The sequence below is a fragment of the Gambusia affinis genome, linkage group LG12 (assembly GCF_019740435.1).
Source record: "Gambusia affinis linkage group LG12, SWU_Gaff_1.0, whole genome shotgun sequence".
Lineage (NCBI taxonomy): Eukaryota > Metazoa > Chordata > Actinopteri > Cyprinodontiformes > Poeciliidae > Gambusia > Gambusia affinis.
This window is the reverse complement of record NC_057879.1, coordinates 15006194-15078282: the sequence shown is the minus strand read 5'-3', so window position 1 is coordinate 15078282 and position 72089 is coordinate 15006194. Positions and strand designations below refer to the sequence as shown.

At 38.0% G+C, this 72089-nt stretch overlaps 2 protein-coding genes across 5 annotated transcripts; both read left to right on the top strand.

The window, feature by feature from the left end:
* Positions 1 to 24629: 24629 nt before the first annotated feature.
* aqp4 (aquaporin 4) lies at positions 24630 to 29744 on the top strand. 2 transcript variants are annotated; one of them, XM_044134340.1, is made up of 5 exons: positions 24630 to 24820; positions 25191 to 25608; positions 25684 to 25848; positions 26377 to 26457; positions 28194 to 29744. In XM_044134340.1, the coding sequence occupies exons 1-5, from the start codon at positions 24759 to 24761 to the stop codon at positions 28428 to 28430; spliced, it is 963 nt and encodes a 320-aa protein (XP_043990275.1). In that variant the 5' UTR covers positions 24630 to 24758; the 3' UTR covers positions 28431 to 29744. The 2 variants fall into 2 exon arrangements, with proteins under 2 accessions (XP_043990275.1, XP_043990276.1); XM_044134341.1 differs by lacking the exon at positions 28194 to 29744 and having other exon boundaries at positions 26144 to 26396.
* An 8843-nt stretch (positions 29745 to 38587) lies between these two features.
* Positions 38588 to 57005, top strand: kctd1 (potassium channel tetramerization domain containing 1). Of its 3 annotated transcripts, XM_044134339.1 has the most exons (6): positions 38588 to 39318; positions 43292 to 43431; positions 46885 to 47063; positions 47853 to 47997; positions 53329 to 53634; positions 55861 to 57005. In XM_044134339.1, the coding sequence occupies exons 3-6, from the start codon at positions 46900 to 46902 to the stop codon at positions 56020 to 56022; spliced, it is 777 nt and encodes a 258-aa protein (XP_043990274.1). In that variant the 5' UTR covers positions 38588 to 39318; positions 43292 to 43431; positions 46885 to 46899; the 3' UTR covers positions 56023 to 57005. The 3 variants fall into 3 exon arrangements, with proteins under 3 accessions (XP_043990274.1, XP_043990272.1, XP_043990271.1); XM_044134337.1 differs by lacking the exon at positions 43292 to 43431; XM_044134336.1 differs by lacking the exons at positions 38588 to 39318; positions 43292 to 43431 and adding an exon at positions 45423 to 46206.
* Positions 57006 to 72089: the final 15084 nt, after the last annotated feature.

Here is a 72089-nt window from a genome sequence, read left to right as displayed (position 1 = left end):
ATGAAAGGCATAGAAAAGGAAAAGCACATTGTATAAGTTATTAATTTTAACTGAAATACATTTAGTGCTTTATGTTGGTTTGAATAAAATTACTAAAAAACTGAATCTTTACTAATTTTTCCCAATTGTGGTGTTTGTTTTGTTCTTTACACATTAAGTAATTATATTTAAAAGCAATTTGCCAGTTATGTGGAAAGGATTTGAACTACAGTACTCCACTGAGCGGATTTTTACGGCTCTCTGCCTCTCTGCCTTCAGTAGTCATATTATGCTTTAATAGAGACCACCCTAGTGTAATTTAATCTGTGAATAAATCCAACTGCTATGTAAAGGCCTCATAGGTTTGTTAGACATCCCTTAAAGAGTATCATCCTGAAGACCTAGAGCTATAGGTAAAAATTACTGCTGCTAGACGTGTAAAGCTGTTAGAGAACATATTCTAAAAAAATGTGAAGTTGTAATTGTAGTTCTACAAAGTATTTAATCAGGAGGAATTCATTAGATTGCATGCCACAACTTTAGGATTTTTAGCTTTAGAATAAATTTATAATTATAAGTCATTTTCATTCTTAATCCCATTTGTTCACTGCTTTGTGTAAATCTACACATACATAAAACCTATAAAACATTTTAAAGTTATCTATGAAACATGAAAAAGTTGTAAAAAGTAATTTTGCAAGTCAAGACAGTTGTTGACAACATTCTTGTCTTCATGTTTGCAAAAATGGACCAAATGTTCCCTCTCTGTTTTTTTTTTTTTGTTTTTTTTTACCCAAGCCCATAGATAATGCTGTTTGTGCCTCTCTAAAATGCTATGATACATAAAACAGATAAGAACCAAAGCACTCAGCAGTGCATCTTTGCTGAGGAAAGGAAATATTTATGATGTTTGCTCTGTGAGGTGCAGACCACAAACTGATCTAGGGAGAACAAGAGGTCAAGCTTGATGGGACTGTTACTGTCTGGAAAAGCAGGATTGCAACAGCAGTCTTGGTGTAAAGACGGGGTGGGTGGAAAACAAATCCGACTGAGCAGGACTCGCTGCCTTTAACTTGAAGCATCCTGAGTCCATTTGATAACAATAAAACATTAAAACCACTGAGAGCCACTGTGCATATTGGTCACATCTGATCAATTTTGCACAATGAAAGTATGAAAGTATTTGTATTATTCAGTTACTGCTTGCCTGGCATTTTCCAACTGAAAATGCTGAAAAGAAACTTTATATCTTTCTTTGTCTGTATTTATATTTTTGCTCTTTATTTTCTTTTGGCTCCACTGTGGCATCAGCAATGAAAATATTATCTAGGTCTCTTTGAAGTGAACAAAACTGAATGAGACAGCAACTGGACAGGGGAGGGGAGGATAAAAAAAGGTCTTAGCAATTAAATCCTTAGCAGATGATGCTGACAAGTGCTGAAGATGATACGATTTTCCTTTAAAAGCCTCCAAAACCTGTGGTGCTGTCATTTGACAAGAGTTCTCGAAACCTGATGCTGTGTCAGATGAATATGTGAGTAACAAAAAAGTTTTTCCCATATCAGAATTATACTGTTTTATGGTGCTTTTTTTCCTTAATCAAATTTCCTTTAAAGAACATTTTTTATACTGTCAACTGTAACATGTGGTTTACAAAACAATGGAACAAGCACGCAAACAAGTATCACACAAAAAATACCAAATTATGTAAAAACGATGATGAAAAAAATAACTAACTAGTTAAAAGGACAATTTATGTGTCTCTGGTGTTCAATGTGAATAATATAAGGACAGTACAATTCCAGAATAATCAAAACAAAACTTAAAAAAATATAGTTTAATCAAGCCAGTTATATGGATATAAACCACATGATTGCATTTTATTTATGATGATATGTAAAATAATAAACTGTGGAATACAAACACCAAGATTAAATTAAAAATAAGCCAAACAAAGGTGGCTCTTGAAATCTGATAAAAAAGGAAAACAGAAGAAACAAAAGGAAAAGCATGTGAGATAAAATATAAGGCTTAAATATATCAACATGGACAGAGTACTGTGGAGACCAACGCCTATGGTATACTTCTGTGTGCGAGATAAACAATTAGTCATGTGTTTTTAATGTGATTTCAGTTCTGTGATTAGAAGTGGTGGCCCTTAATCTATCCATGGCTGCACTGACTTATGTAAATTTGCACGTTGGTGCTGTTAATTAGGCTGTGTTCCTCCAACACAACAATGCACACTAGTATCAAACAGAACAGCAACGTTCTTAACAACTTGCTCTGTAGGAATTAAAGGGAGATTCACCTCCAATTAAAAATACCAAGCTTTTATCTCATTTGAGACAAGTGGTGTAAATTATCCCTGCTAGAACATGTTAGAGTTGGGACTCCTTTTAAATACTCAAAATGAATATCTGTGCTTCTTTATTCTGTGTTTACACATTTTATATTCTAGCTTTGTAGGAACCTACTTGCTTTGATTCTCTGTCACTTTTCAGCTATTGCACGAGAATATCTTCATTGAGGGACAGGAATTTCTATCCTGTTCCAAATTGTGACCAGAGCTCTTAATAAAATCCAGATGTTCCATTTTGACCCATTCTGTGAACTTCATTGTTTTCAACAAACAAAAACCTTCTACCAAGCTTGTGACCCTGTGGTTGGAAGAAAATATGGCATCATGAGCAGAGAAGTAAGACTAGCTAACAATTCAGACCTGTAGGGTATTCATTCATCACAGAGAGATGTTTTCCAGCATTAGAAAGTCAAATGTGTTGATCTCTCTGAGCAGTGATTCAGCAGGCAATTTTAAATGAAACAAGACTTAAAAAAAAAAGCTTTGTTATAGATGGCAATTGTGATTCAGCATCAGACAAATAGAAAACACAAGTGGGTGCTGGAGTGCAGAGTCACTGCAGGTCAGCTGCTAATGGATCTGAAACAGCTGTTTCATTAACAAACTTTGTTTACAAATATGCCAGCTTTTCTCAGCAAAAACGACAAAAAAAAGAACAAGGAAAGAATAATGAAAAAATGTTAATTTCATAAAAAATATTAATTAGTAATATGAGAAAATGTTGACCAATTTCTTCAAATAAGGATTGGAATCCCAATCCAAGATTCAGCAAAAACAGACACATAATCTAAAACTCTAAGATGAAATACTTGTTGACAGGTGGCTCTCGGGATGGTAGGTCATATATCCAAAACTGCCACTGCTTTTTCTGAAGTTTCTAAAGTTTATAAATGTTCTTGAATTGCTGGTTTCAATTTCAGTTGGAATTTCTTAGCAGCTGGACTGAGTTGTCCTTTTGGCTTAAACAAAGGCAGCTCTGCTTCCTTCAAAAACAGGAAGACGGTCCAGTTGCCCTCTGTTCAGGCACCTGCAGCAACAGGAGAGTAATAATCGAGTTATATTTGCGATATTGCAGACACTTACTGTGATAACGATGAGATACTCACAGTATTAATGTCAGTGGAGGCCACAGAAGGTGGGGGTGATAATACAGCTTCATCACACAGGGAAAATAAAGATGGCTGCTCTTATGCATTATACAGTTAAAAATATAATTGTTTTTGTGATTTAAAAATGTATTAGGTTTATGTGATCATGGAACTACATGTAGTTGTATTCAGGGCTATGTTAACAAAAAAAGACTGACACTAGTTTCAGCTCTGATTTTTAGCCCCTTCAATGATGCCTTTGGCTCAAGTTAGCCCATGTAGAAAATTGAGCATGCTCTCTGGGTGATTGAATAGGAGTAATGAAGCTTACATGGAATGTGCCCTCCCCCCACAGTAGCAAACAGTGGGATCTTTTCAAGTTGTTTTTGTCTGACAGCACCATAATCTCAAGGTCCCCCAAGTGCCTCTGAGATACAGAAAGGGAAAACATCGAGACAAAGAGTCAAGGAAAACAGAAGAACTTAATTTTCTGTTTGCTGACCTACAGATAAAGAAGAATCTCAGTACATAATAATACATATTTTTAATTTGTGTGAAAATGATAATAGCCAAGGTGAAACAGTGACTGGTGACTAGATGTTGCAGTTTACGTGAAGCTGTAGTGATGCCGTGTTTATCACACTGAAAACATCTTATACTAGAGGCCCGAGTGACTGCAGAAAGAGAAATGAAGTCTCCATCTGAAGTGATGAAATTCAAGTTTTATGCCTGAGTTTGGTGAACAGAATTTGTTCCTCCACATGTGAACTCAGACTGATAAAAATCACAATGGCCGAAACTAAAAGTTTAAATTATAATTGGACTTCACAAGCACAGATATCAAGGCAAGCTGGCCTGTAATTATTTAACCCCATGATGGTGGGTTTCTTGGAGATGAAGGTGGAATGTCTGAAGCAACAGGGAGGCTCACACCATTCCAAAGGCCTCTGTGAAGATGCTGACCAGTTGGTCAACACAGTCGCTCAGCCATAAGGGTAGGGCATGAAGTTATCCTGGCAACCATCTCTTGTGATGCTGAAAAAGCCTATTTACACCTTCCTGAAATATCTGAAGTTCAGGCAGAGGAGGCTGATTGGTGCATGGGGAGCTTTTGTCTCAGAATTCATGGTTGGTGAGAGCGGCTCCTTTCATATCCGAAGAGAGAATACAACTCACTTGTTCAGGCATATAGTTTTGGACTTTGGGAAAATTTGAAGGACAGTATCCCTAGAGAATCATAATTACAAATCCTTGCCCTAACCAAATATATTATGACTTAATTAAACATTCTTGATTTTAATGCTTGCCTGAATGTCTGTTTGCTGAATGTTAGGAGAGATCTCATAGATTACGGCACAATTACAATCTTTTGCCATTGGATCCCTGCTGAAAACAAACCAAACAACATATTAATTTTTGCTACATCCTTGTTTAGCCACCATGTCTGACATTTGGCAGCTATTTGTTTCTCTCGGTGCATAAGGGGTCAAATGAGCTTTCAGGCACAACATCCCCATTGGCCTAATTTCTCTTCAATAAAGACGAAGCCTTTCAAGCGTCCCATCTTTCAGGAGGTGGCTGCTAATTTGGCTTCTTGTCAGAACTGTAGCTTATATAACATAGCACTTCCCTCTGGTAAGCAGGAGACTTTTGCTTTTGTAGAAACAAAAACAAATATTACTTAACAAAAACTGATCAAATTATTCTGCATGAAACACAGTTTCTACAACAGATACTTTTTATTTAATGCATCCCTGGAGTTGCAAAGTAATATGTCAGTTTGTCGGTTTGGTGATTTTATTGATGAAAGTATGTAAGCGGATGTTGATCCATGGCATTGCCCACTGATGTCATCGATTTGTATGTTAGGATCTAATGTACTTTAATCATATCTGTGTGAGTCTGCAGGCGTCAGTGTGGGTGTGACGTCTACACATCAAAATGACAAAGATGTTCACCGAAAGTGTACACCTGCGACTGCTGCAACAAATATGATTAGACATAGATTTTTCAATTAGGGCAACAGCCATGTAGGTTATATTGGGTTATAAAACAACCAAGGAACACCACAGAGTTCCTAATCATGACAGCAATCATAAACATGCATTTGTTTCCTAGTCGGTAATAGTCTAAAGTGGAAGGCAATAAAATTCCTCATATGAATGTGCACAAGATGTCATATCTGAAGTTATAAACAATAAGCTTAAAATAGATAACAGTGATGGCACCATTAAAAACAACAAATCTTGACCAAAGTGGTTTACACTCAAGGCAGATATGTATAGCCATCTTAAAATATAGACAAAAATAATTGCTTTACAGAATAATAAAGCATAAATAAAAATGAAAAGAAAACAGACTAAAATCACAATATGATGCATTTGAAGTAAAATGCAAGGAAAACTGTTGGGTATTAAGCTGTGATTGTCCACTCTACAGAGTGTGTGTATTATGAAGCGAGCCATTGAACAGGTTTAGGGCCACCACTTACAAAGATAGTACAAGTTTATTTTTAAATTGTGGCTTCCTAGAGAAACTGACATGTCAACTAAAGATATGGCTGTTAAGATCAATTATATATGACACAGTTAGACCACTTAATGTTTTTAGCTTATAAAATAAAATACAAAGAAGCTAGACACAGACCACTTAAAGACCATTGATAACATGGATAACTTTTTAAAACACAGGGAAAAGGATTATCTTTGGCAATTGTTCTTTCGGAGTAAAAAAGCATGATTTCACAGCAGCAGTTATTATATTAGCTTATCTATTTGAAAGGAGTAAAAATATGAAATCCCAAATTGCTGCTAACAAAATGACAGTTAAGAGATCCAGAGGAACAAGACTGTCAGAAAAACTATCTAGAGGAGAGGACTTAATAAAGAAGACAAAGATTGGTTTATTTTTATTGGGACTGTAAAATGTACTTTTAACTGGTCTTTGATTTTACTGAACAGATTTAGAGTGGTTCTAAAAAAAAGAAAAAAAAGCAGTATATATCAAACATAACTTAAATGAAATTTGCCTTAAAATTTGATGCCTTGAAATTGGGCTACTCTTTCCAAAAGTCCCCCTTCAGTAAATTATAACAAGGCTCCTCCATGGTGCCGTTTACAGCCATTCTTAGGAGTATTTTTTTAATGAGAAAATGGATAAAGGGATGTGTAGAAGACCTGATTATCAAAGGTAGCATACAACAAAGATGACACTATCTAACATTATACAATGTTATGTCTTGATATGATACTGACCATGAGATGTTGCACATCTGAGCAGTAGTTTTAAATTTACATTAAACTGTTTTATTTGAAACAAAAATGTAAAATCTTGAGCCATGTCCCTGGTAAAAAAGAGCAGATACTGCAGCAACAAGAATAAACTGATTCAGTTGCAATTTAGACAAATAAAAATCTTAAGAATTTAGGCACAATTTTAATTAGTACAAGAGGGGCTCCTCTGATATGTATGATGCCTGGAAGAACTATTCCAGTAGAAACCAGGAATATCTCATGATACTGAAACGCAGTTAAACGATTTATGTAAGTCATCAATAATTAAATGGATATGCTGTGCAGATTTACATTTTGATGCATAATGAGCAAGCCTACATAGTAAAAATGGCGGTGGTGAATTAACACCAACAGTGTTAATTTTAACACCCACAAAGTGTCTATATGTGTCCAAGTCAGCTGGTGTTAAAGTAACACTTTTCAAAGTGTTAAAAGTTTGACACCCATTTTTTTGTTAAATTAACACCAGATATTGTTAATATTCAACAATATGGAGTGTCATATTAACATTACAACGGTGTTGGTGTTAAAATATAATGTCAAAAGTAACACTAGTGTAGTGTTAACCTCAAATATAATATCGTGTTAAAAAGGTAAATAATTGACCCCACAAGGTGTCAATATCAACCAAATCCAGTGGTAAAAAAATATTCAAAACAATACACAGAAATGGAAAGTTCAACTTTTATTAAACCCATTTCAGTATTACAGACCTTCAATGCACAGCTCATACAAAACAGTGTTAAGGTGTGTGAATAGATTTTCCATGTTCTCAAAACATTCTCTGACTTTGTTTAAGGTTTGCTCATTCACTTCAGATGAAAGATATGCAAGAACAGCATCCTGTGCTTGAATATGAACATCATTAACAACCTCTTCCATTGAACAAGTTAAAGATTGCACAAGATTTTCAGAAAGTCCAGATGTTTGAACTTGGGCAATAACAGAGCTACACATGTCCATTAACTGCCTCATTTTAGGAAGTCTTTGTTGACTAACAGAAGTACTACTCAATGCATCATCAGCACAAACATCATCAGTCTCAGCATTATCTGCTCCAACATTGTCCACATAAAAAGAATCTATAGCAGAATCTAGTGCTTTTTGAACCCAGAATACGTGTAAAAAAACATATGAACAGCTATGTTCCCCACGTTTAAAATGCAATTTGTGCCCTGGATACAAAGCATGACTAAATTTCAAACGCTGAAAAAGAGTTGAAGAATTTCTGTGCTGAACCTTACAAATGTAACATGTTGGCATATTTAAGTGTTGTTAATTCTCACTCTGATTTCCTCGACTCTGAGGCTCTCCTTTGCTGTTGCCGCATCAATCCCATAAACTGTTGTTTGGATGAATGTGTAGAAGTTGAGGAGGGTTGCATTGTAGGACACAGCAAACACAAAGTGTGCCTTAAAAGTTCATCGAAGGCAGCCATCTGTGCGCACAAGGAATGGGCTTCTGATCCAGGATGATGTAGAACTTCAGAAAACTGCTCTTCTTCTCTCCAACGCAGAGGAGGAAGGGCTGTGCAGATCCAACTTTGCCAAGGAATGTTGCCATGCTTGTTCCAACCTAAGATTAAAAGACAGCACTTTAGAAATAATGATTTTAGTCCCTCACTAGCAACAAATTAAGAATATTTTCCACCTTCCTTTAGCTGTGAACATGCCACAAAAGGGGATATGACTTGCAAGGAAACTCCTGTGAGCTTAACTGAAAAGATAATTTCTAATGGGTTCATACAATTCTTTGTGTCATTATTTTCCCATAACCAATTTTTTGTTCCATTTTGTCATAAAATTAACCCTGATCTCTTCCATCCCCTCCAAAAATAACTATAGATTTACAATACAAATAACGCGAAATAATGACTTTACATTTTACAGTCTTGTAAAAATTAGATCAATTTACAGTAAGTGAAGCACAATAATTCATGTCAAAAACATACCTTCATGAACTTCACAACACGATCAGCTGCCTCAGCTGCACTAACTTTTACATGTTTCTTCCCTTTGGCGGTTGGAGGCAAGAGATGAACCAGCAGGAGAATGGCTGCCAAGTCACTGTCCCATTCTGATAAAATCATAACAAGCCATGCTTAGAATGCATATACATAGAAAAGACTGTTGAACATATTTATCTATCAATACATACCATAATCACTTGATTCCTCCTGAGCAGACAGAAGGTCATCCAGGTGAACCCTCTGTCCAAGGCTTTTGCTGACAGTGATGACCTTTGGTTTGTAGAACGTTGGCCATCTTGCAACAAACTTCCCCAAGATGTCTTCTCCAAAGAGCATGATGAAGTCCTGCTCAATCTAACAGAAGAAAAAATACCATCAAAAAACTCAATTCAAAAGTTCAGTTAATCAAATCTGGGAGTTTCTCACCAAGCCTGGTGTATCCAAGAATCTTGGGAAGTGATCCAAGATGAGTGATGACTGGTCCAGATCATGTAGCATATTCTGTCTTGAATGTTGCCTTCATTTTCCCCTTAACAACGTCCTGGTCTGATGCTTCATTATGGACATTGCTTCTTTGCATCCATCACCAAACAGCTGTTCAGATGTTGAGGTCTGCCTTGTAGTTCTTGAGCAGTCAGGGAGTTCCTCTTAAAGTCACTTGCAGTGTTACGCTGAGCGTTTTTCAATCGATAGGCCAGGTAGCCCTGTCCACTTTGAGGATCGTAGAAATGTTCCTATCCCAGAACAGAAACCACAAAATATCAATTACATTGTATTCAATAGGACCGTAACAGGGTTAATCCACATTGGGAAAAAGATCTTCAGGTACTCACATAGCCAGTTGGTGAGCAATTATTTTTCAAACTGGGAAAGCCGGTGACAATTCCCAGGGCACAGGTGATGCGGACATTGACAGGAGGGACTCTCCTAAAACACAATTCAAAAAGAATATACCTGTTTCACATAGGGGTTAAACAAACTCACACCAATTAAGGAGAGGTTATGAACAGAAAACCCATTCTCAGCAATTACTAATTATTCGAATGATCATTATGTTAATAATTATGTTTTTTCAGATATATCACTTCCACTATCACTTTGAACACATCAGCTCTGTCAACTATATAAACTTCATCCAAGCTAGAGTGTTGAGCTAGCTAGCTAGTCAGAATCTGCTACCATATCGGCTAGCCCTAACGTGGCATTTTTAGGCCCGAGCAGCAAAGCGCTGCGAAGGCCTATTGTTTTTGTACTGTTTATTATTAGGCCCGAGCAGCAAAGCGCTGCGAAGGCCTATTGTTTTTGTACTGTTTATTATTAGGCCCGAGCAGCAAAGCGCTGCGAAGGCCTATTGTTTTTGTACTGTTTATTATTATTATTATTATTTTCCCTCCAAATGAATTGCCTTTTTGGAGGCTTTATCATATTCAAAAACTCACCAAATTTGGCAGACACATAGAGACTGTTTAAAATTTACGTATTTTAAGGTCGACGCAAAAATCTAAAAAAAAATGGCTCAACAGCGCCAACTAGCAATTTTCAAAGGACCCTTTGCTATTCACTTACTTTGTCGTAGAGACTTGAAATTTGGTACAGTTGTAGAGCTCCCCAAGATGCTCAGAATTTACAATTAATGTCATACTGCAAGTATCACAGGAAGTCGGCCATTTTTGATTGAAGGTCACGTTTTGACCCCATTTTGGCCATTTACAGCATTGGTATTTGATCGAACTCCTCCTAGGGATTTTGATTGATCGGCTTCAAACTTGGTGAGTCTGATCAGAAGGCATGGGCGATTCAAAGTTATCAAAATGGTGAGTTTTTGAGCATGCTGAAGGGGGGATAGCAGGGGTCAAAGTTCACCGACTCGCCACGAAACTCAAAACAATTATAACTCCTACACTAAAACTCTCAGAGGAACCAAACTTTCAGTGATTGATCATCGTGGGTTGACCTAAAAGACCCTGTGGTGAAATGATGACATTACTAAGGCCACGCCCCCTGAGAACAGGAAGTGTCATGTTTTACTCTGATCGGTCGCTATCTTACACCTTTGAACTAATCAACTTGAAACTTTTTCCATAGACAGAAAACATGTTGCTGTATTGAAGATTCCAGCCCCGACCGGCTTGGATGGAACAGGTGGGCGTGGCGGCGTGCCGAAGTGACCTCTAACGCCGCTGTCATTCGTTTCGCTCTGATTTCCACAGTTTTGGGCCGAGCTGTTCCAAACTCACTAGGATGGATCTTTATCCACCCCCTGAAAGAAATCCATAATAAAATTTGGTGGGCGTGGCCTAATGTATTTATGGCGCCCCATAGAGAATTTTAAATGATCAGCCCCAAGCCATGCTTTAACCTAGAATTACGAAACTTGGTACATATGTGTAACTTTTCAGGACGAACAAAAAAGTCTCTTGGAGCCATGTTCTAAATTCAACAGGTTTTCTGTAATTTTGGATTTAAGTTCACTGTTCAGAAATAAATATGTGTAATTCCCTTTAAGGCCTCTTTGTGTCACTGTTACTCCACACATGAATGTGGTAACCTTTAAAGGGCTCAAATGTTTTAAAATGTAATTTAACTCCACTGCGCCCCCTAGGTTAATCCATCAGCTATATCTCTGCCGTAAATGGACCGATCTGCACCAGATTTTTTGTGAGTCGTCGGGGAGCGCTGCCGAACGCATCCACGTGTGTCGTCTGCCGGGCGATCGGGCGGGGAAGGTTCGCGACGGCTCCCGCTGTGGCGAGCGGGTGCCGGCTCTGGAAACGGTGCGAGAGCTTCCGCGGTGGCTGGAACTCTGCGGTGGCCAGTGAGCCGGAGCAGCGCTTGCTGCGAGGGCCGCACGAGGCTGCTTGCAGCTTTAATTCTTCTTATTATTCTGCCCCCCCAAAGAGGGGCCTTTTTGGGGGATTTATCATATTCAAAAACTCACCAAACTTGGCGGAAGCATAGAGACTGGTGAAAAATTTTGAATTTTAAGGTCGTTGCAAAAATCGCAAAAAAAATGGCTCAAGAGCGCCACCTAGAAATTTTCAAAAGACCCTTTTCTATTCACTTACTTTGTCGTAGAGACTTGAAATTTGGTACAGTTGTAGAGCTCCCCAAGACGCTCAGAATTTACAATTATTGTCATAGTGCAAGTATCACAGGAAGTCGGCCATTTTGGATCGAAGGTCACATTTTGACCCCATTTTGGCCGTTTACAGCATTGGTATTTGATCGAACTCCTCCTAGGGATTTTGATTGATTGGCTTCAAACTTGGTGAGTCTGATCAGAAGGCATGGCCGATTAAAAGTTATCAAAACGGTGAGTTTTTGAGTATGCTGAAGGGGGGGTAGGAGGGGTCAAAGTTCACCTACTCGCCACGAAATTCAAAACAGTTATAACTCCTACACTAAAACTCTCAGAGGAACCAAACTTTCAGTGATTGAGCATCATGGGTTGACCTAAAATACCCTGGGGTCAAATGATGACATCACTAAGGCCACGCCCCCTGAGAACAGGAAGTGTCATATTTTACTGGGAACGGTCCCTATATTACACCTTTGAACTAATCAACATGAAACTGTGTTAACAGACAGGAAACATGTTGCTGTATTGAAGATTCCAGCCCCGACCGGCTTTGATGGAGCAGGTGGGCGTGGCGGCGTGGCGAAGTGACCTCTAACGCCGCTGTCATTCGTTTGGCTCTGAATTCCACAATTTTGGGCCAAAGCTGCTCCAAACTCATTAGGATGGATCTTTATCCACCCCAAGACAGGACTCCATAATAAAATTTGGTGGGCGTGGCCTAATTTCTCTATAGCGCCCCCTAGAAAATTTTAAATGATCAGCCCCAAGCTATGGTTTAACCTAGAATTATGAAACTTGGCACACATTTGTATCTTGTCAGGACGTACAAAAAAGTCTCTTGGAGCCATGGTCTCAACCCAACAGGAAGTCGGCCATTTTGGAATAAAGTTCCAAAATTGACCCCATTTTTGATGTTTACAGCCTTCGTATTTGATCGAACTCCTCCTACAGTTTTTCAGATACAGACTTCAAAATCGCTCAGCACACACTTGAGGCATCAAAGGTGAAAAGTTATCAAAGGAATTGTCGTACTTCAAAGTATGTGGGCGTGGCTATGTGTCAAACTTTGACTATTCGCCATGAAACATAAAACTCTTATAACTCCTACAGTAAAACTCTCAGAGGAACCAAACTTTCAGTGATTGATCATCATGGGTTGACCTAAAAGACCCTGTGGTCAAATGATGACATCACTCAGGCCACGCCCCCTGAGAACAGGAAGTGTCATGTTTTACTGGGAACGGTCGCTATCTTACACCTTTGACCTAATCAACTTGAAAGTTTTTCCAGAAACAGAAGACATGCTGGTGTATTTTGGATTCCAGCCCCGACCGGCTTTGATGGAGCAGGTGCGTGGCGGCGTGCCGAAGTGACCTCTAACGCCGCTGTCATTCGTTTGGCTCTGAATTCCACAGTTTTGGGCCAAGCTTCTCCAAACTCATTAGGATGGATCTTTATCCACCTCCTGAAAGAAATCCATAATAAAATTTGGTGGGCGTGGCCTAATGTATTTATGGCGCTGGCTAGAAAATTTTAAATGATCAGCCCCAAGTCATGCTTTAACCTAGAATTACCAAACTTGGTACATATGTGTATCTTTTCAGGACGAACAAAAAAGTCTCTTGGATCCATATTCTAAATCCAACGGATTTTCTGTAATTTTAGATTTTTAGAAAAAATATGTTATTCCCATTAAGTCCTCTTGGTGTCACTGTTACTCCACACATGAATAAGGCGAGAATTACACAGTATGAGAGAGGTGCTGTAATGGCGATATTAACCACTTGGTGTCACTATCACGCCATACATGACTATGTGTACATTAATACCACTGCAAATCACAAAGAAGCAACTGTGTATTTTGTAGTTCCACAGTTACGTTGTTTTCGATACTTCTGCTGGCTCGTTGGGATAAAATAGCCTCCACGGATAACATTAACGATCAATCCTTCCTTAATCCCGTCTGCATGTGCGTTTTTATTATGTAAGTATACATTTCCATCTCCTATATTTGCGTTTATATCACTTATTAGCACTAGAGAACAGAATATGAATATGACGGTTCACAGTCAAGCTAACGCAGCTAAGCTATCTCGTGCACAGAAGCATGCAGGATTTTATCGGAGAGAGCAGCGACTGCAGCTGCACTCTGCTTATTAATTTTCCCTGAAGTAAGAAAAGAAGAATTTCTGATATTTTTATTATTGAATCATCTTTATAATTAACAAAATTGTGGAGAAAAAAAAAAGATTCTCTGTCAAAACATCTTGTACGTAGCGCACGCCAAAGCTTAAATCTTATTTCTCAGTTCGCTTTTTTTATTTGAACCTCCGGTACTTCTAAGAGCGGTTTGCATCCCAGCGAAAACATCTTGTACGTAGCGCACGCCAAAGCTTAAATCTTATTTCTCAGTTCGGTTTTGTTTATTTGGTGCTTTTTCTGTAAGCTAAAAATGAATAAGCAGAATTTGAACCTCCGGTAGTTCTAAGAGCGGTTTGGATCCCAGCAGAGATTTTTACTGTGTGCGGTTCTGGCTCGATCTTTAGCACACACGCACGCACGCACCCCTCCATCCCCCACCCTCGAAGGGTTGAATATGACGGTTGACAGTCAAGCTAACGCAGCTCCCTTGTTTTGACTTATGATGTTTTTTTCAAAAATTGCATAGAAACGAATGAAGAATTGCCTTAATTTTCATGCTAATAATGTTGTAAAACTGTTGTTTGCAATATTTTTACATCAGTTTAAGAAATTTACAGTATATATTGTAATTCTAAATTATAAAAAATATTTTGTAAATATTTGACATTTTCACAGTGAATTTTTATTTATTTTTCAAATCGGATTTTGTTTGAAATCAAAACAAAATTTGTTTTGATTTTGATCAAATCAAATAAAAATCAATGATTTGAATGAACTTTAAACTCATTCTTAGAGTTTAAATTAGAGTTTAAATTAATTTTAATTTTAATGCCATGGCTCTTCAGCATTTATGTGAGCTTTAAGGGATTAATTTTGCTTTGAGATCTGTTTACTTTCTTCCTAGTTAAAGAAAGCACATTTCAGCAGCAAGGCATTTAAAAGTGCTTTACACCAAATCAAAGACAAAAACACAATGCAACATAGAATCAACAATCAAAACAAAACATCAAGTCAGGTTTTGTCAATACATTTGCAATTTATTACATTTCAAATACAACTCTAAACAAGTGGGTTTTTAATTTAGATTTAAAGGAAGTCAGTGTTTCAGCTCTTTACAATTTTCTGAAGTTTGTTCCAGATTTGTGGTGCATAGATGCTAAATGCTGCTTCTCCTCATTTGGTTCTGGGGATGTAGAGCAGACCAGAACCAGAAGACCTGAGAGGTCTGGAAGGTTGATACAACAGCAGCAAATCTTTAATGTATTGTGGTGCTAAACCATTCAGTGATTTATAAACTAACAACAGTATTTTAAAGTCTATTGTTTGAGCTACAGGAGCCAGTGGAGGGACTTTAAAACTGGTGTTATGTGCTCTATCTTCCTGGTTTTAGTGAGAACACGAGCAGCAGCATTATGGATCAGCTGCAGCTGTTTGATTGGTTGGACAGACCTGTGAAGACGCAGTTGTAATAATCAATGTGGCTGAAGATAAACGCATGGATGAGTTTCTCTAGATCTGGCTGAGACATTAGTCCTTTAATCCTGGAAATGTTCTTCAGGTTATAGTAGGCCATCTTTGTGACTGTCTTTATGTGGCTATGAAGGTTCAGGTCAGTGTCCATCACTACTCCCAGGATTCGGGCCTGATTGCTGATTTTAGTTGTAATAACTGAAGCTTTGCACTGACTCTAGATTGTTCCTCTTTAGGTCCAAAGATAATAACTTCAGTTTTGTTTCTGTTCAGCTGGAGAAAGTTTGGCACATTATCTGTTCTAAGCATCTGTTCTGTGTTTGGATGGGTTCTGAGTAACCTGGTGACTTTAGATGTGCCGCTGCTGCACCACCTGGATAGAATGATTAGTTCATTAGCCCCACCCACTACCCACAGAAAGTCACCATTTTTTCCTGCAGTATGTCTAACTTTTCTCTGTTTTTTATATGGATTTAATCCAGTGCAAACCCACTTAAAATGATAAGGTGATGACATCTGTCAATGCTGGCTGAACAGTGTGGGCGTGGCCAGATGGCGAATGTCAGACCTCGCCATATTCATACGATTGTCTTTAAATCACACATGGATGATCCGATTGGAACCAAACTTGAAATGTAAGACCTGTGGTAACCTTTAAAGAGCTCAAATGTTTTGAAATGTAATTTGACTCCACTGCGCCCCCTAGGTCAATCCATCCGCTATATCTCCGCCGTAAATGGACCGATCTGCGCCAGATTTTTTGTGAGTCGTCGGGAAGCGCTGCCGAACGCATTCACGTGTGTCGTGTGGCGGGCGATCGGGCGGGAAAGGTTCGCGACGGCTCCCGCTGCGGCGAGCGGGCGCCGGCTCTGGAAACGGTGCGAGAGCTTCCGCGGCTGCTGTAACTCCGCGGTGGCGGCGAGCCGAGCAGCGCTTGCTGCGAGGGCCGCATGCGAGGCTGCTTGCAGCTTTAATTCTTCTTATTATTCTGCCCCCCAAAGAGGGGCCTTTTTGGAGGCTTTAACATATTCAAAAACTCACCAAATTTGGCGGACGCATAGAGACTGATTAAAATTTATGTATTTTAAGGTCGTTGCAAAAATCGCAACAAAAATGGCTCAACAGCGCCACCTAGAAATTTTCAAAAGACCCTTTTCTATTCACTTACTTTGTCGTAGAGACTTGAAATTTGGTACAGTTGTAGAGCTCCCCAAGACGCTCAGAATTTACAATTATTGTCATAGTGCAAGTATCACAGGAAGTCGGCCATTTTGGATCGAAGGTCCGATTTTTACCCCATTTTGGCCGTTTACAGCCTTTGTATTTGATCGAACTCCTCCTAGGGATTTCGATTGATCGGCTTCAAACTCAGTCAGTCTGATCATAAGGCATGGCCGATTAAAAGTTATCAAAACGGTGAGTTTTTGAGTATGCTGAAGGGGGGTTAGCAGGGGTCAAAGTTCACCTACTTGCCATGAAATTCAAAACAGTTATAACTCCTACACTAAAACTCTCAGAGGAACCAAACTTTCAGTGATTGAGCATCATGGGTTGACCTAAAATACCCTGGGGTCAAATGATGACATCACTAAGGCCACGCCCCCTGAGAACAGGAAGTGTCATATTTTACTGGGAACGGTCCCTATATTACACCTTTGACCTAATCAACATGAAACTGTGTTAACAGACAGGAAACATGTTGCTGTATTGAAGATTCCAGCCCCGACCGGCTTTGATGGAGCAGGTGGGCGTGGCGGCGTGGCGAAGTGACCTCTAACGCCGCTGTCATTCGTTTGGCTCTGAATTCCACAGTTTTGGGCCAAACTTCTCCAAACTCAGTAGGATGGATCTTTATCCACCCCAAGACAGGAATCCATAATAAAATTTGGTGGGCGTGGCCTAATTTCTCTATAGCGCCCCTAGAAAATTTTAAATGATCAGCCCCAAGCCATGGTTTAACCTAGAATTATGAAACTTGGCACACATTTGTATCTTGTCAGGACGTACAAAAAGTCTCTTGGAGACTTTGTCTCAACCCAACAGGAAGTCTGACATTTTGGAATGAAGTTCTAAAATTGACCCCATTTTTGATGTTTACAGCCTTCAGATTTGATCGAACTCCTCCTACAGATTTTCAGATACAGACTTCAAAATCGCTCAGCACACACTTGAGGCATCAAAGGTGAAAAGTTATCAAAGGAATTGTCGTACTTCAAAGTATGTGGGCGTGACTATGTGTCAAACTTTGACTATTCGCCATGAAACATAAAACTCTTATAACGCCTACAGTAAAACTCTCAGAGGAACCAAACTTTCAGTGATTGAGCATCATGGGTTGACCTAAAATACCCTGTGGTCAAATGATGACATCACTCAGGCCACGCCCCTGAGAACAGGAAGTGTCATGTTTTACTGGGAACGGTCGCTATCTTACACCTTTGACCTAATCAACTTGAAAGTTTTTCCAGAAACAGAAGACATGCTGGTGTATTTTGGATTCCAGCCCCGACCGGCTTTGATGGAGCAGGGCGTGGCGGGCGCGTCAAGTGACCTCTAACGCCGCTGTCATTCGCTTGGCTCTGAATTCCACAGTTTTGGGCCAAGCTTCTCCAAACTCACTAGGATGGATCCTTATCCACCCCTGAAAGAAATCCATAATAAAATTTGGTGGGCGTGGCCTAATGTATTTATGGCGCATAGAAAATTTTAAATGATCAGCCCCAAGTCATGCTTTAACCTAGAATTACCAAACTTGGTACATATGTGTATCTTTTCAGGACGAACAAAAAAGTCTCTTGGAGCCATATTCTAAATTCAACGGATTTTCTGTAATTTTAGATTTTTTAGAAAAAAAAATATGTTATTCCCATTAAGTCCTCTTGGTGTCACTGTTACTCCACACATGAATAAGGCGAGAATTACACAGTATGAGAGAGGTGCTGTAATGGCGATATTAACCACTTGGTGTCACTATCACGCCATACATGACTATGTGTACATTTTTACCACTGCAATTCCCAAAGATGCATCTGTGTATTTTGTAGTTCCACAGTTACGTTGCTTTCGATACTTCTGCTGGCTCGTTGGGATAAAAATAGCCTCCACGGATAACATTAACGATCAATCCTTCCTTAATCCCGTCTGCATGTGCGTTTTTATTATGTAAGTATACATTTCCATCTCCTATATTTGCGTTTATATCACTTATTAGCACTAGAGAACAGAATATGAATATGACGGTTCACAGTCAAGCTAACGCAGCTAAGCTATCCAAGTGCACAGAAGCATGCAGGATTTTATCGGAGAGAGCAGCGCCTGCAGCTGCACTCTGCTCATTAATTTTCCCTGAAGTAAGAAAAGAAGAATTTCGGATATTTTTATTATTGAATCATCTTTATAATTAACAAAATTGTGGAGAAAAAAAAAAGATTCTCTGTCAAAACATCTTGTACGTAGCGCACGCCAAAGCTTAAATCTTATTTCTCAGTTCGCTTTTTTATTTGAACCTCCGGTACTTCTAAGAGCGGTTTGCATCCCAGCGAAAACATCTTGTACGTATGCGCCAACGCTTAAATCTTATTTCTCAGTTCGGTTTTGTTTATTTGGTGCTTTTTCTGTAAGCTAAAAATGAATAAGCAGAATTTGAACCTCCGGTAGTTCTAAGAGCGGTTTGGATCCCAGCAGAGATTTTTACTGTGTGCGGTTTTGGCTCGATCTTTAGCACACACGCACGCACGCACGCACGCCTCCATCCCCCCACCCTCGAAGGCTTGAATATGACGGTTGACAGTCAAGCTAACGCAGCTCCCTTGTTTTGACTTATGATGTTTTTTTCAAAAATTGCATAGAAACGAATGAAGAATTGCCTTAATTTTCATGCTAATAATGTTGTAAAACTGTTGTTTGCAATATTTTTACATCAGTTTAAGAAATTTACAGTATATATTGTAATTCTAAATTATAAAAAATATTTTTGTAAATATTTGACATTTTCACAGTGAATTTTTTATTTAGTTTTTCAAATCGGATTTTGTTTGAAATCAAAACAAAATTTGTTTTGATTTTGATCAAATCTAATTAAAATCAATGATTTGAATGAACTTTAAACTCATTCTTAGAGTTTAAATTAGAGTTTAAATTAATTTTAATTTTAATGCCATGGCTCTTCAGCATTTATGTGAGCTTTAAGGGATTAATTTTTGCTTTGAGATCTGTTTACTTTCTTCCTAGTTAAAGAAAGCACATTTCAGCAGCAAGGCATTTAAAAGTGCTTTACACCAAATCAAAGACAAAAACACAATGCAACATAGAATCAACAATCAAAACAAAACATCAAGTCAGGTTTTGTCAATACATTTGCAATTTATTACATTTCAAATACAACTCTAAACAAGTGGGTTTTTAATTTAGATTTAAAGGAAGTCAGTGTTTCAGCTCTTTTACAATTTTCTGGAAGTTTGTTCCAGATTTGTGGTGCATAGATGCTAAATGCTGCTTCTCCTCATTTGGTTCTGGGGATGTAGAGCAGACCAGAACCAGAAGACCTGAGAGGTCTGGAAGGTTGATACAACAGCAGCAAATCTTTAATGTATTGTGGTGCTAAACCATTCAGTGATTTATAAACTAACAACAGTATTTTAAAGTCTATTGTTTGAGCTACAGGGAGCCAGTGGAGGGACTTTAAAACTGGTGTTATGTGCTCTATCTTCCTGGTTTTAGTGAGAACACGAGCAGCAGCATTATGGATCAGCTGCAGCTGTTTGATTGGTTGGACAGACCTGTGAAGACGCAGTTGTAATAATCAATGTGGCTGAAGATAAACGCATGGATGAGTTTCTCTAGATCTGGCTGAGACATTAGTCCTTTAATCCTGGAAATGTTCTTCAGGTTATAGTAGGCCATCTTTGTGACTGTCTTTATGTGGCTATGAAGGTTCAGGTCAGTGTCCATCACTACTCCCAGGATTCGGGCCTGATTGCTGATTTTTAGTTGTAATAACTGAAGCTTTGCACTGACTCTAGATTGTTCCTCTTTAGGTACAAAGATAATAACTTCAGTTTTGTTTCTGTTCAGCTGGAGAAAGTTTGGCACATTATCTGTTCTAAGCATCTGTTCTGTGTTTGGATGGGTTCTGAGTAACCTGGTGACTTTAGATGTGCCGCTGCTGCACCTGGATAGAATGATTAGTTCATTAGCCCCACCCACTACCCACAGAAAGTCACCATTTTTTCCTGCAGTATGTCTAACTTTTCTCAGTTTTTAATATGGATTTAATCCAGTGCAAACCCACTTAAAATGATAAGGTGATGACATCTGTCAATGCTGGCTGAACAGTGTGGGCGTGGCCAGATGGCGAATGTCAGACCCTCGCCATATTCATACGATTGTCTTTAAATCACACATGGATGATCCGATTGGAACCAAACTTGAAATGTAAGACCTGTGGTAACCTTTAAAGAGCTCAAATGTTTTGAAATGTAATTTGACTCCACTGCGCCCCCTAGGTCAATCCATCCGCTATATCTCCGCCGTAAATGGACCGATCTGCGCCAGATTTTTTGTGAGTCGTCGGGAAGCGCTGCCGAACGCATTCGCGTGTGTCGTGGCGGGCGATCGAGGCGGGAAAGGTTCGCGACGGCTCCCGCTGCGAGGCGCCGGCTCTGGAAACGGTGCGAGAGCTTCCGCGGCTGCTGTAACTCCGCGGTGGCCGGCGAGCCGGAGCAGCGCTTGCTGCGAGGGCCGCACGAGGCTGCTTGCAGCTTTAATATACTTTTGCTTTGCTACTGGTACAGTCTACGGAGCCCTGTAGTGGACATGGGGATTTATTATTTTTTTTCGCTCTCTTTTGCGTCCCCTCTCAAAAGTGTATTGCAAAGTTGACGAACCAGACAACACCCACAATGAGTCCATAAATTATATAAAGAGTTGAAAACATTCGACATTTATGTTGGATTAAAAACTTTTTATTTTACGGAAAATTAACTGCTTCCTTAACGTAAGGAACAACTTCGCCAAGGAATTTAAAAAAACATCCCCATATCCTCTCAGAGGCTAGCCGTTTGCAAAGTTAGCTTTTTAGATACACACATCGCCAATATTTCAAATAATACAGATATACAAGTATTATCCATTGTTTAAAACGACAACTAGAACTTACCAAATATAACAGAATTCAAATTTACCTTTCGCCAAGATTAGGCAAAACGGCGGGACCTTGAATTTGATGGATTTTCCAAGCAAAATTAGTTAAATATCGTGCACTCTTTGAAGTCTCAAACTAAAAAGCACATTTACAACGAAACAATGGTCATATATGAATATTTAGCTTACCTTTAGGAAAGAATTGTGTCTTTCGTGGCGAAATGAAGCCGTACCGATCGACTGACTGCTGGCGTGACGACAGAAAGTAGAACGAACTCTGCAGCCGTTCGGGCTTAAGCAACACCAACCAATTAACACTGGAATTTAACAACGCGAATTTTACGGAATTTACACTGGCAGTGTTATTTTAAAGCTGTGTGGTGTGAAAACAACACTCACACTCTTTATTTGACACTACACCTGAGATTTCAACACTGGCATTTTTACTGTGTAGTGGCCATATTTACTTTTGTAAATAAAATTGTATGCATGCATAAATTTGGTGAATTTTGGCTTTGATTTATTTAAGCATTTCAAATAAGAAATCTCCCAGGATTTAAATCAGTTTGATGGTCTTGTTTACAAAAGGACAAGTGAAAAAAACGCTCAGGGAATAAATCCAGACTAAAAAATGTTTTTTTGCTTGCAACATTAAAACAGAAATTATTTGTATCCCTTAGTTTTTGTAAGACTATATGCTCCTCTCCTTAGCTATTAAATTCCCTTTCTACTTGAAAGTCAATGGATTTCAGAATTTTCAGTTACAGATTTTACTTTGGTGAGTGTTCAACCCAATTTAAAAAAAAATAAAATGCTTTTATAGAAATAGATTCAGTGACATAAAGCCAGAAATCTTAATCTTATTCCCAATTAAGCTTGGAGTCACAATAATGCTTTAAGGGATTACAAATATTTAAAATTATTAGAGCCAATAAACTGCAATAAGCTGCATTAGCTTAGGTTTTATTGCATAAAGCTTTTAATATAAAAATCTAATCTAAAAGTAATTTTCTTTCAGGATTCTGCTAAGAATTACAATTATTTACACATTACAAATGGGTTACAAGGCCACTGTAAAGTAGGAATAATGAACTATTTAAACAAGTGTTCAGAAAGTCATCATTTAGCACTGAAGAATCCATTCAGTATACTACTACTACTAAAATAACTTACAGGAGAGTTAATAGGACTGTGTGTGAACTGTGATGAGCTCAAAGATAGTTTTTCAAATAGAACATTCATGAATAAAATTTAGACAACCTTTCAGGATCAAGCTCCAAGCAGTTCTAAATATTTCATTGCAAAATTTTAAAAACATTTAATTTCACTTCAAAAGTTTGAAGTTCTTGTCATGAAATTACACAGAAAGTACCAGAGTGAAGTAGGAGTGACGTTTTTGCTGGCTGTGTCAGATTAATCTTCCACATCTTCTCAATGTCAACTTCAGTTTCCTCTAAATCCTCATGTTGGCTCATGTGGACTATGTTCTACATGGAGCTTGTGTGAGGCAAGTCTTGGGCCAATATTAACATATTACATATATTGACACATTAAAACCCGAAGCCCTGTTCTTCCAGTGTAAGGTCGCTAATATGTTAAGGAAACGTTTGACCTCAAAGAAATGTCCTAGTGTGTCTGTTTGATCAGTGTTTGCACTGCTGGTCATTGTTCAACATCATTGACATTTCAATTAAGTTACTCATCTTTAAATGCAGTTGAAACCTGGATATGAATGAACACATCTAGATATGATTTTGTGCTTTAATTATTTGTATGTATTTATATGTTGCTAATGGTCTTGGTGGATTAAGACATTAATGTTTTACTGATTCTTGAGAATCATTAACAGATATTCTGTTATGGGCCATTTCTAAGTTCACCTTTGTAGCACAGACAGATTTGAGGGGGAAAAAAGTTGCTATTGTTTAATTTTATGTTGTGTTGTTGAACATCTTGGTTTTTCTCATCTTTCTCTCTAAAGAGCTATCATATTAATGAGTTAGAAAAACATTGAGGAAAGATTTGGGACATCTGTCTTTGAAGAGTTTGTCTCTTCCTTCCCTTTTGACCTGCAATGAGAGTAATGTTTTATACTACAGGCTTGTCGTGCATGAACAAAACCTTCCATTCAAAACTTCTTTTCACCACCAGACTGTTAAAAAGCTTTGTGTTGAGGTTAATCCCCGAAGCCTATATGTGTTCCACAACAACTAAAACTTGTCTTGTTTTACTGTTGAGGTGACTTTTGACAAAACTCAAAGAAACATTTTTATCCTTTTCCCATATAGATTAAGAAGACAAACCAAAGAATTGTGAAGTGCATCTCTTCATGTGGTAAAAGAAGAACAGAAGGAAATGTATATCTTTGTTTCTAAAATGGGTCCCTCTTTCAAGAGTTTTGATAGAAAAATTTACAAAATTAAAGGTAAAATTATGACATTTTTTTATAAATTGCAGCTTTACCTTGCAATATAACTGGATTTTGGGGGGTACAGTTCACTTAGTCTCAACTTTTTTTGAGGATCATCTATCTTTTTTCCAAGACAAAGATTATTACTACATCCTTTGATTTTATTTGTTGCCAAAGGGCAGCACAACATCCATTTAACAAAACAAAATATAAAGTGACAAACATCAAGAAGGTGTTGTTATGCATGCTATGTCACATTCCACAGTTGGCTGTCTTCCTGGTTTTCTAAGATGTTTTTGTAAATGCTCTATTTTCAGAAATTTGTTTTAAAAATCCACACTGGTCTAAATTACATATTTATATTAGATAGTTTTTTGATTTTCTTAGCCTGAGGTTTGTTTATATTTTCCTCTTACATAATGACATTCTGAAATTGCTTTTGGAGAAACAAAATGTCTTTTAAGTTTTTAGATCTGCACAGTATAAGTAAAATTCTCATTTCTGCCATCATGCAAAGCTCCTATTATAGCGTTCAAGCTGACTGCCTAACTGTGCTGACACCCTTAGATGAAAAGCATCCCCTTTAACTCCACCCCCCTCAGGAGCAGGCTGTTTAATTCCTCTGAGGGGATGATTTGGTAGCCGCCCAATAAAGCTGCTGGTTGCTGTCCCAGGGCACAATGTGTCGTTCCTAGCTGCACTTCTGCACTCAAACAATCTGCTGGCCTTCTGGAAACCCTGTGTGCCACAAGCAATAGGACTTCAAAAGTACAGATGTAATCAAGGAATTGGTGTCTCTCGTAATTTGACAAATCACCAGGACATATGAATGAAATCGCATCACAGACAACAGGGACAGAAAGAGACAGAACACGTCATTGCATCTGGTAAGTTTTAGCATTCATTGTCTGCTAAATTAAAATATATTTGTTGGAAGTAATATGTATTTATTGTTAAATTTCATTTTAAGATTTTCCTTCATGTACACTAACATGGCATTTTTTTTATTTTGTTTAGCAATTAGAATCTATAGTTTGACATATTAATTATATTTGAATGTGTTATAATACTAGTCTCTCTACACAATGCTTAAACAGAGACATTCTGTAACAGAAAGTGGGTGTCTTAAATTTCTGGTGGAGTTATGTTTTGCCTAGAGGCAGCTGTTCTGATAGGGCTCAGTAGATTCCCAGCCACATGCAGCCAACAGGAATATACAAGTAGGATAATCATTTTTCTCATTGTTGTTTTCGCCAGGAGGTTTCTGTCCTGCTCTAACCGTCAGAGTATAATGGTGGCTTTTAAAGGGATCTGGACCAAAAGCTTCTGGAGGGCTGTGTCGGGAGAATACCTGGCAAGCGTTGTCTTTGTGCTCCTTAGCCTGGGTTCCACTATCAACTGGCATGCAGGGGAGGAGAATCCTCCCCCGAATGACTTGGTGCTAATCTCCCTTTGCTTTGGCCTCAGCATTGCCACCATGGTTCAATGTTTTGGCCACATCAGTGGTGGCCACATAAACCCAGCTGTCTCTGCAGCAATGGTTGTATCTAGAAAACTGAGTCTGGCTAAAGGTGTGTTCTATGTGGTGGCTCAGTGCCTGGGAGCCGTCACCGGAGCTGGGATTCTCTATGCAGTCACACCTGCAGATGTTCGAGGATATCTCGGTGTGACAATGGTAACAATTAAAGCACCTCTATTGTTCAATGTGTTTTGTTACTCATCATTTTAAACAGAATATTGTGTTTTCAAGGTGAGCTCCAAGATCTCATTAGGACACGCGCTTCTGGTGGAGCTTCTCATCACGTTTGAGCTGGTCTTCACTATATTTGCCACTTGTGATCCCAAACGCACAGACTTAAGTGGTTCAGCAAGCCTAGCTATTGGATTTGCAGTAGCTATAGGACACTTATTTGCAGTAAGTAACTTTCACTATAGTTTAGCTCAACACAAAAATCACAGTAGTGATACAATAAAACAGCATCAGACAGGTGTGATAAGGTACAGATGAACAGTTTCTGGAACTTTCCACAAGCTAGTTTAAATACCAACAAACTGTTTTAAAGATACAAATGGATACTCATGTCAATAATTGGGGTAAGAATTAACTCAGAAGAAAGGCTGACGGTTCTTTATTAGAACAAAAACAGGTATTCTCAGGGTGTAATTTGTCAGTCTGTAGTGTACTCTGAAACTCACATCTATGTGTGCAGATCTTTACTGGAGGCTGCCATTGCATGGCAACCAATCTCCAGGGGCTTCCTGAACCCAGCAGAGCAAATGAATGTACAGTGAAAAAGATGCTACTCGTAACACACCTTTGCTTGTTTAGGAAATGTTGAGTTCACAGATCTATAAGCTATAATTTTGGTTCAGTGTGAGCTTGTATTTAATTTTACAATATTTAATTCTTTAGATAAAATCAATGATTATATGTGTCTTTTAGATTCCTTACACAGGGGCCAGCATGAACCCAGCTCGTTCCTTCGGGCCGGCAATGGTCACACTTAACTTTGAGAACCACTGGGTAAGAGGCAACTGTTGAATAAAATGATGGAAGATTTTTGTAAGCAAATATATTAATTGTAACATTTGTCAAATTATGCTCAACAAGCTCTCTCCACACTCACCTCCTAACAGAGGTTTGGAAAAACAAAATAATGAAGAACAGCAGGGGGCAGTAAACCGGAGATTTCAAGATGTCTACAAAAACAAATAACATAATTGTTGATGCAATTTTCTATTTACAATATGAGAAAGCTTAAGAGTTTTCTTCATCTGGTGCCAGCGTTGAGTGCTAAATTGAAAGTCAATCCATGAGTCTTTGCTTAGAGAAATCAAAAAATATAAGAAAGCATTTTTATCTGTGAAAATATTACATAAATGAATGATGAAGGAAAAAATTAGAAAAAAAAAAGTAAATTTCTATCATGTTGGGTAGGATAAATATGGAAGCTCTATGTTGAAGGTCCAAATAAGAATGGCATAATATTTAAAAGAGTGTAAGATGTAGTTAAAACCCATGGTAGCTATTGAAAATCAAAAGTATATCAATAGTTGTATTTTTCTTTTTTTGTTATGGAAGCTCTCTGAATGTTCAAAATATATGACTTGCAAAACCAAACTGCACCATATTATAAACTTTTTAAACACATTCAGACATCAAAAGCGCAAAATAATCTAACAAATGACAAAAAAAATGTTACAATAGAAAATTGGTACAAAGCGATTTTTGTTTGCTTAGTTTTTCCTTTATTTTTTAACGCAGAGTAATTCATTCCTATTAGGCTTTATAGGTTGGTTTCACAGTGAAGATCAGGAGGTTCTGTCAAAATAGTTCTGTTGTTTAGTCACTGAAATGGTTCAGTTGAAAAAGTAGCAGTAGCACAACCAAGGGGGGTTGTAGGTCAATAGGCCACAGCTTCTCGCTCCCCATTAGTCAACTAATATGCTTAATATTAATATTTATTTCTGTTACTATGATTTTTTTATCCTTCATCATTCTCCCTTATCTTAACTCTGAAATTCATTCACCTCTGGTCCTGAGCTCAGTCCATCCATGGTCACATATTTAGAGAGTTACCATATTTGTATGAAGGTACATTAAAAATAGAACTGACAGATTATTAGGTAGATCCAAAAAAATCAAAGGTAGATTTTTGTTAAATATTTTTTTTAAATAAAACTTAAAAGACCAAGTTCTGTTAACAGTAGCAACCATAACATCAGCATCAGTAGATATATGTATTTTATTGATTTAGATAGATTGATTGATTCTATTAGTGGGTCCCACTTTAGCACCCATTAAAGGGGAAGGCCCTCTTGTTTATTAGATGTTCTCCCTGTGACTTAAAAATTTTATTTCCCTCAACCTTAACTAAGAAATTTGTTCAGAACTGTTTGGTTTATTTTGAATGAGAGCAAGAAAACAAACATTACATGTAATGATGTTTAATATCTCGCCAATATCATACTATAGAATTCAGCTTCCAAGTTTATTCTTTTTTTAAAAACTGTAGGATCCTTATATAATGTTTTCTTTGTAATCACATAATCACTTAAAATGCCTCCAGGCTCAAACCTGGAGGCATTTTAAGTGCTATAAAATATTTCCTGCACCATATGTTAAAGTGTAACTCAAATCATATAAAATAGAACTGATTATGTTTGGCACATGTAAGATAGTGCAAACAATAAATATTTAAACAGTCACTCATTAACCAGCTTGCTAACAAGGGTGTTTGCTCTCACTTATTATTGAAGGTGTACTGGCTGGGCCCCATTCTAGGTGGAATCTTGGCTGCAGCTTTGTATGAATACCTTTACTGCCCTGACCCTGAGGTGAAGAAGAGGCTGAAGCAAGTCTTTAAAAAAGATTCAACAGGGAAGTACAAAGTGGTGGAAAAACCAGGCTCCGTCCATAACATCGATCTGACAGAGAAAGTGGAAAAGAACGATTCTTTCCAGGAGTCGTCCGGAGAAGTACTGTCTTCTGTATGACTATCACGTGCACTGGAAATGGAGACAAATTTGTAAAGAAGAATGGCAATCCAACTTTGCGGTATCAATCTCAAGCAAGTTGCCCAGCAGAATTTAATTTCTGTCAGACTCACAAGGCTGTATTGCCTTCACTGTCATAAAGTTAATGCATTACAGCTAAATCCTCCAAATATCTGCAGTCGATTCAATACTCCTCCCTAGAAACCTTCTGAATTATTGTTTCTGCACACAATGCACCCTGCTGAAATGACAGCCTGCAATGCATTGTGATAGGAAAATATGTGTCCAGGGGTTCAGCCAATTATGTGGGGTCATCCCATGTATTGGAGGAGTGAGGAAGAATAAGCAGCCTTGTTATTTTTGGATTAGTGTCACATTTGTTCTGCCTTCTGAATGTGTAATAAAAGGCAGGATTGTCCTTGTGATCATTAAGCACATTACGGATGAGATGCAATGTAAGACAGCTCTGACAAGGTACATGAGCAGAGCTGTATTATAGAGCTCTCCATTTTCAGTGCATTAGTCAGGGAAACAGCTTGTTATGGTTTCTGCAAGTTCATCTCCACTTCCCTGTCAGCTACTGCATGACTGTTTTCTGATTTCTTTTCATTGCAATTCTTGTTATTTTCTTTATAGATCAAATGTATTTTTTGTAGCATCTTGTATGACTTGTCATGCAGAGACAATTCTAGCATGGATGGGCAAGTACATATATATGAAACACCACACTTCAAGAATAGAAAAAACAGCAACTTCATCTGTTTAATGGATATTTTGAACTTTATAAAAATAAGGAACTAACTGGTGATATTTTTTAATAAATCTCACAAGTTAGTTTATTTAATAATTTACTTAATAAATAAATGTATCACTTAATTTATTAATTATCAAATAAATTGATTGATAACATCATAAATTAAATAGTGTTTTCACAAATCTCTGTCAAGTGTCAAACTATCCAATTTAGGTCTGCTCAGGCCAGTTGTTCGGGATGATGAAATGCATCTTAGGCTCATTCACAAAAAAAAAAAAAATGTGAATAACAGTAAACAACATTCAAAAGATAGTTTGCAATATTTTCTTGCATGCATTTTTTTCCAGAAAATCAATGTGTCCACTCCTCTTTTCCTAGACATGCAGATAAGAAATATAAATCTTATAATGGAAGGAACTTGTAGATAACTTCTTATTATTGTTATTGCTCGTATGAGTTACCACCAAGTGTTGTCCTTGGTGGTAACTCATGTCACTCATTATGAAATCTGCCACTGCACGCATAAGCTGTTATATCACCTAAATGTTTAATTTATAAAGGTGTGTTTGGTTGATTGTTTATTTTTCTCAGTTGTTTTGCTGTTTGAAAATGTAAGATGTTAAGTTTTAATAAAAATTAAATTCTGGAATTATCAAGAATTATTTTATAATAGATTGGTTTTCCCTTTATTGGACCATTCCTACAAGTAGGAGAGATATACTTAACAAAATGTAATATATATATATATATATATATATATATATATATATATATATATATATATATATATATATATATATATATATATATATATATATATTCCCTCACAGAAGGTACTAGGTACATGGAAAAAAGGCTTTCCAGCCTAGTATATATATATATATATATATATATATATATATATATATATATATATATATATATATATATATATATATATATATATATATATATATATATATATATATATATATATATATATATATTTATCTCATTCTATCAAAAGAGGGCCAAGGAAATGATACTACTCTGTGATGGGAAATAGAGGTGATCTGTTATATGTCTGCACTTACTTTCTTTAGCTAATAGTGGAGGTGCTCTTGAATTCTTCTCTCATGGAGGACCCTACAGCAAGCTGTCTACACGGTGCAGCTATATTACATTCGCCAGCCGTGAATAGCAGTCTAATTTTGATGTTAAATCAAAATTGTTTTTTTTATATTCTCTCATGAATCAATTCCTTCCTCACTGCTTCAGTGTAGTCCATATGTGTGGTACTATAGCATCACCTACTGGCCGAGTGGATGTATTGCCTGTTGTGATTTCATTTTGTCCAGGTGAGGGCAGCCATGAGCCTTGATAGAGCAAGGTTGCTTTTCAGAGTTGGGTCGGCAAATGTTGGTTTTATTCATTAGTTTGAGCTGTATTTTGTTTGATATTTGTCCAGAGCATTAATTCACAACTACACAGGAGGATTAAGTGCTGCATTCCAGCACAGACCCCAGCAGTCAAATGGGAGTATAAGCAAGTCAATCATGAAGCTCTCTTTTTGGTCAGCCTTCATATTCCTGGAACTTGTTCAATTTTGGAAAAGTTGCTTAGAAATTTGAAGGGCGCATATTTTTCATGAAAATGCCTGAACAAAATTGTGTTCTCAGTATGTTTCTGTTCTTCCAAATTAAAATGTGTACCTAACATTAAAAGTGTTTTTACAGCATCATCTTCTTCTTGCATTACAAGCTGTCTATCAGGATTTTGGAGATGGAGTGTGGAAATACTAAATATTTACTGAATGCGCCTTCTATTGGCAATGCAGAGGGAAAACTTTTGAGAATTTAAATTGTGTTCACGCTCTGTGAAAAGGAGAAAATTGTGCCTTCTGTCAATCAAATTGGGGAGAAAACAAGACAAATGTATTCAGAATTTGCTGACAAACTTCTCGTAAGTTTTTGCAGTCATGGAAAATAGGAAACTCTATTAAATGTTGTACAAAATACTAGATGAACAGTTGTTTTCTGTGTTTGATTCCTTGCTGACATACCAAAATGGTTTATCAGTAAAATGTTGAACAGAAACCAATTCTTTTAAAAAACCAACAGAAACTGCAGCTTCTTTCAAAGTTATTTATGAACATTGTAGTTTTCAACATTTGGTCACAACCACAAAGCTCAATGTATTTTTATTTCCATTTTCTGCCAGATCAACACCAAAAAAATCTAACAATATGAGGTACAATATAAACATACATCTGCATGTCTATTAGAGTATGTCTCGCCCAGTTTTCCACATCTAGAGGCACATCAATTATTTCAATCTCAAATTGATTCCAATCTGAACTTTGACCTTGGAATATAATTTGATCTAAACCATTTAATTGTAACTCTGGCTGTATGTTAAGGATCGTTGTTCACCTGGAAGTTTTCAGCTGACAGTCTTTTGCAGTCTCAAACAGGTTTGATCATCTACAATTCCCTGTTAAAGGTAAAGGTCATTTTATTTATATAGCACATTTTCAGCAACAAGACAATACAAAGTATTAAGATGGTTCTATACACAAAAGGTTCTATACTGAGCAGATCACCTTCTTCATAGAGCATAGATTTGCACATTAATGACAATTTTCACACAAGAAGTTTTAATTGTACTTATTGAGTATTTTTAGTGATTAGCATGTAGCCTTTTGTTCTGGGCTCTGCACAGCTGCTCCTCATTGACGAGTGAGGTGGTTGCCTGTGAAGGGAGGATAATTGTTAATCAGAGCAATGAGCTACTGGTGGGTAAAACTGAGCAAATGTTTGTGCATAATCTGTAGAGTGTGGAGTGCTAATATGAAGTGACTCAACTGTCTTTTCTGTGTCCTCTCCAGGGTGTTTGGACAAATACTGCCCCAGGGGTCCAGACACCATATGTAGTTTCCGGGAGAGGCCATTGAAAAGTGTGTGTGTGTGTGAGGGTTGGGGGTTGTTTATGGTTTTTGTGGTGTTTCATTATGGTGTAATGATAAAACATAAAATATTTATAAAAAGTAAATGGAAATGTTTGTATTTAGAAAACGGTATTTTATTTAAATGGGCAGAGATTGATGAATTGAGATTCCCCTGTGAATTAAATGTGGTTTGGTCCGTCACAGCTGGGACTATTTAAGGCTGCAGTTTCACCTGTGAAGTGTTGATGACTTTGTGTGAAGAATAAACCACTGCTGTTTCCACCTGACTCTGCCTCAAAGCTTCATCCTCACTGTAAAATCCAGCTGCAAAAGGCCGCTGTGTTACATGGATATTGTTTTGTAATGCAACCCTCCTTTACACTTTGCCACATTTTCATCCCTGACTTTTCTGATGTGTGCGTTGTCTTTATTAATGTTCACTGTCAACTCCCTGAGGTCTTCTGATGCCTCTATTTAGGTATACACTCATGGATTATTTTAACTAATTATGTGCCTTCTCAGGACAGTTGTTAGAACTGGATTTTATCTAGTAATCGTGGACAGAAGAGAATAGAGGAGTTAAATATTTTTTTCTTTTTTAGTTGCTTTTGGAAAATTATGCATGCTTTTTTTTACTACACAAATTTATGGCCTAGCTTGTGTTGGTCTACCGCATAAAATATTAATAAAACACTTTGAACTTTATGATTGTGCTCACTTTATTCTATTTTAGAGCAGGCAGATTTGTGGGAGATGAAAACTCCTAATTTTCAGTCCACAACAGAAAAGGCAAATAAAAAAAAACAGATAAAACACACACCTTAAAGATCATTAGCAATTAATATTTGGGGATTCGTGGAGAAAAACAGCGTTAAACACTAGTTTAATAATTCATACTATAAACAAGAAAGTCTCCCACTTCCTTAATAATTTAGACGTAAGCTAATGTTGATTTATTCAGGAAGGTCTCTGCCACCAGCACAGCCTGGAGTGCCCAAATTTGAATTAAAGTAGGACAGTAGCAGGCGAGTCTGTAATAACATTTGTATAATTTTATTATTGCTCTGGGCTCAGTTCATTTCCTCCTCCAGTAGCTGCGTGAAATTGTTTGATTCTTGAAACTGCCTTGAGTCTGCGGCTCAGGGGTTGGAGGGTGGTACAGGAACAGGAAGGCATGCGACACTCTCCCCGTCTGATGCTGTCAGACACAAACACACACACTCACACACACCCCCAACTCCACGTGCATACACTCATGCAGAGAGAGCAGGAGATAAATAACTTTGTTATTCTGGGTTTTGTAATATTATTACACTGGCTCACTTAATAACTTGAGCTGTCTTGAGAAAATGATTGATATTCTCACTTTGTCAGCTATGATAAATATTATACTGCCTCTATTTGAAGAAGCTAGGAAAAGGAGTAACTCATTCATTGTGTAATCATGTTGTTAAAATATGAGTTTGTATTTTTATCCATTTTCAGCAGAAAGGTTGAAGAAATTCAAAGAATTGAGTCAGCTTGTAAATAGGTTGTTTTGGTGAGCCTACGGCAATTTCATTGTCTTTTTACAAAAAACGTTTGATTTCACTTCCTTCATGACAAATTATTAAACTGCATAACCATTTTAGTGCATGTGTGAGGGGGTTAAAAAGTTTCCAAGTCCTATCTTATGATTTCCACTTTGTGGTGTACCATATTGTGATTACGCTCGGCAGTGATTGGACTATCATTTCCAAAACTCTCATTTACAAAACTCTGATTACTCCGGCACAAACAATCAAGTTTGCGAGGTATTAGCTTGTGCAACACACACCTGAGACCCCGGCGGATTTGAGTCGCAGAGGGAGGGTGGAGAAGTTCTGATTGGTTTCCTCGAGGCTCTGCTTCCAACTTCCAACCCGCTCGCATTCCCTCACTCCTCTTCTTCCTCCCCCCTTCAATTCCTTTATGCAGAGCAGCCCAAACTGCAGTTTGATGAAACACATTTGTTTGACTTAACTCTTGCCTCGCCATCGCAGCTAAATCTCAAAGGCCTGTCGGTGTAATGTGGCCCAAAAGCAATTGGGTTAATGAGAGGATATATGTACAAGTGTGGGACTTGACCTGAGGAGCTGTTTTCCATTTGGGTTTGGTCTGCTCATGTTATTAGGGAAACCTTTATTATTGTTGCCCTCTAGTGGGAACCATATAATAGGATTACATTTTATTAGAGCCTCCCAGCATTACCCAAGCACCCCCCTACCCACCCACCTCCTCTTGTCTCTGCTCCCCTTGTAGAAGTGTCACTGACTCCTCTGTCCATTGTGGGTGGGATGGTTCCATTTGGGGGTGAAACAGAACCAACAAGTGGGGAAAGCAAATTATCCAGCAGAGACAGACTTTTAAGAAACGCCTGTGCATGTTGAAGTGAAATCATTTGGTCAAATAGCACAGTGAGGCATCTCCAACAGCAGAAAGACTTTATGTGCAATGCAGTGAGAGCAAGAGGCATCCAGTACCTTGCAAAACTATTCATTCATGCCCCTTGAATTTTTTTTCACATTTTATCACCTGACAGTGACTAACACAAAGTGGTACATAATTGTGAAGAAGCAAGGAAAAATTTTCAGAATTATTTATAAACAGAATAAAGTTATTGGTGTTTGTATTCATTCCCTTTTATTCTGTTCCCATAAAATCTGGTGTGACCAGCTACTCTCAGAAATCCCTGAATTAGCAAATAAAAAGCATCAGAACAACAAAGAAACTCACCAAACTGGTCAGGGATGAAGTTTAAAGCAGAGTCAGACTATGAAACATAATCCCAAGTTTGAACAACTCACAGAGTTCAATTAAATCCATCATCCTAAAACAGAATGAGAATGACAGAATTCTAAATGTACCAGTGCATTTTTCTATTTATGAACTCATAAATAGAATGACAGGAGGGAAGGAGAGCATTAATCACCCAAGTGGCTCATGATAACTCTGGAGCAGAGATCAACAGCTCAAGATGGAGAATCTGTAAATAGGAAAACTATTACTACTGTTCTCAAGGGGAAAAGGGGAAAAAAAGGGCAGTGCTAAAAGAAAGTAATTAGAGCTTTTTAAAGTTTACCATAAACCACATGGAGGACACAGGAAGACGCTCTGCTCAGATTGGACCAAAACTCTCCTGTTTGGCCTTCATGCCAAATGCTTTGTGGGAAAGAAAACTAACTCTCCACATCACATTGAGCACACAGTAGTAGTCACTATGAAACATGGTGAAAGCATAGTGCTTCTCTTCAGTGAGGAAACCAAAGATGGAGACTTCAAACTGGGCAGAAGCAGCAGGACAATAACTCTATGCATTCGAGCTACAGTAGGATGCCATAGATCAAAACAATTGGCGCGTTAGAATGGCCCAGTTAAAACCTGAGCTGCAATGAAAATCTAAAGCATGACCTTTTTTAACTTCCATCCATTTCATGTCTTTGCTTATCCTAATTTAATAAAGAGGCTAATATCTCATAGCTCTAAATCCATTACTCCCAAACCCTCCATGATCATGATGCCTTGACTACAATATACCAAGAGCTGAGCTACACTCTCAAGCGCAAAATTTCTTTGTGCCAAAGATAATATTTGACAAACAATTCTGGCCTAAAACTGTGCAAGCCTGGAGGGCAGAGTGAGTCAGGATCTGGAACAGCTTCAGCACTTTCCCTTTATCCATCCCACTCCCTTATATAACCACAGGCCATTAGAGGGGTGTGGTGAGTGTGGAGCAGAAGTTACTAACAGGGTCGGAGGCAAAACCAACATCTCTACCTTACACAGACTCTAAGCAGAAATGAGTCCAAGCTGTTTAAAAGCAACTACACAGATACTATGCTTACACAAAGTTGTTTAAGGACAACGATTTTAAAAAAAAGAGAACATAATTAGTGTTTGCTTATGCAGAATAAATCCTGCTTAAACTGTACACTACAACTAGAGGTGAAATGCAAAGTGCAGCAGTGTGCAAAAGTCATGACTTAATTTATTTATACTTGCATGAAAGGAATCAGACAAGAGTTAGAAGTTAAGGAAAAGCTGATTTTTGCTCCTGTGATTTTTTTCCCCCTATATCTCCATCTTTTCTCATTCAGAGCAGGAAAGTTTTACCTTCTCTTCAAATCTTAGCGTCACCATAAACTGTAACATAAGACGTTATCTGCTCAGATTTGATTCGCCGCTTCTTCTCTGAGACATTGCCGGAGGCATTTTCTCAAAATTTCAGCAGGCAGAGTGAGTTTTCCAGGCTTGGTCTTTTTTCCTCTCCAAGCATAAGTATTTATAACCAGATGATGTCATTCAGGTCAGGCGATGTGTGTCTAAGCAAAACTTACATCTGCAACTAATCTGGATAATTTGACCACCAAAGAAAAAAGAAAAACCTTCAGCCATCCACCGCTTGCATGTTGCAGTTTTTTTAAGTTAACTGAAGTTAAACACTTTGCTTTTAAAGTGACTTTGTGACAATAGCAGCAAACAGCTATTGTTACAAAGTCACAGTAACTTTCTCATTCGTTTGCATGTGATGCATAAAAGAATTTCATAAGGTTTGTGGTTTCCTTTGTTTCTAAAATGGATAACGCCTGGATTTAAAACACTCATGCGGTTTCAATCAAGCACATTTAATCGCATTAGTGGTGTAAAAACTAGTATCCTTTGTTTATTTTGCTACATAATCTACTTGTGAAAAGTAGGAATATTTGGATAATTATGGTCATTAATTATATTTTCCCTAAAGCATTTATTTTGCTTTGTCATCTGCTTTTACCTACCAGTTTAATGTATTTTCTAAGTATTAATTTCCTACTTGAAAGAACGTTAAAATTTAAAATGCATTTGTAAATATTTTTCTTACTAGGATGTTTTTAGATCTTTTTTCATGTGTTACAACCTCTGTTTTTGGGACAGTTTTTTAGTGATGCCTGCAATGAACTGGTGACCTGTTCAGGATATACCCCGCCTCTCGCCCGTTGACCAGCACCAGTGCCAGCACCCCTGGCAACCCCACAAGGGGTAAAACATGTTGGATAATAGATGGGTGGTTTCAGTGATGGAATAGTGTCTTTCAAAAGTATAGTTTTTTCACATGAACTTCAAAGCATTTCATTTGACACATCAGTAGAAGATAGTAATTATAGTGTGGATCATATATTTTCCTGTACAAAAGTTTTAAAAAGTTGTGTTAGCATTTTTATATAGTTCCACTTACTAAAAACTTTGTAGAACCATGTACATATGGTATTTCAGTACCAGCTTTGCATGATAAGAAATTTGTAGATTATATTTTATGGGGTTTTTGGGTTTTTTTTTTTTTTTTTTTGCCTATTCCTACAAACAAAATGACTCAAGTTCTGTCAGATTTGAATGATAGTTTATGTTAACAAAAGATATTTAGGTCTTGCCATAAATTCATAGTTTGATTTAAGTATGGCCTTTGACTAGGCTGTTATACTAAATTGAAATGCTTCAATCTAAATCATTCAATTTCAGCTTTGATTGCAAATTAAAGGGAACTCCCCAGAGCATGCTCAATTCAACTTCTCATCAACTCTGACTAGTTTCCCTGTCCCAGTTGAAGAACATCAACACAGCATGATACTGCCACCACCATGTTTTATAGTGGGCATGCTGTATTCAGGGTGACATTCAGTCTTAGTTTTCTGCCACACAAAGTGTTTTGTATGTAGAACAAAGAATTCAAATTGGACTCATCTCCCCAAAAAAGCTTTTTCCACTTGTTTCTTGTTTTCCCCTACAGAATGGGTATTACATCTTAATTGGGACTTACTTTGGCTTTCATTCAACAATTGCTTTTATTATTTAGGGGTGTCGGCCTAAAAGAGGCACAGCACACTTTTTGATTCTTTACTTGCAATTAGTTTTGAAAACAATGAATCGGATTCCTTTAACTTCAACAGTCATTAGCAACTTTGTGTTACATAAATCTTATCAAAATGCAATGAAGTTTGTTCTAGTAGTTTTAGAGACGGCAAAGAAACAAGTTCAAGGGGTATAAAACCCTTTGCAAGACACTTAATCCGCCTGCTTTAAAATGTTTTAAAACACTGAGAACAATAGTTGATGCTCTCAACAGTAGGGGGCGTAAGTGGGTATTTTTTTTTAGCTTTGATCCACAATGTATGGCACTGAAACAATTAGAATGTACAATCTGACCATTCTATGGCCAGATGTGCGACGAACACAGCAGCACTCTCAGGTCAGACAGAATAATTATCATGTTGACTTAAGAACGGTTTTAAACATGCGATTCCTTTAATGTGTCCATCCCCGGAGTAATTCTAAAAAATCCTCAGAAGTGCCTCAATCTTCCTGAAATCATGCATGGTTGAACATTTGAAATGAGCTCGCACATCACCCCCAGGCACTGATTCAGACTTGATTGAGGAAAGGCAAGCTGCAAGTACTTATTTATACAACTACGTCATCTGGAGGCTGTCCAGAAGGAGGGAAGCGGCTAAAAAGATTGCACAGCAGAGGCTTATAGGGGAGTAAGAATTCCATTAACCACATTCCATTAATTTAATATGCTGATGCTGGACTAATCAACAAGTTGTCTGCTGCTGCATTGTGTCTTTATAGCACAGAGGGGGGATAAAAGAAGTAGATGGGTTTGATGTTTGAGAGGAGAAGAGGGGAAGGGGGTGGAAATCAAAGTACTCCACCAACAATCTATATAATTATCGTCATCTCCTGCTTTTCCTCTCTGGCAAAGAAACACTCCATCCATTTGTAGAAATCGCCTAGGGGAGCGTTACATCAAAACTAATCATAACGATTAAAATCAGCTTCTCTGCAGGGAGGAGGCAATAGGGAAGTTAGAGGCAGGGGGTGAGGGTGTTGTAAATATAGGACAAAATATATATATGGTATTTTTTTAAGAACGTAAACTCAAGAAAAAAACTAAGGCACCACTGCCGTACTCACTTACATTTACTCGCAGTTTTATTCTGCATATTGGTTTAGACTTGGGCAGAGACATGAGCTAATTGTATCCTGATCTTTGCCTGGAGGGGTTTCGGGAGCCCTGGAGCAAGTATTCTCTGTATTTTGTTCTGACTACCTTAGCCAAGCGATTGCATTTCTCGCTGGTGTAGGAAGAGAGGCAGATCTCAGGCCAAATCGGAGGAGGGAAAATAAAGGTTCACAAAAACCACTTCATGTTTCAGGTAAGTGAGGATTTATTTCTGTTTGCTGTTATTTCCGAGGCTGGGTGGACTGGGACATCGAGGCGCAGCAGCTTTTACGCATGTGCCAAGCGATTCGAGCCGCACTAGTTCTTAAGAAACATTTAACCACTTCCTGGCTATTGTTCCGTGGTTAGAGGGCAACGAATTTATTTGCATGGCAACAAGAACTAACGCAAAAAACGGGTTGTTGGTGCGATCTCGTGTTGCGAAAACGTTCCGTATAATATCCAACGCGTGAATTTGCTCCTGGCGTGGCTCAGCACCCGATAATATCCCCGTCCGTCTTCCTTGTCACCGCTCCGTGTACACAAGTTGCTCACAACTTAGTTAAACGCAGTTTTGTGTTGTTTAGGAACGGCGTTTGAACTTTGTTGTATTATTTTTTCCCCCGTTGTGAAACATTTCCATTTCCTGACTGCCCCAGATTGTGGAATGAAAGACGCCATTGTGGAGTAATTTCGCCGCAGGCGTATTTGTTATTCTGTATGACAGGATACAAACGTCAGTGCAGAATGGGAATCATCCGTTAATAAAAAAACAAAGCCGTGTTAAGAATTGTAGCTATGTGGAAAAAGGCAAATATGAGAGTCGTTTCTGTTTTTTAATTCCTCCTGGTTGGCATTATGACTGCGCTGTGTGTTAGTTCTCATCAGCAAACGTTGTGACTAAAGTGGTACAATATTTGCGACTGGCACTAAAATACTGTTGGAAGTACATGTACACTTGTGAGCACTTACTGTAAATACGGTTTGATTTTAAAATATAGATTATATCAACAACGTTTTAAAAGAACAGCTGAATATAGGATTATTTAAATATCTGGGGGAAAAGTGAAATAACACCAGTTCCAGGGTAAAGAAACACGACACTGAGATGGTGGCTTATGAGGACCAATCACCAGATGGCGCTGTTTCAAACCTGTAACATATGAGGCCTACAGTGAGATGACTGCCGTTTCTGTTGATCACTGAAATTATACTATAGAATATCAACTCTGATACCATATGCTATCTGACATACAGATTCCATATACAGTTTCAATTAAAGGATTTCATAAACACACTGTAGGGATCATTTTAATAAAGTGTTTTTTATGCATTTGAATTGTTATTTTTGTTGTGTTGGACTGAGGAAATGACTGTATAAATTTGAAAAAAAAAAAAAATTCTGCACAAATATTTTTCATTTATTGTGGACTTTCTCCTAAATCACACAGTTAAAGTTAGACAGACATGCCTAAACATCAACAAAATATAAGTTTCCAGTAATCTGTGGATAAAAGCAAATTAGAAAGTTGCATTTAATCTCACGTTTTCTATAGAGATCAACAAAGTTTCTGACATAACTATGGCTGTGCATTCAACCGTTATGAGGATTTAAAGATGTAAATTATGATGTTTGGTTTCCTGGCAGAGACTTGACTCTCATGTCTTGTTCAAATATTTTCAGCAGGGTGAAGGCCAGAGCTTTGATGACCATTTTCAGAAGTTTAAAGGAATAGTTAGAATTTTATGTGCAGCTAGTCACATGGCACTCTGACTGGTTTTATCCAGTTTGAAACAACTAATAAGGAAAAGACATAAAATGGATAGATATTAATTTATGCTTCCACTGGTAGGTTTGTCACAATATTCACAGTTAAAGAACTTATATGTTACCTTCTTAAAGTTATGTTAGTGATGATGCATCTTTCCACTTGATCAGCTGATCCTCCTGCCACCAGAATAATTTCCAATCTATTAACACCACAGGAACTAGTTTTGATTGGAGCAGACGATTATCCAGGTAGAATTATACCGGGCAGGACCTGGTTGACAACTATAAAAGTTTTATGATCAAGAATCAACATTCAAAGCTACATTCTTCCCAAAATTATTGGGCTTGTTTGTTTATGTTTGAACTTGTACATAAAATAAGGTCACAATTTAGAAAATTCCAAATAAAATTCAAACATGCACATAAAGTGCTTGTCTTTAGAAATCATTTAGGTTGTATGTTGTCATCACCAGTCAACCTTAAGAAAAGTCTCAGTCAAAATAAATAATTTAATGCCAAAACTGATGTGAATATTCATGTTGCATGTAAACTTCTGGCCTGTACTTTATCTCTGCCACTCCTGCGCCCTGGGACAGATTGATTTGTGCCAGTGAACATGCAGCACAGTCTGCCATAGCCTGCAGCACTGGTTGGACTTTCTTATCTAAGATGTCATGCTGTTGCACAGCTCTGGTAGATCCTCCAAAAATATTGGGAAATAGGGAAGCAGTTGAATCCATTGAAAGAAAACTGAGGTTTTGTTAATCCTTTCTAATTATTATCAAAGCAGTCACATGTGAGTCATTTAGATGTCCACCTTTAAAACTTTGTGCCAGTCAAGTTCAGCAAATTCTCTATTGTAGTTCTAGGTATTTCATTAAGAAGTTTTATTTCAAAATGTAAGGTATGATCTGCAATATGTCCTTGCAGAAATGTATTAATACTTTCAATACATGTCTATTTTTCATACTGTGAACTTTATGCCACTTATAATTTAAGACCAAAACATTGCAACAAAAACATTTTATAATCCCCCCTAAAAAAACTTGTTTTTAAATGCCATCACAGTAGGAAACTCTGCCATCACTGCTCTACTGTAACTTGTCCAAAGTGACCACTAAACCAAGCTTCAAAATCTCCCCCAGGCCATGTTGTTATGATGCTTTGCTACCTGTTATTTTGCTCCCTTTACAACAGGCTCTGACTTAAAAGTGAGCCAAAACTGTGTAAGCCGTGAATGTGTGTGGACATTTGAAGCAGATAGCTACAGGCAACAGAGCAGAAACAGCCCTTCCAGATTATGTAAATACTGGTCTGCCGTGCCTCAAACTGAATGTTAATGCTCTGTTCTGAAATGCTAATTATGTGTTGTGTGATATGTCAAAAATAGAGACAAACCGCATTGTTGGAGAAACGACTGAAAAGTTCATTTGTTACTCATGCAGCTCCTGAAAGGCTGCATGATGACTCTGGTTGCCTTGTATCATTTTACAGTCACTGAACAGCTCTAATATTTGTTCCTGGAACTTTGAATTTATCTGCACTAGAAGTGCATCTGGACACATGAGAATGTTATCAAAACATTGTTTATTCCAGTAATTCATCTGAAAAAGTGAAACTCATATTTTGCTGATTCATTAAACAAATAGTAATATATTTCAAGCATTTCATTTATATAGATATAGATTATGAATTTAGATGACTATGATGTACGGGTAGTGAAAAATATTGCTTCTTAGAAAATTAGAATATCACATCAACTTTTAAAACAGATATTAAATTTAAAAAGGACATATTAGGACCCATACAGTAGTTGTCCATTACTCATTTGAACACTTTAAGAAGGTAAGCCTCAAATGATCATTACTAAAGAATTTGATCATATAGAGAGGGCTACTAATGGTGATCCAGTCAATCTGATCCAGTTATAGATCCTGGTAACCTTTAGACCTTCGATCTGTTCTTAGGTTAAAAGTGTACTTGAGGCAAATGTGATGCAGGCATTTGCTCATGAAAAGGTCCACTGCATGTTGTTTTACAGTATTTCCAACTGATTTTGTGATATAGGAACTTATTTCCTCAACCCCCACCTGCCACCCAGCCAAACGCCTGTTCTTTTTCACTCCCTCTTCTTTCTCCCCTGCAATTTTCCATAATGCCTCACAGATTTTACACTCAATCCACCTTTGCGATGACAAGGCTTTGAGGAAATCCAATTCCACCGAGCTGTTTTCAGAACTTACTCTCCACAGGCACACACTCACTTCCGCGCACACACACTCCACCATCTCCACAAATTAGTCAGGGAACAAATTACCTGCATTCTGAGTGTGATCCCACGCACTTTGCCGGCTGCCTTACACAGGTCCCCTTTTGAAGAGCAGCCATGTGATTTCTCTCTCTTTCTGCCCCGCAGGCCCCCTTGCCTTCTGCGAGGGATTCTGGAGTTGAATTTTAAAACTATGTAAGGCTGCTGCCTGCGCTTATCAGCGCGTGCACAAGTGGCATGCAAATCAAACGAGGATCACACACCGCATTGGAGGCCTACACTCAAAGGCAAGCTTAATTGCTAATTGGGTAGCTAGGTGTGAAACCCACACTGCCAATGAGAGGGAGGAATGTGGATGTTTTAAGGCCAGTGGTTGAACTAATTAATTTTAATCTGAATAATATTAAAAATTGTGGATTCCCTACATTTTCTGTAAAGAGGAGAAAAAAAACAGCCAGGAAAAGGCTGCAAAAGTTGTTTCAACTGCAATTGGATGGGTTGTGGTTTGGTTTTGTGCAGTGTGATATCATAACTGGGATAGTTTTTGCAATGCTAGTATTTGGATTGGAAGAATTCCTTTCACACTGCAGCTTTCATGCTATAGGCCTTCATTTCAGAAGAAGAAAAAATGGTGCTTACATATGGGTCTTTCACAGTCAAAGGGCAGCACTGGTGTCAAAAAAGAAAATTCTGTTACCCTGACCAAGTTTTCTATTGCTTTTTGTAGTTTCCAGTCACTGGCAATGTAGCAACCCCCTGCATTTTGCAAAGTTGAAAGCATCATAAGAGCATGTGACTGTGCTTAGGATAGAGTTCATGGAGTCCATGCTACGTGCAATGCTAAGGTAAAGGGTTATTTAACTGGTTTTCAAGAACACGTGAATAATTGATTTTCTCTTATTCTAAATAAGATCTAAAATACATATGTTGGTCAAATTTGAATTGACCAAATTCTGTACTGAAGAGAAACTCTTTATAACAGCCTGAGATTTAAGAAACTTCTATGTGTGAAAACATTGACTATATTTAAAGTGACCAAAGTTGTATTCATTTTAACTGACTGACTCAAGGCTCCTTCTGATTTTGAAGACAGGAATCCAAACATGGATCTTTTTCTTCAAAGTGGTAGTTCACTTTTAATTTAATTCTGAATTGTCAAAACAGCAATAATCCCTGTTCAATGCAGAGTTATCTGCTTTGACCAGTTTAATTTTAGATTGTGACAATTAAATATTGTCTAGATTTATTAATAAGCAGTGACGTATATATTACTTTTGTTGCTGATTAGTATTGGCAAGCCTAATGAGCAGTCTTTATTAGTTTTCTCTGTCACAAAATCAAAATCTTAATTCTTTCTTTCTAGAAAACAACTTTATAGAAAACAACTTTAATTAAAGTTGAGTAGCAATGGTGCACAAACTCCACCCCAGTAGGTGGCAGGATTTTGTCAGTTGCAAAAAACATACAGAGAATGCGTTGACAGATTACAAGATTTGCTAAAAAGTGTTGGATGTTAAGACCAAATTTAGAACCAAAATAAGCCTTAAATAAATTTTCACCCACACCAATATATGTTTATAGATAGATAAATTGCCCTTCAATCAGATGAAGCATAGGGCAACATTAGAAAATTCATGGGCAATCATTTAAAACCCTAGGTGTGTAAAGCTGGTATATTCATACCTCCAAAAACTGTAACTGCAGCAAAAAAGTATACTAGACTCCAGGAGGATGAGTGCATGTAACTCTTTTCATATATTTTTACTTCAATTTCACACTAATAAATTACAGTATGTGTTGGTCTGTCACGCAACATCTCTCTACAGTAGACACTAAAGTTTGTTCTTGTGACAAAATTTGACAAGGTTCAGGGGCTATTAAAACTAAAGCAAGGAACTACATACAGATTATTCCATTAGATATTATATTTAACAACAATCAAAAGGGAGTTTAAGATTAGATTGATGGCAAGGAGGCTTCCCATACATATCCCATTCTCCCTGTATCATTGCCATTTTGGCCCCCTCTTGGTGGCCCAGGGCCGGTTTCATGTCAACACCACCACTGTTCAGAAAATGGATTCATTAAAGTTTTTTTGCTTGTTTTTGTTTTTTTAACTTAGGAAATTAGAGGATAGAGTCCAGGATATTGACTGGACTCTGTGTATTTTTCTATAATGCATAGAGTTCAGTCAACCAGATTAATTACTTTAATTAATCTGTGAGACTGAAAGGAATCAGGGCATGTCGAATAGGAGACTGCTGGTCAGTGCGGAGCATTTATGTGCACACATGTCCATGGATGAGTGTTGGCTCGGTCACTCTTTAAGCTTTGCACATGGAGAGACTGTTATCTTGACTGAGGCTTTGACCCGCTGCACAAAAAAAACAGCTGCTGAACAATGGGGCAGCAGCTTGAGGGCACGAGGGCACAAACAACGCTCCAAATAGGGCAAAGGTCAGCTGTGGTAGGTCCAGATGTGACTGTTGGCTGGACTCCCCAGAACTGCATGATCCCGCTCCGACAGGCTGCGTTTGTTCTATTCTGAAAATGCGACGCGCATACCTGCCACCGAAACAGCGACAGCCCAAAAAGAGCCGCGGGCGCTACAATGCTAATGTTGTCGGGGGCTTTGACTTCTCCCAGCCACTGCAAAGAAGCCGCTCTGTGTGACAGGAACGGCGCTGCCGCGCTCCCTCCCGATCTGCCGCTTTTCACGCCTTTTTCGCACATTTTAGCAGGTGCGCTTCAAGAGAAAAGAAGAAGGAAAAGAAAAAGAAAAGAAAATCCGATCTCCTGAACGTTTTACGTAAGTAGTGCAAGTAATGGACGAAACGGATATCATGGACCTAACGCATCAGAAGGCGAAGAAGCGACCGCGTCCAATCAGTTCCGTAGATGAGACGGTGCACGCTTCGCTCAAGCGGCTGCCGATGCGAGCGGCGGAGTGCAGGGAGCCCTCCCTGATGTTCACTGTCAGAGGAGAGCCTGTCCCTGCAGCGTCTCTCAAGCAGAATGACCACTCGGTGACTTCCTCTCCAACCACAGTGATGCCAGCACAGGTAAAACGAGAAAGAAAGGAAAGAAAACCTGAAGTTTCTCAGAAAGAACAAAGTAATCGTCGCCTCACTGCTGCTGAAAGCTTTGTAACGTTTTATTCTCCTCGTTTATTATGAACTGCGCACGTATTATTTTTTTTTTCTTTCGAACCTCCTTCACCGCGTGTAACCTTTGTAATACACCTCCACTCCACTGTTATAGTTTCATTTATATTTGCCTTTTTTCACTTATACCCTATCTTGAAACTTTTTTTTTTTTTTACAAGACACCAAAAGTACTTTACTCCTTGTTGAAATTAAGAGAGATCTTCTGTTTAATGGTGTTTGTAGGTTAACGTGAAACAGTTTTGCCCCCAAAAATCCTATTATGGCTTTCAGATCGAGAGTCATTATTACTCGTTTTCATGAGAGAGAGAGAGAGAGAGAAAGATTGATGCTTCAAATTAATTTGGTTTTGGAGATTATGGCCCACAGGAGAAGATGCTTGTAAGATAGTGGCAACATTCAGGTCAAGGTCAGGCTTCTGTATCCTGCAGTTACAAAAATGTCTATTTTTTCACTCATGGGCTCTGGAGTGTGGAGAATGAGTGTGTTTCCTCAGCTTGCTTTTAAATTGCATTTGATTTTTGGAGGGGTTTTTTTTAAAGAAGTGAATTCACCCTCTTGTCGTTTTTTTTCCAGGATAATCGCTCCAGCATGTCCAGACCCATGATCACCCGATCACCAGTGTCTCCCTTGAGTAACCAGGGCATCCCCACACCTGCACAACTCACCAAATCCAATGCCCCTGTGCACATTGACGTAGGCGGCCACATGTACACCAGCAGTTTGGCCACCCTAACCAAATTTCCTGAATCCCGGTGAGTCTCCATCTCCAATCCAAACCTAAAAAGAAAGCAACTTTTGCAGCTTAGCGTACGCAACAAAGGTTTTGCATCTACAGTTTTGTGGCTGTTTTAAGACAGAAAAGAATAATAGAGAGTGGCCTGTTCAAGTCAAAGCGTGTTTGGCAGTGCCGTAATTGTCTCTGGGTTTAATGTCAGCTTCTGTAATGTTTAATGTCATTATGTGACAGTCAAATGTCACAACTCCTCAAATCACGCATGTATCTTGGGGAGTCACTCGGAAGAGATTGTGATGTATGAAATATGTGGTGCTGTTCGGCTTTTAATCACTCAGGTGCACACCGCATTGCATCTTCTCACTTCTCACACCTACAGTCTACTGTAGAGTTGTGTTTGAGAGGTAAACAATTTGCAGGAGCTGGAAGTGCAGACTGCAGACAAAAGCAACTTGGTTATTCTGACAGATGTCAACGCAGCAGCAAAGAGCCAAAGGCCATGGAGCCATCTGGAGGCCGGGAGGCCACGCTGTCGCTCCGAGACCAGGCCTGAGGGTGACTGGCGCCCTGCCTCAGGCAACCAAGCACCAGCTGGCCCCAACCTCTCCAGACCACCTCTGCTATTAATATCTTTTTCTTTCTTTGTCAGTCTACCTTTAAAAAAGAAAAAAAATCCATCGTATGATATTAGTCTTTGAATGTTTGTTTTTAAAAGTAGAATAAGTGTTTTTCTAATCTGTACATATTGTCCTTCTACCACCTTCCCACCTTCCCTTTCCCCCCTCACTCCCCTCCTCTCTCTGTGCAGAATCGGTCGTCTCTTTGATGGCACAGAGCCCATAGTCCTGGACAGCCTGAAGCAGCACTACTTCATTGATAGGGATGGACACATGTTCCGCTACATTCTCAACTTCCTCAGGACGTCCAAGCTCCTCATTCCCGACGACTTCAAAGTGAGTCCATGTCTGTTCTCAGAAAACTGTAAAGTCCCATCAGCCAGTCAGCAGTCCTGCAACTTAGCGTGCACAATGCCTAGGCCACCAAACGCCTTCGGCCTCTGATACTACATGAGCTCCTGGAAACGACTGAAAGTGTAAAATGTAAATATCTACCCAAGGATCTCTCCAAACAAAAAGCTCAACAGTATCCACCTCAACATCAAGGAATGCCTTTCAGTCTAGTGTTGTTTTAAATCGCATGTCTTTTTTTTATTACAAAACCAATGATCTTCCATGAAGGTAAATTAGCTCAAAGGCTCCCATGACAGACTATTTCTGCACTGTTAGACTTTTTATTGTAATTTTACAGTACCTTACTGGCAACACTGTTGCCAGTAAGTTACTGTAGAATGGTAATTACAGTAACTTACTGGCAACAGTGTTGCCAGTAAGTTGCCAGCAAGGTACTGTAATTACCATTCTACAGTACCTTACTGGCAACAGTGTTGCCAGTAAGGTACTGTAATCACCATTCTACAGTAACTTACTGGCGACTTACTGGCAACAGTGTTGCCAGTAAGTTACTGTAATCACCATTCTACAGTAACTTACTGGCAACTTACTGGCAACAGTGTTGCCAGTAAGTTACTGTAATCACCATTCTACAGTAACTTACTGGCAACTTACTGGCAACAGTGTTGCCAGTAAGTTACTGTAATCACCATTCTACAGTACCTTTACTGTTATGATATGTCACAGTTAATTTTTACTGTGAGTGTGATTTACAGTTATGACTGCTTTACTGTAAATGTAGTTTATAGCATAAAACTGTAAATGTATTTTATAGTAAAGCTGGTCTACTGTAAACTTGTTTCACAACATAATGTCAGTTTTACTGTAAATTAAAGTTTACATTTTTTAATACAAGAATATTTTACCATAAACCGAAAAGTTTCACAAAAGAAATTTTAGTCCAAGTACTGTGAATAAAAACAGGTATTTATTTTCAGCAGATTTGTTGAAATAAAATCCATTTATATATTCACAATGTCATAAAGAACAATGTCACAATATAATATACAATGTGCTATAAAACAACAAAACCATAGAACACACTACAGGTCATGTCAATATTTTTATGGCACATGTATGTAGCAACATGAACATGTGTGCATCAAGTACCAGCCATAAACTATTAAAAGACTGACTTTTAAAAAATATATAGAATATACTTCATTTAAAAAACAAGCAGAGGCTGCATTGTCAGAAAGCAGTTAACAGTAGCTTAAATGTGCTCTGTTACACAATACATCACAGTAACAGTGCAAGTGCGATAATGTACTATATGGTAGGCATTCATATCAATAAATATTGTTATATCAGATGCATTTCCTACATTAGAAGAACTTTTATTCCATTTGTCAAACAAAATCAGTGAGATCCATCTTGTGGAAGCTGAACTGTAAAGAATAAGACAGACAATGTGGGAGGTCATGAGATGGTCAGGAAGTTATCTACATTTTCAAATCGACAGGAAGGCTGACAAATTAAGCTGAAGTGACAATGTCCAAATGCATAAAACCATTGGCATAAAGCAGCATTAAGTTGATAATTTCTTTAAAAAAAATCAATTACACTGAAGTGATAATAGAAGCTGCATAAAGAATGAGCAGGACTGGCTTCACTTCAGGTTTTTGGATTGTTTATGGCAAAAGCAGTCAGTCAGTCTTCACTAATTCAAACGATTGCGTACTGTATTGAGACCCTGCAAATGTCCCCAAGGAGACGATGAAATACAACATGTCATAACAATCTTTTTAGTCATTTTGTTGGTGCTGATGGATTACTGCAAAGGTGTGCCTAATAAACTGAAAACTGCATAGTATAAAAAAAACACCTCAATTAAACGACTACACACTTAAACATTTCTGTGATTAAGTAAGAGATGCAGCGACATCCACTTTTTACCACGGACACAGAAAAGATGCAGGCTACTCTAAAGGGCTATTGTGTAGGAATCACATGCCGTTTATAAATAATCATTAAAATCATATTAAAAAGCCTAAAGTAAAGTCAGAACATGCAAGATAGGAGGAAAAGACAATAAAATAATTTGGTACATTTGGTAAAATGCTTACCTAGTTGGAAGTCCTCTATTCAAATTCAGCGAGTCGTTGGAGGAAGGTGTTGATCCGGGAGTTGACACTGACTACTTTCCTCTTGACAAGACTTCCCATCTTGCAGCTTGTACTGACTTTGGCTGTGCATTTGGTATCAACATCTGGATTGATCCTCACAAAGAATCTTTTAACAGAAATAAAATATATTAATTGTATTTTTTTAAATGAAGACATACAATACAGCAATCAGCTATGGTTCTTCATCATCAGTCAAACTGACATTAAATTTTATTCATAAATGGTTTGGTGTAGAGTACTTACAGTTGTATCATCTCCAGTGTGGTGGATGCTGACTCCTGATACTCCAGATTGAAGTCATAATATGACCCAAAAAGACAGCAAGGACGCTGGCAAAGTCATGTAGTTGCTCAGGTTCGAAAAATACCTTCTTCTCCATACTGACCATCCACCAGGTTGCAGACATCAAGCTATTTCCTAAAATAGACAAACCCTTGTCAAGCTAACGCTAGTGAGTAAAAGTACAGACTACCATAACTATTACATACATTGCTACAAAACAATTATAGTGATAGAAAATATTCCTCTTACCAAGCATGATTACCCTTGGTGTTGTAGGTAAGGTCATTTCCATCTCAACAGACATCTTGGTGGAAGATACCTTTGAAACATAAAAGGAAAACTCTTAATTATGAATTACTGGTAGTAATTTATATTTAAAGGGCGAGTTCACCCAGATTATAACAGGTTTTTGAGAACCTCACCCCGGAGACTAGACTAGACTTTACCCCTACATCCTGCTACCACTCTGAAACAGCAGATGTGAATGACAGTTTGTGAGGCTAAACGGATTTTTTAAAGCATTACATTCCACAAATACAGTATCTGAATGGCTAAGTACAATATGGGTTAACAAAATGTTTGTAATTTGGGTGAATTGATCCCTTTAACAAATTAATTGAACAATTCTGATTTAAGATGTGTGTTTTAAGTTAAGAGTCGATATAAAATTACATCAACCAAGATGAAGATTGAGTCCTCTTTTTCTTCTAAATGTTTTATTTTTCTCTGACGGAAGTAGGACATTGCTCTATTCCACAACAAAACCGATAATTAGCTGTGTGTTGATGTTTCTTCACATGACTACAAAATTCTCTAAATTCTGAAGTACAAATGCTGCAGAATTTACACCTGTACATAGTTGCACCTGTTAGTACTGACTTAACTTTAAATTTGCAAGAGCATGGTTTAAACAGGTGAACAGTCCTTATATGGAACCAGGGTTGGAAATTAACTTTTTTGTCCACCTGCCACTGTGGCTGAACCAACTCAAAAAATAACAGAAACCACTTGAATGTTTTCCACCTTTGTCCTCATTTACAGACTCTTATACACTATGTTGGAGATGTAATGCTACTTTAGCAGGCTAACTAGCTGTAGCAAGCTCAAAGTTATAGATTAGGTTAGCTGCTCCTCTACATTTCCAGATTATTTTGTGGCTTCAAATATGTTTGAAGAGCTGTCTTTTTACCTGTTGTCTTGTCTTTTCAAGAGTTGAAACTATGTTAGCACTCAGCAGGACAGAACTGCACAGCCACTTGGAGGAAAAAGCTTGGGAGTTAAAAAAGTCATCTGACAAAAAGAAAAAAAAGAACAACGTTAGAATTCATCCTTGTTGACCTAGCTAATCTGCACTCTTAACATTTGCAAGGTCATGGTTTAAACAAATGAACAGTTAGATGTATTTTTAAAAAAAGTGTGTGGGGGATCAATTATCAGTTAACGTTATATTGTTCGACAAAGGATGTAACAACAATGCTAACAGACACTCATCACTGAGCTTATCTCAACCCAAAGCTAGTCGCTCGAGGAAGATTTAGCGGCAAAAGCCAAGCTAAAACCTTCGGTAAAATTAGCACCTTAGCTAACGTTAATTCCGAACCAGCTCAAAAAATAACACCATCATATTTTTCTATCTTTCACCTCATGCTAAGTTATAGCATTATAGCATGATGCTATAAGTTACGTTAGCTCCATCTAAAATATACATTGGCTTCAAACAGTTTTCTAAGTGTTTTTTTTACCTGTCTTGCGAAGAGCTGAAGCAGTGTGAGCCCACAGCGACAGAGCTGCACTTGCACTTGGACGGAAAAAGCTTCGGAGTTTAAAACAAACGTCATCAGAAAAACGTTGGAAGCGAAGCCACCCTTGATGACGTAGCTAGATAAACTGCATATTAATGTTAGCTAGGATGTGAAAAAAAACAAAAATACATGCTCTCTTTCTGCCTTAAAATATGTTAACCACTAAAGGAGTAAAAATACAGAAACAGAGAACCACGATGAAACATCTATGATGACCGTTGGAAATCAAATAGAATTCTTACATGGCCAGCGCAAAGACATTATTAGTACAGTACCACTACTGTAATGTGTAAACAGTAAATTACAACTTCAAAACATACAGTAAGTTACTGTAATGCTATGTACTATACCCATAATGCAATGCAAATTACAGTAACTAATTGTAAAGATGTTTTATGTTAGTTTACTGGGCATTTTGCGGTATTTAGCTGTAAAAAATACAGTAAAGGCTAACAGTGCAAGATATTATAAATACAGTACCACTACTGCAATGTGTAAACAGTAAAATACTGCAACTTCAAAACATACAGTAAGTTACTGTAATACTATGTCCTTTACCCATAATGCAATGCAAATTACAGTAACTAATTGTAAAGATGTTTTATGTTAGTTTTACTGGGCATTTTGCGGTATTTAGCTGTAGAAAATACAGCAAAGGCTAACAGTGTGCAGCTCAATATATGTCCAGCTGCCGAGTGTCCATCGACACTGACTCCCTCACTCTGTGACACATTAGCATTCCTTTTTTTTTTACTCATATGTGTCATTTACTCAGTAATTACTAAACTTGCCCTGAGAGAAAACAAATAAGCACAGGATCTGTTGGACTGTCCAAAGCACCACTCAATCAGTGGAAAGTATGCCAGTTAAAATAAGCAAAGGCTCAAGTTCAGGCGGAGGTCATTTTCACATTGGGAAAGCTTTAAGAGAGTCATGTGGAAAGGGCTAAAGCAGGAGGGAAAAGCATCAGTTTCACACTGCATCTTCATGTTAGATATTTTGTCGTTTTTGGTAATGTTCTACAAGATACATTTTCTGACCACACTCTACCCTGTCCTCCACAGGACTACAGTTTGCTGTATGAAGAGGCCCGATACTTCCAGCTGCAGCCCATGCTTGCAGAGTTGGAGCGCTGGCGTCAGGACCAGGAGCTGGGCCGGGTCTCCCGGCCCTGTGAGTGCCTAGTTGTGCGCGTTGCGCCTGACCTGGGTGAGAGAATCACCCTCAGCGGCGACAAGGCCCTGATCGAGGATGTTTTCCCTGAAATCGGTGATGTCATGTGTAACTCTGTGAACGCTGGATGGAACCATGACTCCACACATGTCATACGCTTCCCGTTGAATGGCTATTGTCACCTCAACTCTGTCCAGGTACACTATTCCTCCTTACTTGTAGGGTTTTAATATCTTTGACTAGAAGTGATTCTACTTTTTCATGTATTGCCAAACACCTAAAGTTATAAAGTCTTCTGTATGGAGATATTTCTTCATTTTAGATCTGTCTCAAGTCCTGAGATGATGATCTGTTCATTCCACATTTCTTCATCTACTGTTGAGAAATCTTTACTTTCGTTTCATTGCATTCTCTTATCTGTTTTTAATCCTACCGAATCATAAGAAAAGCCTTGAAGAAATTTGACTCTTTGATGAGTTCATCAAAGGATCAATTTATTGAGTCATTGCTGTACATCTTCCACAATCCTCACTTCCCTGTTGTCTGACTAGAATATTAATTTGACTTATCCTCCAAAGCTGGTGGATGGTCAGTTTTTCTTCAGCAACACCAGGTTTTCTTTGAACTCAGTGTTGGTAGTGCCTACCTGATTTTCACAAAAAAATGGTTACTGTTCAGTAATATGTATGCATGTTAGTAATAACTGCCCAAAGAGTAACTGAGAACTTTTCAGGCATCCATAATAATCCTACCTTTGTGAAGAGATAAAAAAAATATGAGAAATTACTGTCTGATAACAGTCAATAAAGATAGTACAGTTACCACTACACCTTTTCCCCACTGCTGCTCCTCAGTATCAGGCAAAACACAAATATGTCTGAACTTTTATCCACAGCTCCTGTTTTGCTTTCCTGGCCTCAGCGCAGTTGGTATGCTTGCAGCAATGATATCCTGGATGTACACTTGTAGATTTGGGGAGACAATGACATTTTTATCACTCAGGCATATCTGTAAAGGTCTTTTCGTTAAAGACCTTTAGAGATATGCAAGAGCCTTATGCATAGACATTTAAGGTCCATTTACAAGATTGTTCAGAAATAAAGGTAAATGGAAATAAATTCTAGAAATAAGGAAGTATTTGTTTTTATGTATGTGGTAAACATGTTTTAGGCATTTGGGTAAACCATTATTTTTAAAAGTTTTTATATATATGTATATATATATATATATATATATATATATATATATACATATATATATATATATATATATATATATATATATATATATATATATATACAGTATACCTAAAACTGATTATCATTGTTCCATTGACACTGGCTTCTACCTGATATATACTTTATTGTCATTAAGGGTTCCAATAGGTTTGTAGGTATCAATATCCCATTTGCAAGACTACATCAAAATATTTTTGCATTGAAAACCAACTCCACTGCTAAAACCAGCAGGAATTTGGCAGCAATTCACTATTGTGATTTTTTATTGATATTCCACTGATTCATTGATGGTAATGTCCTCAAATATGCATCAATAGCTGATGGAAGTGAGGCGTTTTAGCAAAGATTTTACAATGATTTGGACTGTGTCTCCTTCTGAGGAAGTGAAATCTCCACCTCCTTTCCAAAAACACACAGACAAAAAACGTCTCTGAAGTGTGTGAGTAGTGGAGAGCAAGCAAAAGAGTGAGCACGCTCCCTGGCAGGTTGTCTCCAGGCAGGGCCCATAATCCTGTTTGGTTATTAAAGCACGCCGGCGGTGAATGCTGTATCTGCGGCTAATGGAGGCAGGGAGGCGGAGGGGAATTGGGGGAGGCTGGGAGAAGGAAGGGAAGCAGAGAGAGCTGCCAGCAGTAGGGGGACCTTTGTAGTTTTGGCGGAGGCTTGAGCCTGGGGCAGGACTGAGGAAAGGGGAGGTTTTGCTCGGCAGCCCACACTGAGCCAAGTGGCAGAGAGAAAGCCTCACTGCTCCCTGGGGCCTCTTCGATGGAATGTGATCCTACAGCCCCCCCGGACACGTCTGTAGATGTCTGCAAGGCTGCAAGATCAGAAACAGCTACACACACACCCAAAGACAAACACACACATACACAAAAAACAATGAAAGGGAGGCAGGAGGCAATATGAGAAGCTCTTTGTTTGGTGAAAGTCTTGTGAAAGTCTCATCCCAATTCCCATCACGAGCCGAATGTTGCCACAACTTAGACCCAGAGCTAATTCCAGTGGTAGAGTTGGCGCAAAGGCAAGAGCATATAATTGTTTTGGGCAGTTTTGTGTTTCTTGGTCTCTCAGAGGCAATAAAAGGTTAGAGATGACAGCCATGTTTTGGCATAATAATTTTAATTGATTCCTGCCAGTTTGTTTTTAACATTCACTCAACATTCGTCCCTTCTACATCATCCACAGGTTCTGGAGCGTCTTCAACAGCGCGGATTCGAGATTGCTGGCTCTTGTGGCGGAGGCGTGGACTCATCCCAATTCAGCGAGTATGTCCTGAGGAGGGAACTGAGGAGGACAAGTCAGCGAGGACCCAATTCAAACAGGATAAAGCAGGAGCAGCTGGACTAGAAACCTCCAGGGCAGCAGGAGGTGCTAGACTTTTCTGTAGCAGCCAAACAATCAGGGCTGCAGAGCTCTCTGGACTCTGTTTTTCTGCATTTCCTTGTTGATGTTTCTGTTTTCTTACACTTGAGAACCACATAGAGAATAAAAATGAAGTGCAACAGGAGATTTTTGCCATATGAAGATATGAGGCATTTGATAACTTTGAGATTGCAAAGACATTTGTGATTGTCTAGTTCCCCATAAACGAGTTCAAAAAGTATTTATATATATATGCTGGATCCCCAAACAAAGTTTGTTTTAAAACTTGCAGCCTACATTAGGTCAAAAATTTGATTTCTAACATACTCATATGAATTAAAAGTCTTTTATTGCTGAAGTAGTGTGTTGCATAGCTTGTCGTCAGTGACTGTTTTTGTTGTTTCACTAGCATATTGAATGCAGAATTTTTTTTGCCCCCCTCGAAAAACAAATTTGTGTTGCTTAGAGAGCAGAATGTTCCAGACCTTATCAACATCTATGTTAAGAAAACACATTTTTCACAAGTGACATGTACAGAAAATCCAATGAAGTTGTGTTTTTGAAATTAGCCATCAAGGACGTTACAAACACAGTGGAAATGAATATTTTTGTAAATTATTGTCGCACCATTTGCCTCACAGAATAGTATGAACCACCATTCCATGTGATACCTTAGGACTTGTTTCATTGGAATCTAATTTTTCTCAGTCACGACCTGTAAATTTTCATTGTATGTCTTTGTGTTTTTTACATTGAATCTTTTTAAAGCAAGTTTCTTGCCTCAGACATGACTGAACAGATTAAAAGCATATTGTACTATCCAAACTGAGATGACTTGTATTTGTAGCACATATTGATATGAAGTTCGATATAAAGTATTTCTAAGATTACTGAAACACCTACGCTCCTTAGATTTAAGGGGAATGTAGAGTAAAAAAATGTGAAATAAATCTCAGCTAAAGTTGTAATATTGTCTGTTTTTCACTTTGTCTGGACATCTTAGATACATTTCCTTACATCTGTTGGACCGTCCCAAATGACGTAAGTAGTAAAATCCAATATATAAGGTTAGACTTAACTGCTCTTCAGGCATATACGTAAAGCAAACTATAAAGACAATATAGTGTTTATCTTAGTGATAGTGCTGGATATTTTTTTACTTAGCTATATTGAATAAGGTTGACTTCTCCACACAAGCACTGTCAGTTGTGTTTCCACATATTCCTGCAGGGCCAAAATCCAAAGTGAAATCCCACACAGAGCACTGTCGCCTTGTCTCCGTCCCTTTTGGCAGAATCTCCACTTTCTATGACTTTCTGCAGTTTATGCTATATGTCTTCCTTTTAGGTCTCTTTGTCCCAGATTTCTGTTAGAGCTGTCTGCTATAATAATGAGTAACAACTGTGGCAAGGAGAGAGTGTTATTCATAGAAAATGAAAGTGCATTTTCTTTTTACACATTTGTAAATCCGTAACAATCAAAGAGATGAGATCAATGAAACTAGAGCAAAGTTTTACAACTTCAACATGATTTTTAGTAATATTGTTGAATTTTTCAACTCAAATTAGTATCTGTAAAGCAATTGGTTTTGTAGTCATCCTGGAAAAATGCTTAACTATTCTCATATTCTAAAATATATCCATTTGTATAACCATCTATTCATTCATTCATTTTTATCAACATTTTTATAACTCCAGGGAAAACTAACTGAAAGGGTTCAAACTCCTCCTAAGTAAGTCTAAAATGTTTTATTAATTCAATAAAAATGCAGCCTTTCAAATTTAAGAAGACAAAATACATTTTACATAAACCTCTGTAGGCTGTTCTGTGGCACAGTGGTTAGCAGTATCAGTTTTGGGTTTGAGTCCAGGGTTCTTTCTGCATGGAGTTTGTGCATTATGTACACCGATCTGAAAAGAACAGGTGTCACAGAGAATCACAGATAACTCTCTGCTACACAACTCTTTACACCTACTGTACTATGATCAAAGAACACTTGGCTGTATGGCAGTGGCTATGATATAGTGTGAATAGCAGTTCTTGATAATCAGAAGGTTGAGTTTGATTCCAGGTTTCCAATGGAACATGTAAAGTTTCCTTGAGCAGGGGGTGCTTTATTTAATTCAGCCACCTCCATGGGTTTTCAGCCACATTAGTGGGAACATAAGGGTGCAGGGGTTAAGTACACCCTGCAAAGGAGGCCTTAGTACTCGACGCAAGTTCGATTCCTGGCCAGGTGACCTTTGCCGCATGTCTTCCCTCTCTCTCATTACCCTACTTTCCTTTCATAGCATTTTCAAATAAAGGCAACTAGAGCCAAAAAACCTTAAAAATAGTCCCCTTGAGAGAAACATCAAATCTTATATTGCATACTGTTAGAACATTCTGAGGGCAATTTGGTAAAAAAATAACTGATGGTCATTATGCCAAAGAAAACTTCTACATAAGGTCAGCTCGTTTATTTTAATATGATACAGATCAACTCTGGCTAATATTGTATACATATGCTGTAACCTAGAGCAGAGTTAAGAGTAGATATTTCCAGAAAGCAATTATTTGATTATTTTCCTTGTCAACTATTTTAGACCTTCAGATCTTCATTGTGGTCTGTCATGAACATAATAATCTTGTCCAGCCTGATCACTTCTTATTTCCTAAATTTAGACCAGGTTGAAAAGGAATTTTAGACATTTTCCTCACAGGATAAAGCTTGTTGGAAAGTAAGATAAGAGGTCTCAGTCCTTCACAGAAAAAGGGTCTGAAGGAGATTTAAAAAAAAGAAGTTTTATATCTTTGAACATTGCGTTCTGTCCATCCTTTTTTTGCAGTTTTAAAAAGGCAGGGTAGGGCCTAGAGAATGTGGACACAGCAATCTTTCCTTCAATCTACAGGCTTTGCTTACTCACCACTATTGAAGGTCAGAGGAGGGATTCGTTCACCTCATCTTCAGATCATCACAGTTCTCCAGTCTATACAGACCAATGTAAGCAGTACCTGCTGTTCTTAACTGTATTCATGTATGCGATTCTAAACTGTACCCTGGATTTAGTAAAACTATTTTCAGCTTTTTCTCATATTCTGTGTTGATCTGTAGGTAATATTTTGCACGGTAGGTGCCTCCCACCTTTATTGAAAAAGCCTCATGGCCATCTTATGCGAGCAAGATAATTATAAATGTAACCTATGGCAAAACAGCTAAAAAACACAACTCCCACATCTCTCCCTTGCCATTTCTCACTCTCTTTCTACTTCTCTTTCTCTTTTTCCTTCCCTCCCTCCCTCTCTCTCTCACTCAGCCTCAGGAGCTGATTTCAAATTTTCAAAGGTATCTCATGGTGAGCCTGGGAGATTGAAAGCTCATAAATACCTTTATTATAATATAATGGTCACATATTATTACCCATTATTTCGAGGAGAAAAATTGGTTCATTTGTGTGATGAATGCCATCACAGAGGTCTTAAATGTTCTTAGTTGGACAGTGGCAGGGAGAATAATACCTCAAATGGGCACTCACTGGTAGATTGATATGTCACAGTGACTTTGCTTGACTCAAATAGATTCAGGTCGTCATGTTACAGAGATTTTAGTCAGCCATACATGCTTTTTTGAAGGACTATTTTTATCAGTCATGCAAAAGTGGAGGTGGATAGGATTGTCCAGCCTGCCATAATTACTCCAAAAAGAAATCCACAACTCACCTGTTAGAACAGAGAACAAGATCTAACGCATTCAAGCCATCTTTGCCTCATTTAGAATCAGTGTCCATGATTCAACTATACAAATCTGCAAATATTGCATTCATAGTAAAAAGGCAAAAGTTACCGTTGGCCATTAAGAATACAAACCCCTGTCTCACATTTGCTAAGAAACATCTTAATGACTAGGAAGACTTTTGGTAAAATGGTCTGTGGAATAACAAGACAGCAGGGGAACATTTTGGAAATAGAACAGTATACTAAGAGTCAAACATGGCAGTGGTAGTGTGACAATCTGAAGCTGCTTTCCTGCTTTGGGATTTAGATTACTTTCTGTAGTCAATAGAAGTATGAATTATGCTTTCTGCCAGAATGTCTGTCCATCACCTCCTTAAGATCTAGATCAATATTTATATGGATCAGGATGGTTTGAAAGGATGGTCATCAATCTGAAGGTTTTGCATTTGCCTGATCAAAGTCCAGACCTAAGTCAAATTAAGATGCTGGGGCATGATCTCAAACTGACTGCTTATGTTCCCACTAATATGGTTGAAGACTCATGGAGGTGGCTGAATTAAATAAATATGAAAAGAAGAGAAAAGCCCTTTCCTAGTGTTTATGAAAGTTTTCACATATTACAAACATGCATGTTATCTGATGAATCTTAACTGGCTTGTTGTTGTGAGAACACTTGCCATATCTTCAGGATTGGATCTATCCTGCTAACCAGGACAAGCAATTGCTGAAAAAATATAACAAGATCCTGTGTCATGTGATATAGAAACACACTGCAATGTTTTCTGTCTAGCAGAAGACTGTGTTTTGAAGCACTGTGAATGACAGCAGCAATGATAATTTGACTCAGTTTGGCAAAGTTAGCATTAAAGACGTCCCACTCACTCTTAAGATTTTTGGGTACCAGCATGTTGGTTTGCTGGTGGATAAAAATAATAATAAAAGACAGACAAGACTAGAACTTCTGGTTTGTTTAATTATGTTTGTGAAAGAACAAAAATAACTGATTGAATGTGTTTTTGTGTTACAATGGGGAAATAAATTAACAGATAGGGGATATTTTATTCTGCTATGAATTTGAACGACTGTAAGATTTGTCAAAATCCACAAAATCAAAATACAAACCCAATGTTGATAACTCTGTTCTATCTTATGCTTATATTTCTTTATTTAAAATTGTTGTTTTAAAAAATAAACACAAAAAGGACCAATACAAAAAAATTATTGGGGTTAGGGATAAAAATATGGAGCAAAGGTCCTCTTGAAAACTGTGGAACTTGGAAAGTCAAACCTGAATTATTTCAAAATTAACATTTCAGAGATTAATTTTGAATCACAAACACATACTAGCATGTATATCAAACATCAGAGTTTAGTATTTTTAAATGCAACTGCTCCTTGTCTTTGTATGACTTTTCGTCCAGATAAAATGGGATATACATATTAACTGAAAAGTAAAATAAATAAAAAAAATTCTCTATGATTGCTCTTTTTGTTAAAAAAAAGTTTCTTGGTTTTTCACTATGTTTTCTTTTCTTTCATTTTTTTTGTTCTTCTTGTATACGTGTAAGCATGATAAATGTAGACGGAATCTTAATGCTTGTTTTCTATGATTTTTAACATCAACAGGAACACTTTCTTCATTCACTGGGCTGCAATATGCGACAGTACTTCAAGTAGGGAGTTTAAGGTAGTACTGTGCAACATCCCATTGCTTCCTATTGTTTATTTATCAGTCAGGCCTTGAATTATGTCTCGCTTGCAGTGAGGAATTTTAGACCGGACTATAGTCGCTGCAGGCCCATTGGCATACACTGTACACTGAGAGGGAATCATTTATATTCTACTCCAGAGGTAACAGAAGAACATGAGATTGGGAAACAGCTCAAACACCACTCTGCTTGTGAGGCTTTAGGCAGAAAGAACTCAAGCTGTTTTTCTACCTCCGTAGTACATTCAAGCAACTTCTGATTTTCTTTTTCCAGTCTGTCTAAAGAAATCTCTCAATACATAGAGCGTGCCATTTACTGTTATACCTTCATGCTCGGAATGTTTACTCAATTCTGTACGGCTCATCGAAGGTGTAAAGGAATGCTGGCTTTGGTGAATTCTCAAGCAGCAGTAAAAATCAGACTAGTAGAAGCTTCACGTAAAATGCTGAAGGTACCACATTCTAACCAACGCTGAATAAAGCCTGCGGGGCCTTTTCAACACTGAGATAATTGCAAATGTATTCTTTAGTGAAAACATCAGCAAACCTGCCTCCTCCCTCACTCTTTTATTTTTCTTCCTTCTCCCTTCCCTCAACCGAGAATTAATAGGGGATACCTTACCTTGATTAAAAGGTCTGAACTATACAATGTTGTTCAACAGTAGCGAGCCTCCCCCTGCACCAGCTTCTCACATGGGTAGACCTGCATGCAAGGAGTGCTCTAATGATTCTGGAGCTCGCCATTCGAGGGCCACCCATCCATCATAGTGGTAAGGCCAGCGGCTTTATTATAATACAGAGGACAGACATGCTCTGAGGCTATGTGGGACACAATAGAGGTCTTTCAACAGACCTATAAATACATGATCTGTCAGACTTGCTGTCCTAAGGGCGCTCTCAGCCAGGCTCTAGCCCTCTGGTTAGCCATCACTTATGCTAAGATATGCGCTGGCCCTGGGGCTAAGGCTAAGGCTCAGTTCATTTCAGCCCCTCATCAACCAGCACATTCTACCTCGAGCCATGAGAATAAATAAGAACAAGATGAAAAAAAGTGATTCATTATGATGGAGTGCAAACCTTCACCAAAACAAACAAATCGAAGACGTGAAAATAAACAGTGATAGCCAGCTATTGACTTTTTTTGGCAGTGTCTGATGAGCTGTTGCTGAAACAACAGAAGGGTATTTTGAGCTCAACTGTGCATTGCACTATGTTGGAAATGCTAGACACATTTGTTACATGCTAACATGTTGTTTTCTGACAACATAGATGCTGAGAAATCTTTGCAAGCATGAGAAGTGTAAAAGAATTATAATAAAAGTCTAATTGGTATGTGCCACTTTGAAGTGGCACACGTGCCTCCTGTCGGTTCTTCCTCCAATATCATGTGGTGTGAGTGTATTTTAAGTAATGTGCAGCTCCTCCTCCTGCTGCTGCTGCTCTCCTTGACTTATCTCAGGTGAGAATCACTTTTTCTCTGTTGCCTTCCAGCTAAGATCAGCAATCTGGGAGTTGGGTGTGTTCTTTTAGAGATTAATGCGGATGGAAGCTGTTGCATGTTAGAATAATAAACAGGTGAACACTTTAACTCTGCATAATTCTCTATCTTGGTGCCACCTTAATATATTAAAATCATATTCTTCCTTCGGGGCAGGAAAGCAGCAACAGATTATGTCCAGGGCACGGTGAGTGGAAACCCAATGACAAATCCCACCACTCTCACAACAATGATCACCTGGGCATCAGGTTGCTATTTATCATAACTTTCACCCAATCCTGATGTTTTAAAAATGTGCTAGCACTGTAAACAATAGGTATTGAAAAGTGCTGGGTAATTTGGTAATCTTGCATTCGCATTGGGGCACACTAAATGTGCAAAAAACTGCCTTTACACCCTCAGCATAACATGCAACACATACAGGTTAGTTTTTTATTGTTATTTACAGTGCTCCAAGCTCACAAGAGGTTAATAAAATCTGTTTGCAACTGTTTCCTCAGTTTAGAAGAATCTATGTACACAGAATGAGGACAGCCTTGATGTCAGCGTCAACAGAAACCCCAGCATATGTTTATATGTGCCTGCAGTTATTCATCTCTAATTAATATTTATCTCTAATAGATATTTAGATTGATATTTAAATATCTTGCCATGGACATTGACAAATGAAAAATAGAGTGATAGACAGAGATAGAATGCTAATATTTGTGAAGAAATTAAGTGGACTATGTGGAAAACAATATGTAATGTCTGAAGTATTTGTTTCACTCTTTGCATGTTTCTGTTCTGAATAAAGGTAGTATGTTGGGGTCAAGGTTGTGGAAATTACACTGTTCTGCTGTGATACATATAGATCTCTCTCTCTATATCTCTCTCTCTCTCTCTCTCTCTATATATATATATATATATATATATATATATATATATATATATATATAGATAGATAGATAGATAGATAGATAGATAGATAGATAGATAGATAGATAGATAGATATAGATACAGATATAGATATATATATAATAGATATAATAACTTTCCTATCTATCTATCTAGACAGACAGACAGATAGATAAGAAGTCTGACTTAGATGGTGCATGCTGTCGTTATTATCCAAGCACATTGAATTTTTATACCTACAACTTTTAATTGAAGGCCAATATGCAACAGAGTAATACAATTTTAAATATATGCAGAACTCTTTATACCTCGCTAAACAAAAAATAAATAAATAAAAATGATTTAAACAAACACTTTTATAATAACTTTGGTAGGCTTATAAATCTAACAAGGTTTCCCGGACATTTGGAAGAGAAGTATCCCCACAGGATCACAGATCCTCCATCATGCTCAAAATTGGGCATGAGATACGTTTCCACATAATCACTCTCCAGATCTGCCTGGAGTGTTGGTTGATAAAAAGCTCAGTCTTACTCTCATTTTGTGAACAATAATGGTTCCAGGTGTGTCAGCAGTGTCTAGCACGCTCCACATGTTCATGACGGCAGCAGGGGAAAGGATTTTGCTGACATGGTTCACAAATAACTAGTCTGTGTATTCAAATAGCAACTAAAGGTTGTAAGTGTAACTCAAAGACAGTTTTCTTATTTTAATTTTTATTAGTGTGAAGAAAAGTATTCACTTCATTGACATTGAAGGGAGGTGGTTTGGATTTGACTATATTTTTAACTTCCTTGTACCCAATCATCTGTTACCTGTTTTCAAATCAATTAAAGTCTCTTAGTACATTTGTGTTCGGATTTTAGAAAACTTAGATTTTTCCTTAAACAGAGGTAGTTGATTGTGAAGCTGTATTATAACTTACTCAACTGAAAGAACAGACTTTCCTGACTTCTACTTTTAATTTTACCTTCTAGCACTTGTTGGGCTCTGTACAGATCCCTACTAACCAGGTAAAGGTTTGTGTTCGTCATGGCCTTGCCTCCTGATACATCTTCTTCTCAGCTACTTCCCTACATCTTCTTCTTCTGTCTCATTTCTCTTTCTTCTCCTCCCCCACTTCCACCCTGATCTCTCTTTGCCACAGCTGCTGCCTCTTGGCCTCACCCAGAGGCTTCAGGAGGCTTCCCAGCACCCTCTCCTTTCCCCTGCAGCCAAGAAGGAAAAGCAGGCAAAGAAGGAAAATAAAACTTGAGGCGCACCACACAAGGCCATCTGGGTAATCTTGTTCAAAAGGCTTGAGGTGATAACTGCAATTTACACAGGCAAAAAGAGAGAAAGGAAGAAAAAAAAGAACAGACCTCATTTCCATACCTACCAGCCTCAAGGAGATGAAATTGAATAAACTAAAAATTAGAAAAGAATTATAGTAAAACCAATACGGAATATTCAACATTAGTTCATTTTGTCCTTGTAACACCCCCTCTTTATGCACACTCCTTTTTTTTTTGGCTTTCCAAAGAAAGAGAACAGTTGCGTTGACATAAAGGTACCATGGACAACAAGCTAAGGCACACAACGGCACACACTTGCTGAAACACTTCCACTTAAACACACATCCAGGCACACACAGCCGAGGGGGGAAGCAATATTTGTGATGAAAGCAAATCAAACTGAAATCCAACATGTTAAAGTCAAGTTGATTAGTGTGAAAATGTAAAAGCATCCTCAACTGGCATATCCCACAGTCATGAAGATATGTTAATTTGCAACTTAATGGCTGAGAGCATAATTCTTGCTTATATAAACCTTGAAAACGCGCTTGCATTTCTGAAATGTGCCTTAATTTAATGAAGTAAACACCACCACAAAACAATAAATGCCCCAATTAAAGAACAGGCATGAAGAGAAGTGTCTATTTCCCTTTTTGCCCCTGCGGACATATGTGCCCGAGCGTGTCTGCGCACTTACCCACACGCACAAGCATATGCATCGTGTGCAGCTCATAAACATCTTGCCTTTGCGTATCACATTAGCATATGTAGCTTGTTCTTTTAGATGTAGGTTATCTGGTGTGAGATCGAGGCTGCATGTTTGTAGAAATCTTAGCGAGGCAACTGAGCAAAGTGCATCTTTGCATGTGTTTGCTGAGCTCCTCTGTCTGTGTTGGTGTACACCTATGATGGCATGAGGTAACTGTATAATTAGTCTATAATGTAGTCGATGTTACTATTCATAATTGCATGCATGTTGCTGAAACATATTGTGCATCAGAGGCAGGATATGCCATCTCCTATTCTTTCTTCTTTCTTTTCCTGCCTCTGTGCCTGTTTGTCATCTGGCCTGCTTCGCGCCCCCGGGGGGCATATCCCATCAGGCTTGCTGTGTTCCAATGTGTCCCGACAGACCTGATGTGATCTGAGTGGCTGACGGGTTTTGTCCCTGCTGCCCGCTGTCTTTTCACTTCCCTGCCTCACTCACACATGTGCTTTAAGTGTAGCACACAACCTGATGAAGGCTGAACTGAGTTTGTACCTGTGTGCGAAGATTTCTAGTCACTTCCTGTGTGATTGTGTGATCCGTGACAATGCACAAAATGTAAGTAATAATTTTCAGTTGGATTTGATTTTTGGGGTGATTTACAAGCTGAACACAATTTGTTCTTTACTTTTACTTGAACATGTGCATAAATATGAACGTTCAATTATGTAGCCCCGCTGGAGAGAAACAATGCCCACTTGCTTCACTAGCCATCTAACACACACACGGACACCCCCCTACACACACACACACACTCAGAAGCCTGGGGGGGATGCGGTAAGAGTGGGGGTTGGATACCATGAGACGAGGGCATCAAACTGGGGCTTAGGAACAGAGATATACCAACTGGAACCTTATAGCTACAGGGTGTGTGTCTGTATCTATGTGTGTGTCTGCTCCTGTCCTTGTGTTAACACAAACTCACACATATGGCGGAAGCAAGTGTCACACTGAGAAGGGGAGAATAGGATGGGGGTCTGGGGGGTTGGTACAGTTTATGGAAGCTCTTTGTGCATATGTGTGTTTAAATATAATCTAATTGCTCACAAGTTGAGGACAAAATTGTTTTGCCTCTAGGTTGGAGGATGGGTGGTGCATGAGGACAACTGAACCCACCAATCGACTCTGCTGGGGAAGGCCAGGATTTTATTCCATGAAATCCTGACCTTGCTCTTAATATCAGTTTTGATTATTAAATAATATTATTATTATTATTTTTTTTTTTTTTTTTCGCATTACATTGGTACCTGTGAATGGCCAAAGGGGATGATGACCACCTCTAGAAATTTGCTTGGTTGTCTGGGCTGCAGTGTTTTTTTTTTTGTTGTTTTTTTTTTTGGAATCATGTATCTTGATATATCCTCATTAAAATTAATTTATGCTCTTCTCCACTTTTCTTGCTGATTATGAAACCTTAATTTTCAAATTAAGTAAAGGTTTTACTTTTATCTGACAGGAGGAGTTTATATCATTAAGTGTTGAGTCTTTTCTCTCCTTGGCTAACTAAACACACTTTTGACATATTTGCCTGAGGGGTGGCTTGACACAAAGAAAGCAACACTTCCTGGATACATCTGGATGTGGCTGCTTTTGAAGAACTGACTTGAGTTGCTCCATGGTTCTCCAACCATGATTGAAGTGTTAGGTAGAAGACAGTCTGACACTATCACAGAACAAAATTACTTTCAAAATTTGTATTCTTACATGTAATTCTTTTAATTGTCATACTTAGATTTTATATCTTCTATTTAAAAAAATGGATTGTGATATTTATGAATGGTGCTACAAAAACAAGATTGCCTAGTCTTGCCTAATAAATATTTTTTTGTAAGTGTGGTCATTATTTAAGCTTTATTGAGATTCACCTGCATCCATCATATTTTTGCATATATTTGAGAGACTAGGATAAGGGCTGCATAGTGGCACAGTTGGTCATACTGCTGCCATGCAGCAAAAAAGTCTTAGGATTGAACCCCAGCCTGGGATCTTTCTGCATTGAGTTTGCATGTTCTCCCCATGCATGCCTGGGTTCTATTCAGGTACTTCAAATTCAGCTAAAGTATTAATATGGTTGTCTGTAATATGTGGCCTTGTGTTACTCTGTGATGGATTGGCAGACTGGTCAGGGTGTGCTTTGCCTTTTGCTCAATGACAGCTGGAAATAGGCACCAGGAGCCATATTTATGCATACGCCACATATGTGCTTTGGAGGAAAAACCTAATCCTACCATCCTACCAAACTGAATAAATAACTCCTAGTTAGCTCTTGAAAGTGAATTGTGACAAAGAGGCATTGGTTTAAAGATTCCATTCAGAAGCAAAAGGTTCATCACGCTTTAGCAATTCAATTTAAAAAAAAAAATATCAAGGGGGCTTTTATTGATATTTCTCTTCACACTTTAGGCACAACAAATATTGTGCCCTGAGTTTGCAATAAGGTTTTCTTTTTTCTTTTCACTTCTTTATTTATTTTTTGATCTGTGATTAACTACTTTAGTCTGGATCACTTTTAGGTATTTGACAAAACTCCATCATGTCTCATGGCCAAAATAAATCCCAGCATAAAGGAAATAGCAGTAGAAATGGCTCAAGGAGGACAGTGACAAAGCAATGCGATCATTCTGCTTGTCTCCAATCAAGCGGCACAGCTCATTTGCTTGAACTCCACAAAGACAGGTGCTTTCAATCACTTATTTCCTCAGTGACCACCATAACGTCAAATGATGGATGTCTTGCTTAGTTCTCACTATGAAGCTCAAACTTTTTTCCACTTGAATAATATTGCAGCTGTACTGCTTTAAGATGACACATAAAGTTGGCCATTTCTGACATGATGTTTTGACACTGTCAACTTGGAAAATTCTTCCCTGGAAAGCCCAAGGCCATAGCCGCCATTTTAGGGGGCACATGTGACCCTTAATGCTGCTTTGCGATCATTCTAACTGACTCGTTGACAGAGAGGGAGGGGTTGCAAGAGGCCAAGCAGGTCAGGAGTCACTCGAGTCATGTGACGAAACCCCAAGGCGTTGTTGGGAGTGACTGAGAGAGACCAAAAAGCAGAGCTGTGGTATAGCTGCAAGCCTATGGGTGAAAAAGAGGTCAGTGGCCACAGGAAGCGGAGAAAAATTGCCCCAAGCTACTGCTCTTAATGAGAGCACATCCCCTGAGGTGTGTATCCCAGCAGCCTAACTGCCACATGAAAAACTCCAATTTATATAGAGAGCTGCAGGCACGAGGGAACAGCCATTTTCATGGTCCATTCCCTAAGCCAGGAGCCATCTTGTGAGGTAAACAAACCACAGTGCTGAGATGTTCACCTTGGTATGAAGTCAGAATTGTTTTTTTCATTGCTACAGAGCTTTATAAACCTCTGTCTTACAATGTATATACTTCAAAAAGAGCACTTGTGCCTGTCATCGAAGCATTGTAAACACCTTCAGTAATTCAGAAATGAAGCAGTGAAACTCCTATAGAATGAGTGGTAGAGTCAAATCAGAAAAACTTTTAGTAACTTATTAGATTAAGAACATTTGAAATAATAACTTAGAGCTCTGCCTGAGGATGGAAATCTCATTAACACGATATTTGATTCTTCCTTTCAGTACACTTGTGTAAAATCGCGTCAGTGTTCAATTATCACCCGCACTCTCACCTCCAAGGCTTAGGGTGGCATGAACCCCCCAGAGACATGTGCTGGGGCAGGGGCGGTGCCACGTGCACATGACTAAACACATGCACACAACTGCACACACAGACTTCCATTCATTCAGCCCCACGCCTTCTGAGTACCAGGCTCTCTGACCATTTGTTTCTTACAGTCAACAAACAAGAAAAGACCTGGAGGGCTGCTACAGTAGTGCCGTCCCATTCTCAAATGAGCTTGAGCACATGAATCACACATTTATCCTCTCAGGTCTACACATGCCTAAGAGATCAAACCTACAAAAGGGAGCCTGTGAAGTCTTACATACATTTTAAAGAAAATGTCTTTCTGCTGGCTTTCATAAGAGGAACTATGAGCCCTACCTTACTTTCTTTCTTTCATCTGTTTCCAATCTTCCTATTTGCCCTTAGGCTACGTCCTTGAGGCATGAGACTTGGAAGCTTCTGTTTGCTCTGGAACCATTTACTGTGCCCTCCTCCCTCACAAGAAAAGACATAGTGCCTGAGGGGAAGAGGCGCAACTTAGCCTACCTGCAGTGCTGCGCCTCCACCCAACAAACCTCTTAATGGAAGTCAAAGACCCTTTTCTGAAAAGTTTGTGCATATATGAGCTTCCAGGAGAATGAATAGACACAGATTTTAGATTCTAACATTTACTTAATCAAGGATGGGAACATCATTTTGAAAACATAGGACATACAGTGCCTCACATAAATATTCACAGCCCTTGATCTTTTCCGTGTTCTTTCCTGTCATAACCACAACTTTCATTTATTGTGTTGGATCGTTATGTGATGGAAAAACACAAAGCGCTATCAAGTGCTAAGAAAATTATATATTGTTTTCTAAATATATTAAAAATAAAAATCTGAAAAAAAGGTAGCTTACGCATAACTCATACGTATAAATACAAGCCCATGCAACCAACAACATCTAGAGATTAGCAGATTAAGGCCACCTGTGTGTAATATGATCGCAGTGTATGTGTATATATATATATATATATATATATATATATATATATATATCTCTATATATATATATATATATATATATATATATATATATATATATATATATATATATATATATATAGATAGATAGATAGATAGATAGATAGATAGATAGATAGATAGATAGATGATAGATAGATAGATAGATAGATAGATAGATAGATAGATAGATAGATAGATAGATGATAGATAGATAGATAGATAGATAGATAGATAGATAGATAGATAGATAGATAGATAGATAGATAGATAGATAGATAGATAGATAGATAGATAGATAGATAGATAGATAGATAGATAGATAGATAGATAGATAGATAGATAGATAGATAGATAGATAGATAGATAGATAGATAGATAGATAGATAGATATGTATACGGTATATATACACACACACACACACAAACAAAGTGGGGTTGTTTGTTTAATGAACATATAACATCCTGAAAACCAAGGAGCACAACAGCAAGACAGTTTGGGGATAAAGTTTAAAACAAAGTTAGAATTTTAAAATTTTTCTTGATTGCTCTGGTGCATTTCTCTGACCAGAACTAAAATGACTATTTCAGTGTTCAATTTTAGATCTTTGAGTACATCTCATGAAAAATGGGAGCAAAAACAAAAGTGTTGCGTTTATATTTTTGTTGAGTGTATGTAAATAAATGTGTATCTTTTCTAATGTACATAAAATAATATGCAGACAAACAAATTTATATACATATGTAAGTATCTTGTCTTAGTTGGAGGCAAAAGAGAAGCCTTTCTTTTTCAGCCCTCCAGCAGCAAACCTGGCATTTCCATTTCCTCGTTGCCTACGCAGCTGTTGAAAGTGCTGTACATGCTTGGCTTCATTTTTGGTTTCATTTTATTTTGAAGCGGGTTGACACTTAGCGTGACAGAGGACGAGGGAATAAGTTAGGAAAATTGGTTCTTTGAAAACGAGTTTTCATTTGAGCTGAGTGTGATGTTGAAAGAGTGTGAAAGAACTGCACTGAAGAAAGAGGGCGACAAAAAGGTTTCGGTTTATCAGTGGCAGCATTCCACTTATTAGTTTTTAAACAAAAACGTAGCCTGTGATGGAAGAAAAAAGTAAGTAGCTGTGGTTTAATCTGCTTTTTTATTACTTTGCTATTTTCAGAACTGGTCAGGACTATCACCAATGGTTTTCAAACCAATGAACATGGGTTAACACCAGCTAATAAATGTGCAAATAGCTGGATGATGATAAAAAAGATAAATAAGTTAGATTAATGTCTTCTGTCAATGACTTGTCAATAACCTCCATTTCATGTTTAACAATCTAAACTTTATTTCCCACAAATGGCCTCGTGCCCTATATTTAACATTAATGAAGAGAGTGGCATTAAAAACTATTTTGTAACATACCAAAAAATACATTTTAATGTTGAGAAGTAGAAAATACATTTTATGTTTTAAAACACTTAGCTAAGTCTTAGCTGAGCAGTTTTATTGTCTACAAATTGTGGTTTTCACACTGCCTGTCACATTTCCTTTTT

Excerpts from the sequence above, each read along its gene's own strand:
- aqp4 (XM_044134340.1), top strand. The coding sequence starts at position 24,759 with ATGAATGAAATCGCATCACAGACAACAGGGACAGAAAGAGACAGAACA. Across the intron at positions 24,821-25,190 it reads AGAACACGTCATTGCATCTG|GAGGTTTCTGTCCTGCTCTA; the intron begins GTAAGTTTTAGC and ends TGTTTTCGCCAG. Across the intron at positions 26,458-28,193 it reads TTAACTTTGAGAACCACTGG|GTGTACTGGCTGGGCCCCAT; the intron begins GTAAGAGGCAAC and ends TTATTATTGAAG.
- kctd1 (XM_044134336.1), top strand. The coding sequence starts at position 45,970 with ATGGACGAAACGGATATCATGGACCTAACGCATCAGAAGGCGAAGAAG. Across the intron at positions 47,064-47,852 it reads ACCAAATTTCCTGAATCCCG|AATCGGTCGTCTCTTTGATG; the intron begins GTGAGTCTCCAT and ends CTCTCTGTGCAG. Across the intron at positions 53,635-55,860 it reads GTCACCTCAACTCTGTCCAG|GTTCTGGAGCGTCTTCAACA; the intron begins GTACACTATTCC and ends CATCATCCACAG.